General features: G+C 34.0%; 1 long non-coding RNA gene across 1 annotated transcript; it reads right to left on the minus strand.

Annotated features, from left to right (window-relative positions):
* Positions 1 to 49,044: 49,044 nt before the first annotated feature.
* Positions 49,045 to 54,891, minus strand: LOC146996882 (uncharacterized). The gene is made up of 3 exons (XR_015041751.1): positions 54,821 to 54,891; positions 52,179 to 52,268; positions 49,045 to 49,186 (listed from the first exon to the last, which is right to left on the minus strand). It is a non-coding gene; the product is annotated as an uncharacterized LOC146996882 (long non-coding RNA).
* Positions 54,892 to 72,089: the final 17,198 nt, after the last annotated feature.

The raw sequence follows: 72,089 nt of genomic DNA on the forward strand, positions 1-72,089 counted from the left end.
TCCAATAAGGAGAAGTGGTTAAAATTTGGGAAAGACGACTGGCAGACAAAAATACCGTCTTTCAGGCAGAGCTTCTTGCATTAAAAGCAGCCATCAATTTGGCAAAATATCAATTAGGATTAAAGGTCAGCATATATAGCGACTCTGCCTCAAGTTTGGAGTCCATCCGAGGGCACAAGACAAGGAGTCCTTTGGTGCAAGATATTCAGAAAATTCTTCTAAGTATCCCACCAGATGACAGACCTATCCTGATCTGGGTTCCAGCTCATGTGGGTATTACTGGCAATGAAGCGGCGGACCTGCTTGCGAAATCTGCTGCCAATGACTCCAGTAGATTGGAAAACGCAGTAAGTGTTCCGCAGTCCTATTTAAAAAAAACCACGCTCAATAGCCTTTTTCAAGAATGGCAGAAAAGATGGGAAAGAGAAAGCACAGGGAGGAGAACTTACAAGTTCTTTCCAAAAGTCACGTGCTCAGTTAATACATACAGCGGAGCACAAACTCAATTCTACACTGGCCATGGTCCCTTCCCACATTACCTTAAGAGATTCGGCATACGAGCATCAGATTTGTGTGAATGTGGTGCGGTAGGTGATGCAGATCACTTTCTCTTCAACTGCCCACAAACCGATAAACTGCATTTAAAAATGCCAAGCAGTGAATACTGGCCGCAATTGGCGGAGAATACCCGCGGCAACAAGCAGACGAAAACTAAAATAGAGGAGGTAATCAGGCTTTGCTCAGCAAGATACTAAGAAATTCTCCCCCTCTCTTGAGAATTGTATCTTCGCAGCATAATTTTAATAGCAATTCAAAATACTACAACTGAATATCAACACTAGGAAAATAGCTCACCCCGTAGAATAATAACAGGACTGTAAGAGCAAAACTATTGTAATGTAAGCATATTACTATCCAGTTTATATGTACTTGATAAAAATAATATTGTAAAGCAGTTTAAATGATATTGAAAATCCAGTCAATGTGTAAATGAATTACAAGTTTAATTTTGATTATCTCAGTAAAAGTATTGTAAATATGAATTCATATAATGTCTAAATGTACACATAGCTGTCATGATTTTATGTATCTATCAAATGTAACTTGTACAAGACAATGATTGTAATCAACATATCTATGCTTATACACAGGTCTTGTATGCCCATGTAATATTTATATGTATATTTTTACACGGAGGAAATTTTCCCTTCTGCCAGGATGACTACTAACACTGTAGGACTTTTACAATAAAGTCAGGTCAGTGGTTATCTCAGGCGGCGCTCAGTCTTTCTGTTAGTGAAACATTAGGATTATCTACTTCTAAAAAAGTTCTTAATTCTGAAAACTCTTTATCATCAAATATGTACTTCCTTATCGCGTTGCTTGATCAATAATTGCTCCTTTTCCTCCTCGCTTCCTAAGAATGGCATCAATTTTAGGAGTTCTTGCTGCTATTGCTGCTTACCTAAATTTACCAGTGAGATTTGTAACTAAATAAATCAGTTTAATTGCTAATGGCAAATATCACATCCATCCTCATATTTATTTATTAATATGTCAATAAAATAGAAAATAACTGTTTATTAATGTATACAGTCCGTAAATAAAAATAATAACTCAGCTTGTAATTATTTTTTTTCAATTAATTTTAATTTCATTTCAAATTCAAACTGTCCAACAAAAACTGGAGTCGGAGTCGACCTGTTTTTAGCGACTCCAGCTCCAACACCAAAATCTGCCCGACTCCGATTCCGACTCCACAGCCCTGTTAAAAATACCTAAAAAAGCCTTGTTTAAAAAGAAACATCTGTAGAAGCTATTTAAATATTTCTTGAGAAAAACTGACTATTTTTTAATTATTCTACTCACTTTACTTTTATAACACAACACAAGTATAAAAAAGACCCAGTAAATAGTAATTGCATTGTAACGCACTCTGCTTCATTAGCAACCAATCTGCAAGGCAATTATTAAATACATAAATCGATAGACTTAGACAGTTCTATATTACTGGGCTACTGCAGGCGCAACGTTGCCAGTTTCTTAAATTAAGCCCAAGGGCACATTACACTGAATTCTAGAAATGGAAAACACCTCGGATGAGAAAACGGAGAAAGGAAAAGTGAGAGGGGTACCAAAAGGAAAAAGGCCAAAGGTATCTAGCGGTGAACGGAACCTGACAAGATGAAGAAAATCCGAACAGATCCTTGGCAATTCAGAGAAACGACAAATGCAAAGCATGGTTCAAAATGCTATACAATAACAACAAAAGTTCACTACTACTATAAAACTGCACAAATGAAACCCATACAACAGAAAATCAACACACAACGATTATTACAACATCACACTAGCAATCCAAACAACATAGAGTACAGCACTGTCTTTATCAGATAAAATGAAAGAAATTACAATCTCCAATTGGGGAGCAAGAGAAGAAGCAGAAGCCTCATCCCATCAAGGTGTGAGCAGCGAGTGGTCTTATGTTGCGGTCTTCATTGAGTATTTCGTAGTTGAAGACTTGGGAATAGTTCACATAGTCGCATTGGACAGCTTTAGAGAAGAATTTCTCATTTGTTCTTTTAATAAATTCTGTAATGGTTTGAAGCTTAAGATCTCTATGAAAAAGTTCATTTCGGATGAGAAAGTCAGCATCAATGATAATACGAAGAAATTTATTCTGCACTATTTGAAGTTGATTGGTATGGTAATTGATTGGGAGAGGCAGTATTCCAAGCTGGAGATGCATAACAAAGAATAGGTCGGATACAAGTAGTATAAATATGTCTCTTGATTCTTAGGCTAAGGTTATAAAATTTTCCAATAACTTGAAGAAATCTGTACATAATTCCAATTGCTTTATTTTTAACATTCTTAATATGGTTGGTCCAAGTAAGATTATAGTTAAGAATCACTCCTAGGTATTTGGCTTTTGTAGCTAATGGAACAGACTCTTGAAAAAGGAAAAGTTTTTTAAACTTGGTGCGTTTTTTTTGTTTTTGCGAAGGATTAAAAGCTGAGACTTACTGGCGTTAATTTTAATTCTCCAATTGGTGCACCAGTCCTCTACAGTGTAAAGAAAATCTTGCATTTTATCAATTGCATGATTAGCGTTGATAGACTTGATGGCTGTCGCCGTATCTTCGGCGTAGCATGCAAGAAGAGTTGTCAAGTCCAGGATGAGGAATGTCCGAGATATAAAACAGGTAAAGAACCGGTCCGAGGACGCTTCTCTGTGGGACACTAGATCTTATAGGTCTCAGAGTAGAGGTTTCATTGCCTAGTGAGACGAAGAACTTGCGATGTTGCAAAAAGGAATAAATCAGGAGAATTAATTCTCTAGGCAATCCAAGGTTGATGAGCTTGAAAACAAGCCCCTGATGCCAGACGCGATCAAAGGCTTTTGCCACGTCCAGGATAAGGAGCGCTACACTTTGCTTGTTATGAAAAACAGAACCGATAAATTTCACAATCCTGACCAGTTGACGAGTGGTGCTGAGATTTTTACGAAAACCATATTGATCATTAAGCAGAAGATGCATATAAGGTTCTAATCTTTTGAGGATGAGACGTTCATAAATTTTTCCAAGGTTCGATAATAAGCTGATTGGTCTGTATCCACCTGGTTTAGAAACATCTTTGCCTGGTTTAGGCAGAAGAAAAATTTTGGCTTGCTTCCAAGTGTCAGGAAAATAATTAAAAGATTAAGGCAAGCATTAAATATGCAATTAAGTTTATTAATCACTTTTCTTGGGAGATTTCGAAGCATTTGATTGGTGATTTGATCTTTTCCAGGAGTCTTTTTAACATTTAGTTAACGAATGATGTTAGTAACTTTCAATGGAGTTGTAAATTTATCGAGATTGTGAGCAGTGGAAGAATAGAGCCTTGAATGTACATAACTTTCCAGAGTATCTTTAAAAGTAGGATTCATCGGGTCTATGTTCGGAGTGAATTGTTCTTCAAGATAATCAGCAAAAATGTTAACTTTATCCTGAATCGAATATGCAATAGTAGAACCAGAATGGAGAGATCTATTGTAAATGGTCTTCTTCTTGAGATTTTGAAGATATTTCCAAAGTGAACCATCATTGATGTTCAGTTTGGAGATGAATTCTTCCTTGGATTCTCTTTTGAAATCAAAAATAAGTTGTTAATTCTTCTGTTCAAAACGTTAATTTCTTGTTTTAAAGCCGGATCCCAATTACGATGCCAGAGTTTAAGTTTTCTACCAGAGTACGATGCCAGAGTTTAAGTTTTGTACCAGTTAACTGGTACATGATCGGAGGTAAGCTCAGATTTGACTTCAAGAACGATGGGAATAGAAGTATTAGAGACAGTAATTTCCAAGATATCTGAGTGGTATGGATTAGCTGGTCTATAAGTAGATTCAATCGGGACATCCAGCGCAATTGGGTGGTTATATACGAAGGTATGTAGAATACGTCCATTGGCATTTGTTCGGCGGCATCCCCAGTCAATATGTTTGGCGTTAATATCTCCAGCAATGATTAGTTGTTGATTTTCTGGGAGTAAGTTTTTAAGCATGTTATCAGAGAGTCTATGTTTAAGTGGATTGTAAATAGCAGTAAAATGCATGACTTCCTTATTTGGAAGCACAACAGCAGCTATCACAATTTCATATCCGTCAGTACAAACTGAGGAGACGAGGCAAGATTGAATAGAGTTTTTTTATAAGGATTGCAGCTCCACCATGACGTTGCGGGGTTCTATCACCTCTGTATATACGGTAATTTGGCACATAAAGTCTATCGGCAGGAAGAAGAAATGTTTCCGAAATCATGCCGATGTCGATGTTATATTTGGCTAAAAAGTTCGAGTATTCATCAATTTTTTTCAATTCCAACAGCACAATTTGAGAGAATGTTTGAAATTATTGAATATGCTCATTTGATTTGGAGATATCTGATTCTGTGAGAGTTTCTTGTTTTCTGATATTTTGTGCTAAAAGTTGCGTTCCTGAATTTTTCAGGAAATTAACTAGGGTATTAAGATCATAAAAGTAATCGGCTTCACTGATGAAATTAGGTGTGGATCCATTTGTGGTTTTGATGGCATCCGCAAAGGACTTGCTAATGATAAATCTGTCGGCATAAGTTTTAACAGGTTCTTTTTTGGTTTGTTTGGGAAAGATTTTGCAACCTTTAAAGAAAGCGGTATGATTCAGTCCGCAATTAGCACATTTAGCTGGAGCGTTCTTATCTTTTGACATGTTCTAGAATCGTGGTTGTCTCCACATTTGACACATTTAAAATCATTATGACAGGCAGCTTGAGAATGATGAAAGCCTTGGCATCTGAAACAGTTGACTGGTCCAGAGCGTCATTATATGGTTCAATTTTGATATGTAATCCACAAATTTTGGTTTCTTTAGAAATTTCTTTAGATTTTTCATTTTTCTGTAGAGTGATAAGAAAAAGTGGAAATTTTTTAACTTCTCCTTTAAATCTACGAGAGAGTTGATTGACACTTATAACTTGGTAATTTTTGCTTAAAAGTACTTCTTTGATTTCATTAGGATTTGTGTGCATTGTAAGATGACGGAAGACCACTTTATGATTCTTCTCATCAGGCAAGACAAAGGAGTGATACTTAATTTCCTTTTTGTTCAGAATACTTGTCATTTCTCTATGAATGATGAGATGAGAAACTTTAATTTTAAAGCCTTCTTTTTGAATGTAACCAGTGTAGTCAGATTTGTCTGATAATTTATGTTCTGCAAATGACGCTTTTAGTTGTTTCCAATTAAATTTTTTGTCATTTATATATATAGCAGGTGGCGCTTTGCCTTTTTTGGTTTGTATTTCTTCATTTATCTGAGATTCATTTGGAACAATAGAACTAGTGTCCATTGATTCTTGACTTTAATGGAAGGAGTAAGAACTGGTTTGTGCTGAGAAGGATTACTGGGACGGAAATTACCCTTTTTCCTTTTACCCACAGTACGATCTCCTTTGGGTTTTTGTTTAGATTCGTTACCTGAATTATCCGTTTCTTGTTCTAAAGCAAGGATGTCAAACTCGCGGCCCACAGCAAATATTTTTGCGGCCCGGCCAATATATCGGCAACTAATAATATATAATAATAAAATAACATATCGACGAAGAAAAAAATGAAATGTTTACTGCTAAGTAATTAACGATAATTTCAGTGTTGTTATATTACTTACAGCGAGCTGACACACACACTACTTAAATTACAAATGCGTGTGAGTAGCTTGCGTTCAGCTACCTTCGGCTTTTGGGCGACACGTGTACTCAGAACTTGTACGCATCCCCCGATAGCCGAATGTGGCCGAACTCATGGTCTCAGTTTTCCAATCATAGTTTTGTACGATATATTGGTGCATGCACTTTGCTTTATTATTAATTATTACTTAATTCATATTGTTACGGATTTCATAGTTATTTATTTATTTAGTTTTTTTATTTAGAATTGTAATTAGATTTGCTTCATGTTGCCTTAGCAACGCAGACGATTTTTGAAAAGACAGCTGCGTTGGAAGGTTAAAAATAGAACAGCGCGTGCATTTAATACCTAATAAATAAATATCTCGTAATTGCTGTTGCCATCCACAAAAATCCAGATATTTATAGATGTTTCCAGTATATTCGAGAAATTAATTATAAAGCTTATAAAAGCCGAGAACAAACAACTCATCTCAGTAGTAGCTGTAGTTCTAGCGAACTGTTTGTTTACTTAATGCTGTGATTGATTTGTAGCGATTTCGCTGTGAGATAGAATTAGTTTCTCTGTTCTGAATTAATTTTTGCTAAACGTTTGACATTTTGTGATATTGTTAGAATATTTTTAAAGAAATATTTCAGCATTTTGATTTATCTCTTGTGGAAAGAATAAATTTTTGTTAACTTTTTAACGTTTACCGTGTTTATTCCAGCCCTTTGTATTCAGTATGTCTATATCAAAACCAAGTGGTAGTAAAATTAAACGAAAAATCGCTGACGAACATAGAATATTCCAAGTAAAATGGGAATTAGAATATTTTTGCTATGAAATAAAAGATAAAATAATCTGCTTGATATGTAATAATACTATTAATGTACCAAAGTTATATAATATTAAACGTCATTACAAACAACACAAATCGAAATATAACAATTACGAAGGATTAATGAGAGAAGAAAAGTTGAAAGAGCTCAAGTTAGGAGTGAAAAAGCAACAGTCCATGTTTAGTAAAGTATTGCAAGAAAGTGAAGCGGCGGTACATGCAAGCTACGTCTTGTCCGAGTTGATAGCTAAACATTCGAAGCCTCTTACTGACGGTGATTTCATCAAGGAATGCCTAATGAAAGCTGGAGAAATTGTTTGTCCTGGAAATGTGAAGGCTTTTCAATTAATTTCTTGTCTCGAAATACAGTTGCGGAAAGAGTTACTGATTTAGCCGCGAATTTAAGTGATCAGATCAAAGCAAAATCATTTAGTTTCGAAAGTTTCTCCATTGCCTGTGACGAGCACGGACATTAGTGGCAAAGCTCAATTAGCAGTGTTTCTTCGTCCTAGTGACAAGAATTTTAACATTTTTGAGGAATTACTGGAACTAATACCGATGCCTGGTACTACCACAGGAGAAGATATATTTACTTGTGTTTTTGAACTTCTGCAGAAATAAAATCTACCTTTGGCAAAATTAAATTCTGTAGCTACAGATGGCGCTCTATCAATGACCGGGAAAAACAAGTGCTTCGTAGCATTACTAAGGAAAAAACTTAGTGAAATTCACGGTTCAAACATTCATCATATGCATTGTCTTATACATCAAGAAGTTCTATGCACGAAAGTAATAAATATGGAGAATGTTTTGTCATATATAAAAAAGTTATAAATTTTATAAGATCTCGAGTTTTAAATCAGCGTCAATTCACTGCTTTCTTAAGTGAGTTAGATAGGGAATATTCGGGTTTGTCCTACTATACCGAGGTACGTTGGTTATCTTGCTCCGAGATTCTCAAACAATTCTGGGGTTTGAAAGAAGAAATATGTCAGTTTTTAAAAACGAAGACGTAAGTTTGTTTTACTATCCAATATGGATACATGATTTATCTTTCTTGTGATATAACCAAACACTTAACCGATTTAAATTTATCGTTACAAGGAAAAGATCATATCATTACGAACATGTTTGACATAATTAAAGCATTCAAATGTCAACTAGTTCTTTGGGAAAAACAACTTAAAAATGAAGATTTGACGCACTTCCCGACGTTCAGCATGAACAAATGAAGTTTAGATGATACTTGTTCGTATCAAAAATACGCAGAAAAAATTGCAAATTTAATAACTGAATTTGAAACGAGGTTTAATGATTTTAGTTCCCTCGAAGACAATTTTTTTTTGTTTTCTTCGATTTTCTAAATAAGTATTGACTCAGTACCTAGCCATATGCAAATGGAGGTGATCGAGATTCAATGCAACTCAAATTTGAAAGCAAAATTCATTGAAGTGGGCGTGCCTGAATTTTACAAATATTTACCAGCCAGGTTTGAAAATACTCGAAAATTTGCATATGAAATTATTTCCATGTTTGGTGGCACTTATCGGTGCGAGCAGTTATTTTCAGTCATGAAAGGTAATAAGTCTCCTATTAGAAACCGTATTAATGATGCTCACCTTGGGTCAGCGTTGAAAGTTATCACTGCAAACAAAATTTCTCCCGAAATAGGAAAGATAATAGCAGAGAAGAGATGTCAAGTATCAGGACGTAAACATTAAATTTTTCTTGTTCTTTTCTATATAAATATATATATATGTTTATTATTGTATTATTCGAAATAAATCTACGTTTATGAATATTGTTTTTTTTTTTTTTTTTTTTTTGCCCGCCTAAAGTTAAACCTTGTTTGTTTGGCCCAAGTGTACCTATAAGTTTGACATCCCTGTTCTAAAGGAATTTCATTTGAATTGTCTTTATTTGGCTTCCTAGGTGAGCCTTTCATACGTTTTCTTTTGACAACTTTCTATTCACTTTCTGTAGCTGGAGTTTCTTCTTGATGTTCTAATGACTCTTCAATTTCTTTGTGAGCAGTAGTTAAGGCATCATACAGTTTTTGAAGTAGATCAAATTCTTTTTCTTCTTTGATAGAAAGATTTCCATTTTGTTTCTTGATTCTCAGCTCCTCAACGGCAGCCGCAAAAACTTTCAAAAATGGTTCCATCATCCGTAAGCAAAATCAACAATGGAGCCTGTGCAAATCCTTAATGGATGGAGTCCGGCGCCCCGGAACCAGACCCACACGAAGGTGTTCTGGCAGACGGATGAGACGGCGGAACCTCACAAGGCCCTTAACTTCGGCACTGAAGGCCAAAGCTAGAGGGTAACTATGTGAGGGAAACAATCCAGACTAGTAAAAATTCGAAGGATCGAAATCCAACAAATCAGTGATGAGCGATCAATGGCACAAGATAAGCAACCACTACTCACCGCTACGTCCGAAAAATAATTGAAGAAATTAAACTAAAAACTCACACTTTCCAACTACCAGATGAGAAAGTGTTCAAAGTCGTCATCCGAGGTTTACCAACCACAATGAACACTAACTATATCGTCCAAGAATTAAATAACCAAGGATTTAAAGTTAGCTATATAACCTTAATGCGTAATAGAAAAGAAAATAAACCAAGGCCGCTCTTTTTAATTCACATTCCAAAAACGGACTCTGCCACGAAAATCTTTGAGCTAAAACACATCGGACATATGAATATTTCTGCTGAGTACTTGAAACAGAAGCCCGGCCTACCCCAGTGCTACCGATGTTAGCAGTTTTTTCATAGTTCGCTTCTGTGTACTAGAGCCTGGGTTTGCGTACGTTGTGGGGATAACCATGAACCCAAAAACTGTCCTGTTGACAGGAAGAAACCTGCAACATGTAATCACTGCAAAGGGCCACATCCGGCAAATTTCTCTCAGTGCTCAGCAAGACCTCAAGAAAATAGATCAAAATTTACTCTCAGCCATCCTCCTATCAGAAATCCATGGAATCTACATAAAGAAGATTTTCTTCCTCTCAGCACAAATATAGAAAATAAATCAAAATGCCCAAATCGCTGAACCCCAAGAAGCAAATAATTCGCTCTCAGAAATTTTCAATCTTAGATCTTTAAAAACTATATGGACTACAATAACCGAAGGCCTAAAAGAAATGAAAAAACAATATTCTGCTATTGACAAAACCAGCATCATAGTTAACATTGATAAAGTCTGCAGTTACATTTAATATGCCTAAAAACGTCAATATGAGAAGCTTTAAAATTATTTCCTGCAATGCAAATGGCTTAAATAACAAAAAGGATGAATTGGGTGATCTTATTCTTGAATTAGAACCGGATGTTCTGTTAATACAAGAGTCTCACTTACAACCTGCAAACAAAGTACTTTATGCAAATTATGCTACTTTCAGATCTGACAGAACTACAGGGCGAAGAGGTGGAATTATTACTTTCGTTAAAACTGCATTAACTTAAACAAAACCAATCTACATCTTTTGAGAGTAATTCTATTGAAATTGAAATTGAATCTAACAAATTCATAATCTCCAATATTTATATTCCATCGAATCATAGACCAATTATGGCTGAAATTGAACATTTTTTGGACTCTAATTATCCCTCTCTTGTAGGTGGCGATTTCAATGCGAAACATCAATGTTGGAATCCTGGTGCAAGCAATAGAAAAAGTACGGAAATTTTTAATTTGATCCAGGATAAAAATTATGTTATACATGCTCCTGATGAACCAACACATTTTGGTTATCATAGCTCCTCCATCATTGACTTTTTTCTTTCAAATAACCTCAGTTACAATAGTCAGACTTCTGTTATTCCTGCTTTATCTTTTGATCATAATCCTATCTTGCTTGAAATTAATATCAACTGCTTCCTTCCTGCTTTAGGTCGTAGCATTGGAATTACCAACTGGAATAAATATTCTCAAATTCTGACAGAAACTATACCAGGAAATCCTTGCATTAGCAGTAAAGAAGCTTTAGACACGGAAATTCAAAATTTTACCAACAGTGTTGAACAAGCTTCAAGGTCTGCTACCAATAAATTCATCAGTAATTATCCTTTTTTCCTCTTCCCAATAACATCAGACAAAATATTAAATATAAAAATCGCATCCGGAAATTATGGCAATCTACTAGAGATCGAAGAATTAAAGCTCACTTAAACGCTCTTCAAAGGACCATTAAAAAAGATATCAGGGAATTTAAATCTCAACGACGGAGCAACTTCTTAAACACTCTTGCTACTGAAGAAAATTCCCTCTATGACATTGCTCGTAAATTCAAAAAGCCTTTCAAGCAGATTCCTCCACTTCATGGTTGCAGTGGACTTGTTTATTCTGATGAAGATAAAGCCAATACTTTCGCTGACATTCTTGAAAATACCTTTACTCCCAATGCTTCCCCTTATGATAATGATCATATCACCAAAGTCAATAGAACAGTATATTCTTTCCTTAATAGCCCAGGACCACCTAATTTCATCTTTCTTGCTTCTCCGAGAACTTTTGAGGATTTTATTAGCTCTTTATAAACTAAAAAAGCTGCTGGATGGGATGGCATTTCTTCCAAAGCACTCAAGCATCTTTCAATTAATGCAATTACGTGCTTAACTAAAATAATTAACTCAGTTATCAAGCTCTCTTACTTCCCAAAAGTATAGAAACATGCAGTTGTTGTTGTCTTTCCTAAGCCTCATCAAAGTTCTACTTTTCCTCAAAATTATCGGCCTATCAGTTTACTTAGTCAAATTTCTAAAATTGCTGAAAAGATTATTATGTTTTATATTAATCGAACCATGCCTCCTAGCTCTTATACTCCTGATGAACAATTTGGATTCAGACATCTGCACAGCACTAATCATCAGCTTCTCCGCGTTATCAATTACATTACTGATAGATTCAATTGCGAATTTCCTACTGGCGCAATTTTCTTAGACATTGCCAAAACCTTTGACAGAGTGTGGCACCAAGGACTTATATTCAAACTAATTCAGCTCAATTTTCCGAACCACTTTATTCGACTTATTCCCTCTTATCTCAGAAATCGCACTTTTGCTGTCAAAGTTGGAAACACCCTCTCAACTACTAGAAATATTACTGCAGGTGTCCCTCAAGGCTTCGTTCTCTCTCCTTTTCTTTACAATATTTATACTCAAGACATTCCAAAAGAATCTCATATTACTATCGCCTTATTTGCCGACGATACCGCTATCCTATCTCAAACTTCAACCATCAATACTATACAAATTTTTCTACGAAACTATTTGGAGTTTCTTGAAAACTGGATGACGCTGTGGAGAATTGTTGTTAACACTGACAAAACCGAAGCCATTATTTTCAGAAAAAGACAAACGAACTTCCTTCCGCCGAATCCCATCTTCTTTGACGACGAAATTCAGTGAACGGATCAAGTGAAGTATTTCGGAGTCACACTTGACAAAAAACTCAGTTTTCGGCAACATTTACACGAAACTGTCAGGAAATTCAATATCTCAATAGCTACTATGCGTCTTCTCCTCGGCAGACATAACAATCTGACTATCAACAATAAGCTTATTTTATACAAATCCGTTCTTAGACCTACTTTACTTTACGCCAGTCCGGTATGGGGATACGCCGCTAAAACCCACATAAAAAAGATCCAAGTTATTCAAAATAAAACCCTTCGTGAAATTATTAATGCACCCTGGTTCATCCCAAATTCATATATTCACAGAGATCTTCAAATTGATACTATACAAAATTATATCAAAAAACTTGCAATAAATTTTTTCCTTTCTGTACTATTACATCCAAACAGCTGTATCAGCTCTTTGCGATGCTCACCTTTCCCTAGAGCAAAACACAAATATCCTTCGGATATTCTAACCTAACATTTTGTTAATTATTTGAAGTACCTGCTACCTTACTGATCCAACTTTTTTTGACATTGCTGGTCTATTTTCATTTATTTCATCTTCCTTCGCCGACTGATGGCGGCTAAGTGAAATATCTCATTCTACCATCTTGATTCTTCATATTTTCCTTTTGTTGTTCAAGACATTCTTTTATCTGATACAGAGTAAACGCGCGCTGTTACTCTCTTTCCATTCGACACAAGTCAAGGGGGGAAACGCAGACGATCTCCAACACCGAGGCGGGAAAACACTTTATCCAAGTACGGGTAGCGTATTTACAAACCCTACCCCACTTTTCGAATTTTTGACTTCAAGGACAAATCGACTGGTTTCGCCTGGATGGTAATTCTTGCACATGCGCTGAAGGGCGAGAAGTAACATAAACAGAACTTTGGCTTGCACTTGTAAACAGTATTAAGTATATTGTCTGAAAGTACATTCGTTTATGTAATTGCATAATTTTACTTTTTCTATAATAAGGAAATTTCATTCAGATAGAATTTATTTTAATATTATTATTATCTGGTTACAGGATTATACGAAATGCTGAATACTCTAGGTACTATCGTAATCTACACATAACCGTTCACATTGGATTTTGCCTTATCATTGTAAAATATATTGTATTATAAAAACTAAATCAAAGCAATTTACTGTGTTAGAGATGTGAATGTTCTAACTGAATTTTCGTTTTATAACTTATTATTTATTTCCTCTTTGAAAACACATTCATATTTGACAAATAATTATCTCCGGCGAAAATTTTTTGATTGTTTGAAAACTATATTTGTCAATAATGTAATAAAAGCTCACTAATCTAGTGCTTCATAGATCAATATGACAACGAATTCAAAATGTTTTAAAAATAGTTCTTTAACCCTCTGAGCGTTGTGACCGGGTTTAGGCGGTCAACACGGCCTACCTCGAAAGCGTTACGGACGCTTCTAGGCGGTCACTGGAAAAGTGTTCGAAAGCGTTACTGACGGTTCTAGGCGGTCAGTGGTGAAGACCTCGAAAGCGTTATGACCGCCTTAAAGCGGCCGTGCAGATGTCTCCTGCCCCTGGAGATCTCTAAATGACAGTGCTCAGTAGGAGGCAAAGAGGGTTGCTCTTTTTCGTTTTAGACCGATATGTTTAATCGCCAAGAAAACGCTTGAGCATGTAGTGGTTTATAAAAACAAACAAACGTGGACATTCTTTGCGAAATAAAAAAGTAGCATGTAAGCATGTTTTTTCAATACTCTCTCTAAACAGATAACATTTTCATAAAATATCCTTTAGTTTTTAAATTGAATGTTCAGAAATATGCGAAATGCTCGTGAATTCAATTAAAAAATAGCATTAGGAAATATTTAAACAAATTTACTTATGGATATATAGATACATAATTAAAACCGATAAGTTATAAATTTTAATTATTCGAGCGAAACGAAGCGCATTTAATTACTGAATTTAATATGAATTATATATAATTACATGTAAAGAATAACATAATTAAGCAATAATTCAAATAAAAATTAGCCATCAACAGTAATTTATAATAAGCGTATTTTGAACGGGTTTATGAAGCATAATCTAATTTATTTAAAATAAAAATAATAATGGCGAATTATTTATTCATTTTGGAACAATATTCGTGGCTTATACTGGTTTGATGAAGTTCTGTTCAAATTCATTTCAAATATTCCAAATCTTTTTATGTACATTGATTTCAATGCGACTTTTATTAGAAAAAATTTCAATGAGTTTGATTTTCTTACATAATTGCAATTACATTGTTCAACGCAAAATAACTACAAGCAGAAAGGCAAAGGTGTGTTAAAATTTCTGTATTTTGCTATATAAATTATTAAAATAACCAACCTACAGCCTAACAACTGAATGTCCGAAATATAACCCGCAACTTTTCTAAAAGTAACAAATTTCAGTTAAAAAAAACCGCAGTAAATAAATAAAACGAAATAGTATTAAGAAAAGAAGCACGAAAATTTATTTTTTTATATTTACTTACTTTATTTTTAGTTCAAAGGGGCAATTTGCCTGAAGGACTTTTAATTTCGCTTTGGCATTTTTCATTGAAAACTATAAACGGCGAATCACTTTTCAAATTGTTGCCACTAAATATTATCGCTCTGTATTATACTTAAAGAAATTAAATATTGAAGAATCTGCATGAATGTACGCATTTTTCTCGCATTGTGATAAAACAATGGTACCTAGAGCTATCAAAATTTAAATAACGTAATCTTCCATACAATATGGGCATGTGGAAGCCCTAATTTGAATTTGAAATTTGTTTTATTATCGATTTCCTATTTTATAACATTTCAACGAATTTTTGATTAAAAAACTATACGATTTCAAAGCGACTAATGTCAACACCGTACGAAAAAAAATCCTATTTTTATCTCCAGCGCGAGAGACTCTAAGATACGGTCATTTTAAAATAATTTTGAGATATTGCTGTTGAACTGAACTTTATGGTTTGAGTACGTAGAACATGATATTTAATGAGTAACACACAAAACGTTAAAAACGCTCTTTGGACGTAGTTTAAAATCTGAAACCTTTCATATTTTTATTTATTAGTCCAAAGGGACGTATTAGTATTTAAAACAATAGTCCGTGAGAGACTATTGTTTTAAATACTAATACAGTTTTCGTTTTTGCGATTTTGCGTTGAATCACTAGAAACGGCGAATCACTTTTCAGACTGTTGCCACCAAATGTTATTAGTCCCGCATTACATTTGAAGTAATTAAATAATGAAAATCTGCGTAAATGTATGTATATTTTTCGCATTGTGATAAAAAAAAGGTTTGAAAAAAGGCCATCCAAGTTTGAATGGCGTAATCCTCCTACGAATATGGGCATGTGGAAGACCAAATTTGAAATTTGGAATTTGTTTTATTATCTATTTCATATTTCGTGAAACTTTAACGAATTTTTGAGTAACAATCTCAAAGATTTCAAACCAAGCAATAGCAACAGTCTACGGTGGTGGAAACCTTTTTATCTCTAGCGCGCGGAATTGTGTAACGGAAATTCTAAATATATGCTCATTTTAAAATTATCGACATTGCTATTGAACTGAATTTTATGGTGTAAGTGCAAAGAACATTGTATTTAATAAATAAAGGTAGCACACAAAACGTTAAAGAAATGTCCTTTTGGACGTATTTTTTTTTTTTAAATTTTTTTATTTTTATTGTTTTTTGAATATATGTTGTTGGCGAATGACGCAGTAGTCGTGTATAATCTGAATATATAATAATTATTTGTGCTATTTTTTATTTGAAATGCATAGAATTCTCTAAAATAGTAGCATTCTTAGATTGAATATTGTCTAAGCAGGTGCAATGATATTTTAACTTCATTACCATATCAAATACAGTTTCTTTTTAATTTAAAAACTTCGGTCGGAAGCACCTTTTTGAATCATAGTATGAGTTTTAATAAAATTTGTAGTAGTCCGAATTTTTAAAAGTATTTAGAATTACTGAAATAAAAAAAGCTAACCTTTTTAGAATTTCTTTATCAAAGTATTACATCTTAGGCCAGCAAGACTTGATTAGTAAAATCTGGGAAAGGATCTATGATTGTTTAGTAAGAAGTAAAAAAAAAGTACTCTAGGTCTAAGCAGTAAAAAAAAGCTTGTCCCTCTATAGAAAATTGTCAGGTATGTTAGAAAAGATTTTGCAAGACATTAATATTTTAGCTTAAACATGATTTTTTTTTAATTTAGTCTCTTGTTTTGGAGATGGTGTTCAAGCATTTTACCATAATTTTATTTTCACATGTGCAGAATTTTTATATTTTTTATTGATTGCTGTATTTTTAACTTCCATAGCATAAATTAAAGAAATACACATAGCAACTTCAGCCATAAACAGATGACTTAAGAGAAATTTGTTTTGACATATTATGTGAAAGACTAAATAAATATTAAATGCTTTTGCATTTATGTTACATGACAGTAATTAGAAAACAATAACTGTAGATGCGCAAAAAACCTGTACTTATAACCTTCTGCATTTTTAAAGAAAGTACAAAATAGTTCAGAATAGCAGATGGCTTTCAGATCATTCAGTAATGTCATCGTAAGTATATTCTCTTCACGTTTCGGAAGAACTGCAGTAGTTCAGATTTGTCGTAAAAGACTAATTACACCCCTGGGGATTGGCGTACTTAGGGAACCGAAAAACAAGCTTTGAAACATACTCATACAAAAGTCCTACCTTTTCTTCGACAGATAAATGACAGATGTGATATTTGAACACATGCTTTCAATCAGTTGTTTCCTTCTAACAAAGCGTCTTGCGCGGCTAGCAGGATCCTAGCAAAGTCTTGTAATAGTCTCTTGTTTTAAATATGATGTGTTCGAACTCAGACTCAAAGACAGGCATTTAAAGATTTTATTAATGCTTTCTTTTACATTCGGCGACTCAATATTTATTAAAATAAACACATAAATAAACTTGCATAGCAGATCAAAATTATGTTGCTGTGGAAATGTTTCATCAACAGTTATTAGTAGTTATAACAGCATAACTAAATAAGCCCATTTCGAAATATGGATGATATTGCATTCATTATTTTTAATCTGAAACAATATCATGTTGTTATTACTAGATAAAATGGCTTAAAATAAGCTGACACATTATAAGAAAATTTTTTAAATGAAAATTGGATTCACTTTCTTTCACATAATTTATGACCAGTTCTTCCACAATATTTTAAAGCTTACTTTACTACATAATAGAAATGTCTCCACGTTCGTTGTTTTCAGTTAGTTAGCAATTTTAATTGGGGCTGTTATATAAGAAGGCTATTTATCGTTGTTGTTGTGTTACAGTATTTATTTTATTGTATAATTCAAATTTTGATCAATTGGTTAATTTTATAATGTATAGAGGAACTTCAAAAAGAAAAAAAGTAATTTCCACCGTTATAATATGTCCTTAAATGGTTCCCCCAATAAAAACATAGTTAACTAAGTAGTATACTACATTATATTAATTAATTTACTAACCAAATAGCAAAAACATTTCAAATTCGAAATCCATCTTTTTACTAAGTACTTTTTGCAAAGTAACAAAAATTCTAATCCCTTTGCTGTTTAAATTAAAGATAAACAATTTTTTTTTTCCCATGAAATGCTAATTTTATGTTATTTGATAAAAACTGGGAAGTGCAAAATCAAAATCCTGACAAAATACACATATTTATGAATGAACACAGCACACAAACATTTCTTCACCCTAAGCACGAACACAAATAATATTTTAAACAGCTTAAAATGAATCCAAATTCAAGGTATTTAATTTGTGATAGATAATGACAGCTGAAAATATTTTCCAATATTACAAGATAAAATGAGGTTATTTCTCACATAGTTTCACAAAAAAAAAAAAAAACTCACAAAATAAAGAACGCTTTTTAAATTTTTAATTTGCAGTATGTTTGATGCTTTATTGAAGAATTTGCAATAATATCGTTCTGATTTTCATTTTATCCAAGATTGCCGTTATTTTTTCCTGATGAGCAACTTGCTAATTATTAGTCCAATGTAGAGTCCTCCTTCTGTTTTCTCATAAAATCGCCTTTGTAAATTTAGAGTTTAATTTAGCAAAACGTTTTCCACCTAAGTGGTAAAATGTCTTCGTAAAGGATTCCCTAAAGAAATCTGCCTTGTATTTATGTTGCATTTAGGGATATTTTCAAAAACACACGCTGCTGATTGTTATTTTTAATAGGTAAACAAACGAAATATATTTTTAAGAAAAAATATAACTTAACTGCAGCGCTATATCTTATTCCTAGATAGCGAAGCTTGATTACAAACTCAATTTTTAAAATACATTTAATTATCTTTATGCTTTAAAAAATGCCTTGTCTGGTAATTGTAAATGCATAAATCACTTGTTTTTTAAAACTAAGTGATCCACTCTAAGTTGAATAATTACAAATAGCATAATGTGAACGATCAATGAAGCTAGAACCGCCAGTTTATTCTTATGTAATTAATAAAAATTTCATTGTTTCAGCATCCTAATATCTTTCTTCTTCCATACTAAAGCTCACATAGAAAATCATCACATTTCTTTCAATTACCATCTCTCATTCGAAACTGATGAATAAGAGTTTTCACGCATAACAAAGGTGTTTACTGGGTATTCAGATAGAAAAAAAAGTTCTCGAAAAATCTGAGTTGTTAATATATTTTTGGATAACACCCTGAGTGGAATTCATTAATAATAGTAAAGCGATGAAACAGGTAAACTCAAAACGTCCTTGGAAGGATCAAAATCATGATCGATTCAGTTATTTAAATAACGCAAAGCTGCGAGGGCTACCTGCCTATGAGGAAGGATGCCTTCGTGGAGGACATTCTGAGAGAAACTAGCATATTATACAGGGGGAAAACCACAAGAACCAAACATGCAGCCGGTCAGTTCGCTTGTGATCGAACCCAAAACAGGTCGAACTGCCAGTATTCAGAGGTGTATCTTAACCACTGATGAGGCTTGGATCACAATCATGAATCTTCAAACTTATTCATTTAGACGTGCTGTCAATTTACCTTACAAGGGCACCCCCCCCAAAAAAAAAGATCATTCCTTATATTCTCCTCCCTTAAGGACCGGGATTCGAACCACAGATCTTCCAATTTTACTAGCTGGATCTGCTACTACTTGCACCACCACAGGACGCAAGGTAAACCAGTAAGTCTTTATAAATGTACTAGCACGACAGCATTAATTATATGAATTGTTGGGCATTTTAACTTCGAAAATTAGATAGAATAGTATTTAAAAATGAATATTATGTTTAATTATTTTTAAGTTTGTTTGTAAACTGATCGTTGCCTTTCCAATTCAAAAAAATTTCGAATCATATCTAGATGCTAGATATATCATAAAAACATTTACTTGATTTGGCCACCCACTTAACTTACACGTTGACCATTTAAATAGAGCACTACCAATTGGCACATTCGCATCTCTTTTCTGTTTCGCATCTCTTTCTCGGAAACAAATATACTTCTGTAGTAGATTAATGTATAGGTAGCAGACATTCTATCACTGTCAGCAGAGCGGTAAAGTCGCTGAATAGTCGCAGAATACCGAGTTCTGACTTAAGTTCGATTCTAGGAGAACGGGCTGGCTGCATGGGCGTTTTCATAGTTTTCCGCATATATAACATATATACGAGCAGTTTTTTTAAAAAGTCCTGGGGCCCACCAGCGGCCGAGCGGTAAAGTCTCTGAACAACACTGGTAGTTCGGTTCGAGGTTCGTTCGAATCCCGCGAACGGGCTGGCTGCATGGCTGTTTTCGTGGTTTTCACCATGTGTAACTTGTATACGAGCCAGTTTCCCTTAGAAAGTCCTCCACGAAGCCATCCTTCCCCTTAGGCAGATAGCCCTCGAGGCTTTACCGTAATTAAATAACCTAACCTTTAAAAAGTCCTCCACGAAGAGACCCTCCTCTTAGGCAGACAGCTCTAGCATGCTTTGATGTAGTCAAATAAGCCAAAACATTCTGTTGGCGAAAAAGCAAGATTGCATTTATCGTGAATAATTTCTAATGCAAAAGTTATACTTGTTACTAAGGAAAGAATTTATTTTTGTGTAAAATTCAGATTGCCTGAATTTTAACAATTCTCAGAAACGAAACACAAATAACAAGAAACTAAAAAAATATTTATAATTAATTAGGATATATAAACGATGTAATCATTAAGCATATTTTTAGTAAGAAAGAATATTTTGTAATAAATAAATGAAAAATATATTTAATATTAAAGAATCCTCTATATATCTCTACAAAGTATAAAAATTACAAATATTTTTCAAGGTGCATGTGTATATGTACCTGATAAAAAGATTTACATTGTTTATTATTCTAGCGATATTTTTAACCAGATGCATATTTTCCGTGAGGCATTTTCCGGAGATTTTTTTCACCGATATACATTTTCAGGATATTTTCTTGGCATTCGTTTTACTCAAGTGGTTAGATTAAAGTGTTATTTTGTATGCTGTGAAACCTAACTAGAATTTATTTTCATTCCATAGTTGCTTCACATAAATTTTCGATTTCATGTAATATTCAGTTTCATAATGGCATTTTGAGATTTACTATACTTTTCAGTTTTTTTTTTTTTTTTTTTTTTTTTTATTTATTTATTAAATGTCGTCTACAACTAACTTTCAATAAAATACTGATATATAATAGGGAAATATAACATACACGCGCACTCATGCTCACAAACATACATCACCATATGTATACACAGTGTTTTGTTCTGTGTTTTTACATATATATATATAGTTTACATACAAAACCGTTTTAATAATTCCTACGAAAAATGTGATAAATTTTCACGAAATAAACTGCTTGCGCTTTCTATAGTTTAACATAGATGAAGATTTTAAAGTCTGAATTAAAATAATGATATTGTGTTTATATGTACTATAATTACTGATGAAAGGATGTTTCTGAATTTAAAGCCAGGGTAGCTTAAATTACTAACAGACGGAAAATACACTACTTGAAATCAGAGTCTTTGGAAGAAGCAATAAATTTAGAATTTACGGCAGCTCCATTTCTCGTCATAGTTAACAAAAGGAACAAACTGAGAAAGATCAGAATTATAGATTATCCTTGCACAAAGGTAATGGTCTCCCATACAAAGTAGAAAATGTACAAAGGTGGTAAGCTTTTAGTTCAGTACCCCCTGGAGGTATATTTACGTTGAAGTCAACTTGAAGATTCCGCTATTAGGTGTTTTCTTTGAAAAGGGTAATATCTTTTTTCAGCACATAACCAGAAATAAGAGTTTATGTTTTCATTACTTAATCTTCAAAGACAGTTCAAGATGGCGGATAAAGAGAAGAATTTTACTAAGAGTTGTGCGTGGCTACAGAACAATTAGCTATGAAGCCTGTTTCGCAATTTCAGGATTTCCTCCGATTGACCTTCATGTTTTGAATGACAAAAAGTTTAAAGATACCATCAGCAAATTTATGTTCGATGCCAAGGTGTTGTTTGAAGATCTTCCTCATCCTGCCAATCGTTTGCCAATTCAAACTATCATTTATGACAATTCTGTTGATGATAATTTCCCTGTTGTGTGTTATACAGATGGCAGTAAAATTAATAATCGAGTTGGATTAGCTTATGTCGTTTTCCATAATGGTTCTGAACTGGAATACAAACTCTTTAGAATTCCCAATGAATGCAGTGTTTTCCAAGCCGAATTACTGTGCATTAGTGAGTCAATTAAGTGGATATCTAACAACTGTTCGCTAAGTGCTAAATTTCTTATTCGCACTGATTCTCTTTATTGAATCTTTATTTTCTCTTAGGAATATCTTCTCATATAATAAATTAATTGTGACTTCCCATGCTCTTCTTAAAGACCTTAATAATAAAGGTGTTGATGTTATCTTTTCTCATGTACGTGGCCACACTGGCAATCTAGGAAATGAACGGGCTGATTGGTTGGCAAAACAAGCTACACATCTTCAAGTAATTACTCCAATGATACTTCCTAAGTCATTTTACAAGAACAAAAGTAGGGATGATACAATACTCGAGTGGAATGAACTACACAGGAATTCTACTACTGCCTCTTTGACTAAACTATATTTTCCTTCCATTCCTCACAGACTGAATAATAAACACTTTTTCTGCAATTTTGAAGTTACTCAATTTCTAACTGGACATGGTAAATTCAATTCATATCTGAAGAGATTTAGATTATCTAGTACAGATTTGTGTTCATGCAGTTTCGGGGGAGTGCAAAATGTCGAACATTTGTTGTTCTATTGTTCAAAGCTCAAGGAAGGACGAAAGGAACTCATTTCTAAGTTAAACTCTGTGAATATTTCATTTCTTCCCCTCTTCATGTTTTTGTTCAAATAAAATGGCTTTCTCTTTTTTCTGTAAATTTATCTCTTACGTATCATCTGTGAATTTGTAAGTTTATTTTATTTTGTGTTGTGTTGTTGTATTTGTTTTTTTTTTTTTTTTTTACTTACCTCTGTAAGCCTTGTGTAATACTATGTGGTGCACAAGGATTTAAAATTTTCAAAAAAAAAAAAAAAAAAAAACTTCAAAGCTGTATAATTTGGAGCATCTGCTCGGAAAACTGTTAACTTATTTTTCATCATGTATGAAAAGAATACACACCTGCGTAAATGTCTTAGTTTTTTTTGGGGGGGTTTCTATTAACATCTCGATAATGCACGTAGTATATAAATACTTGCATTGTAACTCTTATATAGTTAATTACAAGGAAATTGCATTGTAACTCAAACTATAAAATTCAGTTCAACAGCAATATCTCAAATTACATATCTTTAGAATTTCCGATACAGAGCCTCACGCTGGAGATAATTTTTTTTCCCCGTACAGTGTTGCTATTGCTCGCTTTAAAATCGTTTCGTTTTTTTAATCAAAAATTCGTTGAAGGGTTACAAAATCTGAAATCTATAATAAAATAAATTTCAAATTCAAATTAGGGCTTCCACGTGGCCATATTCTATGGAAAATTATGTTATTCAAATTTGGGTGGCTCTAGGTACCGTTGTTTTATCACAATGCGAGAAACATACGTACATTTATTGAGATTCTTCATTATTTAATTTCTTTAAATATAAGACAGGGCGATAATACATGGTGGCAATGATTTCAAAAGTGATTCAGCCTCTTAGCAAAATGCCAAAACGAAATTAATAGTCCTTCAGAGCCAACCTGTACTTTTGGACTTAAAAAAAAAAAGACCGAATGGATGTAAAATGCACAATTTAAGGGAAATTTCCTTGCGTGACAAGGTATTCCAGATTACCTCAACTTAAAGGTAATAATTTTATCAGATTTTAAATAATGAGAAAAGGGAATTTAGACTCCCAGGTATATGATATACCGATGAGACAAATAATATGTACGTATGTCCGATCTGTAACAGAACTGGTATAGGCAAATATTAAGTTGCATTATACATAAAGTTTTGCTTAATTTAATAACATATATCGTGAGACATCAGATAAATAAACAGCTAATGAGCAATATATCGAACAACTAAGCAGTGAAGAAAATCACGTCATATCATATGCTCCTTTTTTAGACGGTGGCTGAAAAACCGGGAAAAATATTTTGTAATTATGTTATTACATTAAAATTGCATAATTGAAACGGCGATAACCGAAGAATCGAATTATCGCAGTTAATTTTATATACAGTTTTAATTTAGCTGTATTAAAATTTTTAATACTTATAAATTTCATTACATTATAAGGTATTTCTCCCGCCTTCGTGGTGTGGTGGTCTGCACGCTCAGCGCGTAATTGAGAGGTCCACGTAATTGAGGGGTTCGATTCAAGGCAAAGGCGTTGCATATTTTTCATCACTCCTGCTTTCCAAAAATTACCTAATTTCTCTACAGTGGCGCCCGAACTAAAAGGGTGTTGGATGATGATTCTCCTTCCCCTGGATTAGGCGACCTAAAAACCCAGTTGCCAAATCCCACCTTCTTGGTATGCCTTCGTGGTGTGGTAGTCTGCACGCTCAGCGCATAATTGAAAGGTCCATGGTTCGCTTCCCGGCATTGCTTATTTTTCATTTTTTCTGCTTCCAAAATACCTAATGTCTCTAGAACGTAAAAAATAACAAAAATTGTGTTTATGATTTCTCATTCATGAATAAGTTTTTTGATAAAATTATTCAAGCTAATTTGTTTTAAGTGCATTCTGCACTCTGATTTATCCCAGTTTGGAAAGTGTGTCTAGAAGCAAAATATTGTTTGCATTTTATTCTCCTTCGAAAAAAGTTTCAACACTTCAAATGTATTTACTGCCTTTTTTTATGTCATACTTTCTCTGTGTATGTATATCGTACTTCCTCAGAACGATATATGTATATAGAGGACTGTCGTAGTTCGTCGGTCCTACTTTTACATCGCACTTTATCGGAAGCTCATTTGATTTAACTGTAAGCGATGAAAAATACTAAGGTTATCTGCCTAAAGAGCGTAATGCTTTCGTGAAGGATTCTGTAAGGAAACCTACCTCACATTTGTACTCCCTATGGAGAAATCCACAAATGCAGCCAGGCATTTGCCATGATTCTGGCCAAGGTCGAAAACTCAAATTCTTTGGGCTTATCCAATCGGCCACCAGAAGGCCCAGTTTTATAGAAAATTACTTGAATCAAGTCATTGAGAATTTAGTAATTTGTTGTTACTTAGTATCTGCTAAATAACTTAAAGATGACATAGATTTAAAATTCTAACACAGTACAGCGGTAATATCTCTGAACACTAGTACTTCGAGCCAGTGTCTAGTTCTGGCGAACAGGCTGACTCCATGGAGGCTTTCATGGTTTTCCTTATGTGTTAACGTCAGTGCCAACCAGTTTTCCTTAAGCAGTTCTCCGCGAAAGCATGCCTTCATTAGGCAGATAATACTTACGAATACTTGTTTTGCCGCAATCAAATAAATAAAACTAAACTTAAAACACTTTTTGCCACCTTTTAAAGGACGTTTTACACACAACATCCTCCTGTAACAGCAATGATATAATTTTACTTGATCGCATATTTCATATTGATATATTTTACCCGTTTCAATATTCAAAAGGATAATTATAACACTATTTTGGCTGATTATAAAGTTAGAAATAGATTATAGAACAGATGGACATAGATGATATAAATCGATCTTTACATAGAGCTTGTATCATTGTTACATTGTAGTTGAACTGACTGCTTATATTATATATAGGTAGATAACACAAATTTAAGCATACCAAATTAATGAGTAAAAATATTACTTTATAATGAATATTACACAAATATTTTTCAGAAAAACAATTTAAGGTGGAAATATTGTGCGATATGTATTCTAAAACAATATTTTCCTCCTTAAATTGTCTTTCTGAAAACCGTAACTGTTTTTATATGTAATATTTTATAAAAGGATTTAAAGAAAATTTAATCAGTTATTCTTTCAAATTTCAACTTTCCTTGAAAAGAAAATGTATTTAATGTGTTTCTTCTCAAGGTATGCTATTTAGATTATTTCTTGACTTCCTTGTAGAATATTTACAAACAAATAAAGCTGATACATTTGAGATTATTTGATATTCAAACCATATATTTATTTATTTTGAAACATCTCAAAAAATCTGATGCGGACACCACATGACTTCCTTGTACGACAAATAAATGAAACGCAATTTTTGCTAAACTTCATATAAACCTATTTCGTTTGAAAATGAGATATGATCTTCCATTTCAAAATACTCCTTTGGCACTACCGAAAGCAATAAAAAAGGGAGGTGCACAATTAGATGTTATACAGATGCTCCATACAGAAACTTTCAACATTCTACGGTTAACCGTTTTTGAGTTATGCGATATACATGAATACATACGTACGGATATACGTCGCGCTAAAACTAGTCATAAGTCCTAAATATAAAATTTCAACATTTTATGTTTAAGTTATGCGACATACGTACGTGTAAACGTCATGATGGAACTAATCAAAATGGAAATATGCTTTGAAATATGAAAATCGAAATTTTTCGCGATTATAATACTTTATTTACTTCTCACAAGTCAAAACGGTGTCATAAATAACTACCTACTAATAAATTTATGATGCAATCTAAAGAATCATTTAAAGCTAACACTTTAAACTGGAATAAACTTATAATATTTGAAAATTAAATATAAACATAATACTAAAATAAGTTGCGAATAATTTGTATTCGAAAAATTGGAACACGAGAGAAAAAAATTCTCACAAATTCCCTTTGTATATTAAAAAGTATTTCCTCAGAAAATAAGGATAAAAAAAATGCAAGATTAATTTTTCACCATTATCGAAGCAATTCCTTAAAGAAACTGAAAATTTAAAGCATTTTACGTAGTTTCTCTTACTGATGTATATTGACTAACTTTCTGTATTCGGCACACATCTTGATGTGTGCCGAATACAGAAAGTTAGTCAATATAGGTACGAGTAATATATAGCATATGTGTTAGTGTGCAAATTATAAAGTAGCCAAATAGGAGATAAAATACTATTCTAGCAACCAGTCTCGTGACGAAGATACCATAGGGAGAAAAACTAATTTCACTCGCTAAATTCAACGGAGGGGAGAATTAGCTTAATTATATCCACATGGTTAGGGGGGCCCGCTTTTGAAGCAGTTTGAGTAAAAATGCTTGCCGCTTTTGCGACAGTCCTGGTAAGAAAACACGATTATTTTTACGTCGTTTTCTGAAAAAACCCGTAACGCTCGGGGGGTTAAACTTTATTTTGTAGTAGATGCAAATAATGTCACAGAGAAAAAATATTTCAATAAAAAAGTTCTCCATGTTAATTCGATAGAAAAATTATTTCTATTTCAGTGAGAAATCCACTTTTAATGCTTATATAACAGAAAAATGTAACATAAGCATTTTAGAAGTTTTAAATGTAAGCTAAAGGTTTACTGTACAATTTTATGTAAGAAACGTAATAATTTACTTTCATTCCTTTTAAATTGGCATATTAGTTTCCAATCAACTAAAATTTTTGGCAAGTTAAAGACTTAACACACAGTATTCCGTCACTTAAAATATCAACTAATTGTTTTTTTTTTCATTTAGAGATACATTGGAATTGAAAATACTAAAGGCGAAACGGGTCACAGATCCAAACGAATTCCTTATTTGGAAATTTTTCAAAAAATTTTCTGTCAATTTATTGTATGTTGTTTTAAACAAGAAAAGGCTGTGTGCTTAGTGTAACCCTGTTTGGTTTAAAAATAAACTCTGTATTAAAAGAACTTCCTCCCACCATCTTGGGATCTCTATATGTTGATGATCTGCAGATTAGCTGTCGAGGGGCAGACGTGAGATATGTAGAGAGGCAACTGCAGATGGCTCTGAATAAGATCCAAGAATGGTCAGACAAACAGGAATTTACATTTTCGAAACAGAAAACTGTGTGCGTGCACTTTTGTAGGAAGCGTGGTCTCCATCCTGAACCTGAGTTATATTTGAATGGTACAATTATTCCAGTCGCGCCTGAAGTAAAATTTTTAGGAATGACGTTCGAACGTAAATTGACTTTCCTTTCTCATGTTTTAAACCTGAGAAAGAAGTGTCTAAAAACACTAACTATTTTAAAAGTGTTGGCGAACACCTCCTGGGGTGCAGGGGTGCAGAGCGTTGCTCCATGCTTCGCATTTACAGAGCGCTTATCCGCTCTAGACTGGACTATGGCTCAGTTGTTTATGGATCCGCTCGGTCATCTGTTTTGTTAAAACTGTTAACCATCAACGTTTGAGGATTTGTTTAGGAGCTCTCAGGACTTCTCCTGTACAGAGCCTATATGTTGACTCCAACGAACCATCACTTTATCTGAGGCGTGAGCAATTGTCCCTTTTGCAATATTTTAATATTTTATCCCAACCTGAACATCCCAATAAGCTGTGCTTACTTGATAATGAGTGTAACACATTATTTGAAACACGTCCATCCTGTGTTCCTACTTTTCCTTTAAGAGTTCGCCCGATTATTGAGGAACTTTCCTTCTCTGATATGCACCCCAAAGCAGTACAGAATTTTGAAATTCCACCTTGGGAAAATTACCGGATTCAGCTTTTTGATGTTTTCAAACATCACGGGAAGGCAAGCACTAACGAGATTGTTTACAGACAACTCTTCGCTGAGCACAGGCACAAATATAGCAGTTATCATCCGATATACACAGATGGATCTAAGTCAAATGATCATGTTGGGATGGCATTTGTATTTGAAGATTACATAGAGGGCAGATGCCTGCACCATGCTTTCTCAGTTCTAACATCTGGACTAACTGCAATATATTATGGTCTTCTGTACATCTCAAAGCTCTGCCACAAAAAATTCATAGTTTATACAGACTCGTATAGTGCCCTTAAAACTTTGGAAGCTTTTCCCAACACTCAAAATCCTGTTGTGGTGGATGTTCTGAAAATTCATATAAACTTAAAGATACGAGGATATGAAATCCTGTACTGCTGGGTTCCCGGGCATACGGGAATAAAGGGAAACGAGCTTGCAGACATCGCGGCAAAATCTGCTGTTGAACCGTCCAGTCGCCTTATCCCTTTTAGAGACATCTGCTGTGTCATAAAGGGGAAGATCAAAAAAAAAAAAAAAAAAAAAAAAAAAAAAAAAAAAAAAAAAAAAAAAAAAGGCAGCAAATTTGGGACGTTCAGCTGAGCAACAAGTTGCGAAATGTAAAGCCCAGAATCGAGCACTGGGATTTTGCTGGAAATCGTAAGGAGGAAGTTCTTTTGACTCGCCTCAGAATTGGTCACACTAGAGTGACACATAACTACCTTTTAAAAGCTGAGAATGAGCCTGTTTGTTTAAATTGTAATGTTTGTTTATCTGTCCGTCATATTTTAATTGAGTCTCCCCGTTTTAACAATCTTCGTCAGAAATATTTTAATACCTGTGACTTACCTCTCGACCGTTTAATCGGAAGAGAGGCCAATTGTAATTTATTTTATTATTTAAAAGAGACTGGTTTTTATTACTTAATGTAATCTGTTTTGAGGATTGTGTCTTGGATTTTAATGTCTGCTTTTACCTTGTTTTTATATGACTGCATCCTCTGGATTTGTTACATTTGTGCACTTGTTTTTATTTATTGTATTTTAATTTCATAAATTTTAATCATCTCACCTTGTGTTTGGCGCGTCATAATCATCTTTGGTTTTGCGCCAAAAACCCCACTCACTCACTCACTCTTTAAACAAGAAATCTGTATTATTTTCTTTAGTAAATACTGAAAAGCATGTTTCTGTTTTTTTTTTTTTTTTTTTTTTGTTCAATTCCCCTTGCCAAAGTATTGGTTTAGTTTTAAAAGCTTACATTAATACAAACTGCGACACAGTGTGTCTAGGTAAGATTATTCGTTTCAGAATGTCTGTTAATAATTTCAAATATTTTCTCTCCAGTTGCGCCCTCAGGGGGGGTCACTTTTGTGAGTACGGGTGTGGCAATCCCGAGGTACCCTAGCCCTTCAGGGGATCATATTCTTGGTGAGACGGGTATCACGATCCTGGAGCCCCAGTGATCTTTCCTCTTTTCCGTCTCCTCTGTACTTGGCTGGAACTTTTTCCCTTCCCTTCTCCCTTGTGGTTTCTCTCTACGGAGTTTGGGGCTCGTCACGAGAGACTGGAACAGACCTTGTCTCTAGTTTTCGAGTGGCGAGAAAACTGCCCACGTGTTTGCCGTGCGTGGAGACCCGTGTCGCTGGAAAGGTGGGTCCTGGTAGTTGAGGGGCGAGGTACTGTCCCCAACACACTGCTTTGGCCTCTGCTTCAGCTAAACGGGAGGCACCTTAGTCATCCTCACGGGTGTCAATCGGCTGGTCACTAGTCCTTGTGTCAGTGGCTTGGGGTCAATCTCTCGGGAGTACCTGCTTTCGGGAAAGCCGACTGTGGGGCTTCATTTTTCGTATAGGTCCGGCTAACCCTAACACAGGAATCTGTGTTCCCTTGTTGGGCTCCGTTGTGGGCGGGGCCGTCGGACCCGAATCTTCTCTTACATCAATATGGCAAATCCACATATTTTTTTAATGAAAGATTTTGAAGTTACTCCAGTCACTCAATCTAGTTTTGAAACGCCTACTACTAAACCAGTCACTCAACCTAGTTCTGAAACGTCTACTACTAAAACAGTCACTCAACCTAGTTCCGAAAATCCTACTGCAAAAAAATTACGTACAGATGCAAATGAAAAAAATCATAACAATAGTCCCCGTTTCTTAGTCATCTCTAGACTTCTGGCGAAATGCATAAGAATTCTCCTTTCGTAATAAACAAATACATCCATTCTTGTATTGGTAATCTGAGAAATATAAAGCGTCTCCGCTCCGGAGACTTGATTATTGATACAACCTCAGCCACCCAGTCTGCTTCTTTACTCCAGACAACTAAACTTAGGCAAGCGAATGTCACTGTAACAGCACATAAGTCACTGAACTATTGTCGTGGTGTAATCTCAGAATTCGACCTTCTGTACGTTTCTGAAGAAGAGATCGCTTCTGAGCTATCCGACCAAAATGTCTGCGGTGTAAGGCGGATCATGATGCGTAAAGAAGGTAAGTTGATCGATACGAAACACGTGATCCTTACCTTCAACACGCCTGATCTGCCTAAGAATATTAAGGCTGGATATTTAAATTGTCCTGTAAGACCTTATATTCCAAACACTATGCGATGTTTCCAATGCCAGCGTTTCGGCCATTCTAAGACGTCTTGTCGTGGCAGCCTTACATGCGCCCTATGCTCACAGATTGGCCACGATTCTGATACCACTGCGCCTTTGTGTATAAACTGTAAGGGTGACCACCCAGCATTTTCTCGCTTGTGCCCAAAATGGAAATCGGAAAAAGAAAGCCAGACTACAAAAGTTACTAGGAACATCTCTTACGCCGAAGCCAGAAGATTAGTCCAGAGCACACAGCTTCGACCAAATAAATCATACGCCAGTGCTGTAAAATCATCTCGTACAGTTGCCACCCAAACATCAATAGGCACACAGACCCTACCAAATAAAACCCAACCGTCTACATCCAACAAGGAAAAAGAAAATGCAACCCATATAGTACAAAAAAAAAAAAAAGAAACAGTTATTCAAAGTAAACCCAAAACTACCACACAAAAAATATCAAACAAAAATAGAAGTCACAGCAATAGCTCTCTTGATGAGATGATTTCTGAATCTGCGGATTCAGACAGTATGGAAGTAGAAGAGGGTCTAGAAGTTCCCAGGCATCTACTTCCACGAAAAACAAAAGAACAGCACAGAAAGAACAAAAACCATTCATAATGGCCACCCTCGTGACAGAAACTGTCGTGGTTTCCTCCAAAACTTGCTTGACATCAAATCTATAATAAATGCGTATCATCCTGTGTGCTTAGCAATACAGGAAACAAATCTGAAACCAGAACAGCATGCAAAATTTCGGAGGTTTACTTTCGTCAGGAAGGATAACCTTGCGGGTGAGCGTGCAAGTGCAGGTGTAGGTCTCCTCACCTCACTGGATTATCCCTCAAATGTACTTTCTTTGACGACATCCCTCCAAGTTGTCGCTACTCAAATAAATTTTGATATTGTTGTTTCATTTGTTTCTTTGTATTTGCCTCCAAATGAGCACATTTATGAGCAAGATTTAAATAATCTCATAAAGCAGCTGCCTGAGCCTTTTATCATAATAAAAGATTTTAACGGACATAGTCCGATCTGGTGTAGTAAAGATACAAATTGCCGATGAAGACAAATTGAGCAGATGATCGAAGATCATAGCCTAATGGGCAGGATACTTACTTCCATGAGCCTTCAAGGACATTTCACGCTCTCGACCTTGCCATCTGTTCACCATCTCTGTTGCCATTTTGCACTTTTAGTGTCAGGAGTGATATTTACAACAGCGATCATTATCCCATTTTTGTGTCTCTTGCACGAAGAGGAGCAAACCCCATGTCGAGACTCCCTCGGTTTATACTGGATGCGTATTTCCAAACCCTACCCCACTTTTCGAATTTTTGACGTCACGGAAATATCGACTAGTTTCACCTGGCAAGACGGCGTACCCCACTTTTGACTACTACGGCGCGTTTTCGAAAGAATTGTGGTGTTGATTAGTGTGTTTGGGTGCTAAGTGTGAGATTTTCGCAATTTAAATTATTATGAGTGGAAATTTAAGCAAAATCTTTAGTGAATAGTTGTTTATCGCCGTAGTGTACTTGAGGAAAGAGGTGAATAATTCACTGCTGATGCATTAACAGTATGAAAAATTTGGAAGACTCCGCAATAAATGTGATGCATTCATCGCAAAATTCAGCGAAGCCAGTAAAACAAACGAGTGTTTGCAAAACTTATCCACATCTGAAGTCACTATACAAAAATTGTATGTGTGCCAACCCAGATATTTTAATAAATAAATAAATTAAAAAAAAAACTTGCAGAAAACTTTAGATCAAGGAATAAGAAAGAATTGCAGTGCCTCTGTGTGTTTAAAAACTACGAAGCATTCTGCAGACTATACCAAAATCAAGGTTGACAAATAGATTAATAAATTTTAATGTTTCTTTTAGTGTATATATTTCAAAAGTATTAAAATAACTTGGACAGTTGTTTAATTGATTAAAACAGGAATAAAGTTCATTTATAAAGATATACAAGGAACTTCATAATTATCAAAATATTTCATTGCTTTGGTGAAAAACTAAAATTACCTAACTTTTATAACATTAAGTATCTTCGTAACTGTAGTATCATGCTCTGTTTTATAACTTTATTCATTTGTTATACATTAAAATATTTTGTTTTATTTACTAAATGTGTAATCAATTATCAGGATTACTAAATGTGTTAAGAATTTCCATACATGCTTGTGCAGTGTGATTGTATGTTTGTGTAATGAACTTTGATTTTCATTAACGAAAAAGAAAGTTCAAGTGTGTGTCTGTGCAATTTTGACGATATAAATACTGAAATGTGTGTACAGTAAAAATTCAACTAAAAAATATTCGGAAAGCTCTTGAAATTTTGGATAGTCAAGCATATAAAAAATTAAATACTGTAATAAGTGAATGGAAGAATAAACTACTAGTCTAAAATCATAAAAACAGTTCATCTTATTTGTATCAACTTGACTATCAAAAGCCAAAATTTAATATTATGCACGATTTTGAAAAAAATGTATGCTGCTGATCTTTGGAATATGATAACGGGTTATTTTTATAATGGTTGTTAAGACTGCAAATTGAGACTTTAAATATGAACAATAGTAATCTGAAAATTTGAAGTTGTAATTTTATATCCAACAATCTCTGCCAAATAACTTCCATGTTTTAAGCAATTAAAATACATATTTTTAACCACTTGTTATTAATTTTATAAAGTAAATTCTATAGTTTAAATTTTATTTACTTTCATGTATTTTAATGTTTGCCATTATAAATTTCATACTACATTTTTAAGATTTCATTGTTGCTAATTAAACTTCCTTTACAATTTATTTAGTTATTTTATACGTACATTTATATTTTATGTAAGAAAGAGATTTATGTGCAATAGATATACAGTAAAAATCATTTAACACAAAACAGAGGGGACTGAAATATTTTTTCGTGTTAAAGAATATTGGGAAAAAAAAAAAAAAAACATATATTCAACAAAATTAAGCTTATTAGAGTACATATTATTTACATAGATATGTATATATGCATATTTTTAATAAAAATCAATGAAACAAAAACATCCACAAGAACTTAATGGAATTTAATACAAAATTTTCGAGTTTTTTGAAAAAAAAAAAAAAAAAACATTTATTGAGTTTTGGGAAAATAATCTGATATTTTTCTTTGCATTGTCTTTTTTAGCATCAAATTGTTCAATGTCGAACATTTTGCTATTCATTTCACCATTGGAATGTGCGTCTATATAATTGTCCATACTTTTTACGATGTTCCTCATTTAAGATGATGTGGGAACAGGAACTGCATTATTCATTTATTTTCGTCATCAGAATCTGCATCAATGATATTTTTTTACCTTTGAACAAACTCTAAAATAACTTTGTCTGCCATAATTGGGGCTGTACACACATTATCGTAAACTACTGCAACAAATTCTTCCGATAGACAGTAAGACAGTTCATTAATACAGAAACTTTCTCAAACATTTTATTAAATGTCAGCTCAGTTTCAGTATCCTACTTCTCCATTTCTTTTGGCGCCAAAGAACGATACTTTTGAGAATCGTGTGTAATGAAAAGAATTTTCATTCATGCTTAGAATCGCTGAATTCCATGCAATGCATCATATGCACAAAACTCACTAGTTTTTACTCACACTACCATGTACTCGTCACCAAATTCCAAAGCTAACTGATGAGAGATGAGATGTTTGTAGAGGTGGAAGGCAAAAGTAGCATAGATAAACAAAACTGGCTTGTATCACAGGCTATTTCGAGGGTATTTCAAAGCCAAATTAGCCTCTTTTCTAAGGAAACCACCTCTCTTTCATTTCACACTCCGCTTAAATCTCCCCTGCGATGCCAGTGTTTTCTGTATTTTGTTCATTTCCAGAAAGGATACCTTTTCATGTTAAACAATTTTTGTTGTAAGAGAAACAAAATGCATGAAAATACATAGTAGTTTGTCGGGACCGTTGCATTATTTCGTGTTAACCAATATTTCGCCTTAAGCGTTTTCACGTTAAACGTATTCCACTGTATACAGATGTGTTTGGACTATGTATATACAAATATTTTTTTTAAAGGAAAATTTATAATCCTTCCAAAAATTTACTTGCATTATGCTGCTAAAAATTGATCAGTAAATATACAAATAAAGAAATTTAGAACCAATTTTTCAGAAAGAATAAAAATTGAAATTCAAATTAACTTGATAAAATCCTGTAAACGTAGAATATCAAATATTCTTTTTAGACTAGTAAAATCTTTTTAAAAGATATTTTAATGATTTTACTTTTTCCCACCCCCTTATTTTCCTTTGCTACTGCTGTTTGATAAGAGGTTCTAGTAAAGTTTTGTGTTAAGATTATTTTGAACTTTAAAAGATTTTCCACTGCAGGATTTTCATTTTTTCTACATTTTTAAGGGCATGTTTTCTTTCTTTCTTTCTTTTTTTCATTTTTTTATTTATTTATTTATTTTTTTTTTATTTTTTTTTATTTTCAATGATTTTCCTTTGCTTTGAGGAGGACTAGAATTTTTTGGTGAACTATTAAGATAAAAAATATATTGAAATGGTTCATCAGCTGATTCTGGATACATAGAAGCAAGGATTTTGTTTTAAATGGGGAAATGTAATTAAATTCGACATACCTCCTCTTGACGATATTATGTTAAAGTTGGTTGGATTCCTCACCTTCCTTGTTCTTTTATACTTCTTTTTTGTTTTTCTTGTGATGGTTTATTTTAATATGTTGACTGCTGTGGGGATCACCGGTGACCAGCACTCGATTTGGCTACAGCGCCCCAGGTGCCACCGGCAATGCGACCAATAGTAAAATACAAACTTAGAATAAATATTGATACTGATAAATTTTTAAATAGTACCATTGTTACTATAATGGTTTGAAGAATAATAAATCGTAAAAATTTAAATTATAAATCACAAAAATGGTCTACATATGTTTGGGGGTCGCCGGTGACCCCCAGCATGAAAAATGCATTAAGCACGATTATATATAACATTATGTTCTGTATCTAATATTTCAACATAATATATATCGCATAATAAAAATTTCAAGTTGGCATCATGGGCAAATCACGTAAAATGCGCGCGGCAGTCAACGTATTAATTTTTACATTTTAAAGTATTCTTATTCTACATTTAGATAGGATTTTATGAAGATCATTTGAACTTCAGTTTTTTAGTCTTTGTGAAAAGTTGGTTCTAAATTTCTTTATACATATATATATATCTAAGAACTCCTAGAAAAAACTAATTCATATATTTATTTATCCCACATTTTCATTTTGAAACATTTTAGTACATGCTTTTCCTCAATATTTTAAAAGTTGATTTTTTGTTAACTGAAATATGTAATATGGAAAAATTCTATCAAAAAACATAATTCAACTCAACCGAAACAGGAAATAAATAGAGATGATAACAATGTGAGGTATTTGATCCTCTTCCCCTTATAGTCATTTCAAACATTTCAGCGTGTTTTTCCATTCAGCTGAAACAGTAAAAATATAGAAAAATTCCCACAGAAACATAATTCGGCTGAGAAACAAAATAGGCCAAAAATGGGGTGCCGCCAGGAAACTGGTCTAAAACAGGGCTTCTTAAAACTTTTTTTTAGTCGTGACCCTTTTTTATCACAGATTTTTTTCATGACCCCAAAATATTCACGAAAATTTTGTGGGACCCCATAAGCATTGCAAAAATCCGAAACGCGCGAGTGAAACTGTCAATTTTTTCATTTGTACTGTAAGATAGTATTGCAGTTTTAGGTTATTATCTTTAATTTCTCATTTTAAGACAATGTTAAAATTTTAATTAAGTAACAGATGAAATGACAGCGTCATGTGCAAAGCAAGTAAAATGAACATTTATATTATAAAAAGAATGCATTAAAACATTTTTGTCTTCCTAAAATAACGTTACAATATTTGATCTTGCTAGAACATTGGATAACTGAGGCCACAGCCAGTGTGGTTATGGCAGGTGTGCAAAATTTTGGAATTCACAGAAATATCAAGTAGCAAAATTTTTGAAATTAAAAAAAAAAGTGAAAAAGTTTTTAGAATTTAAGACCCACAGAGATTGCATAGCACAACAAAATGTACCTGCTGAAGCTAGGACTCCAGTGCATGGTAATATTCTTGTAAGGAGTGTATGCCTGAATGCAGAAATGCTTTTTGAGTCATCATCGCTAGGTCACCAGCCTACACAGCATTGTGTGATATGTCATTCATGCAAATAAGAAATAAAATTGATTGCACTTTAGTTAAATAACCTAACTTGTTCCTTGTAAGTATTATGCGAGAGTACTTTAATTGTTGAATAAGAATACAACACTTGCTTTCTGTTCATCTGAAATCGGATAGATTTTCTAGCAGTTATTCCAGCAGAAGTTTGAAGGAACTGATCATTCTGTATTTAATTAGATAATCAAAATACACAAGCTATGGACATAACATATTAAATCATAATTCACTTTTCACATTGGACAGCCAATGTTTTTTTTTTTTTTTTTTTTTTTTCTTTTCAAAATGCAATTGATAACTTGTATTGTTTTTTTTTTTTTTTTTTTTTTTTTTTTTTTTTACAAAATTTAAGCCTGGGAGTCATGAAGAAATTTGTGGGGGTCACCAAATTCAAAGAAATTTATTTGACAATAAAAGATATACAGAATTTGAAGAGAATTTTTGATCTTTTTTAACATTTCCATATTTTAATTTTGATTTTATTGCTTTCCACTTGATTTGTGTGTTATGCTTGATGATTTCCCAACAGCTCGAATCAAATTTCAAAGCAATTGCATATGCGCAGCTAAGATGTAGTTTTTTTCGACTATCTTAGTAGTGTCTTGCATGCAATTTGTAATTGTAATACGCATCATTTATAAACTATGTTTCTTATTTCTAATCAAATTTGTTGTCAAGTAAGCACTTAACATTTCCTAAGTATTGGAAAATTCAGTAGTGTCTAAGGATAATAAAAACAATTTTGTTTTCGTTGCAATTTTGTTCATGATGGTTAAATGGCCCAAACTTTTGATTGTTTCTTTCAATACTGGCATTACAATTACATAGAATTTTTACAAGATAGTTAAATTTTATGCCCTAAGACCATTCATGGTAATTAAGTCAATTAGAATGCAATCACACCACTCAAATGCGAAAATATAGAAAAGGCAAAATCAAGGGTTAAGCTAATACTTTGGCAAGGAGAATTGAACAAAAACGACAGAAACATGTTGTTCAGAATTTACTAAAGAAAATAATACAGATTTCTTGTTTAAAACAACATATGATAAAACTGACAGAAAATTTTTTGAAAAATTTCCAAATTAGGAATTAGGTTGGATCTGTGACCCATTTTGCCTTTGGTATTTTCAATTCCAATGTATCTCTAAATGAAAAAGAACAATTAGTTGATATTTTAAGTGACAGAATACTGTGTGTTCAAGTTAAGTCTCTAACTTGCCAAAAATTTTTGCTATCTACTGGAAACGAAAATGCCGATTTAAAAGGAATGAAAGTAAATTATTACGTTTTTTACATAAAACTTCTAAAATGCTTATGTTACATCTTTCTGTTATATAAGCATTGAAAGTGGTTTTCTCACTGAAATAAAAATAATTTTTCTACTGAATCAACATGGAGAACATTTTTATTGAAATATATTTTTGTCTGTGACATTAGTTGCATCTACTACAAACTAAAGATTAAAGAACTGTTTTTAAAACATTTTGAATTCGTTGTCATATTGATCTATGAAGCGCTAGATTAGTGAGTTTTTATTGCATTATTGACAAATATAGTTTTTAAACAATCAAAAAATTTTCTGCGGAGATTATTACTTGTAAAATATGAATGTGTTTTCAAGCGGAAATAAATAATGAGTAGTAAAAAGAAAATTCAGTTAGAACATTCACATCTCTAACAGTAATTTGGATTGATTTAATCTTTATAATACAATATATTTTACAATGTTAAGGCAAACTCCAATGTGAAAGATTATGCGAAGATTACGATAGTACCTAGAGTATTCAGCATATCGTATAATCCTATAACCAGATAATAATAATATTAAAATAAATTTTATCTGAATGAAGTTTTCTTATTAGAGAAACAGTAAAATTATGCCATTACATAAACGAATGCACTTTCAGACAATATACTTCATACAGTTCACAAGTGCAAGCCACAAGTTCTGTTTATGTTACTTCTAGCTCTTCAGCGCATGCTCAAGAATTACCATCCAGGCGAAACTAGTCGATTTGTTCATGACGTCAAAAATTCGAAAAATGGGGTAGGGTTTGGAAATACGCATACTGGATAGCGCAGACTGGGAACTGTTCTCTTCCTCCGTAAAGCTCACAGAGAAAATGGTAGAGGATGTGTATATCGATGACGCTGTTAAAGCTGTCACGAATACTATTATTAATATAGCTATAAGCATAGCTGCCTGAATAATATATTATTCAGGCAGCTATGCTTTCGATTCCTAGAACATCAGGAAAAATACTAAAATATTCGAAACCGTGGTGGAACCGTGACTGTCATGAAGCACTGAGAAAACAGAAAAAAGCATGAGGTATTTTTCGTAGATATCCTACTCTGCGAAACCTCATAGCATTTAAAAGAGCCAGAGCAAATGCACGAAAAGTAAGAAGGCAGAGCAAAAGTAATTCTTGGATTTCATATGTGTCGTCAATAACATCCTCTACGCCTAGTAAGCGGGTTTGGGAAAGAGTTCGAAAAGCATGCGGAATATATAAAGACCACTCACTTTTCTTTTTGGAAAAAGATGGCTGAGTGATTAGCTCCATAGAAGAAACTGCAAATACTATTGGTGAGACATTTGCTGCCGTTTCTTCCAGCAGAAACTATTCACCTGCATTTTTCTCTATCAAGCAGCACTCTGAAATAAATCCCATCGCATTCAACTCTTCCAAATCTGAGCCTTACAATAGAGCATTTACTATGCTAGAATTAAAGAGAGCTTTGTTGCAAACACATAGGTCTTCTCCGGGTTTTGATGGCATAAATTATGAAATGCTAAAGCATCTGTCCTAAAAGTCACTGAATGCCCTTCTCACTCTTTACAATAGACTGTGGAAGGAGCATACGTTTCCCAGTGCGCCCTCAGGTGCTCACTTTTGTGAGTCCCGATGTGGCAATCCCGAGGTACTCTAGCCCTTCAGGGGATCATCTTCTTGGTGAGACGGGTGTCACGATCCTGGAAGGGCCCCAGTGATCTATTCTCTTTTCCGTCTCCTCTCCTTTTGGCTGGAACCTTTTTCCCTTCCCTTCCCCCTTGGTGTTTCTCTCTACGGAGTTTGGGGCTCGTCACGAGAGACTGGAACAGACCTTGGCTCTAGTTTTCGAGTGGCGAGAAAACTGCCCACGTGTTTGCCGTACGTGGAGACCCATGTCGCTGGAAAGGAGGGTCCTAGTAGTTGAGGGACGAGGTACTGTCCCCAACACAGTGCTTTGGCCTATGCTTCAGCTAAACGGGAGGCACCTTAGTCGTTCTCACGGGTGTAAATCGGCTGGTCACTAGTCCTTGTGTCAGTGGCTTGGGGTCAAGCTCTCGGTAGTACCTGCTTTCGGGAAAGCCGACTGTGGGGCTTCAGTTTGCGTATAGGTCCGGCTAGCCCTAACATAGGAATCTGTGTTCCCTTGTTGGGCTCCGTGGTGGGCGGGGCCGTCGAACCCGAATCTTATCTCTTTTAAATATGGCTTCACTTTTTATATTAAGAAAAATTGATACAAACGAAACTAAACAAGAAATAGAAATTACTGACAAATCCATTAACAAGAAGATCCGTACCGATGCAAATGCAAAGGAAACTACTGAAAATCCACGCTTTCTAGTTGTCTCTAGTCCTTCTGGTGAACTGCAAAAGATGTCTCCTTTTCTAGTAAGCAAATACTTTAACTCATGCATAGGTGAGCCAAAGAACATTAAGCGTCCCCGTTCTGGTGACCTGCTTATAGATACCGTTTCGGCCACCCAGTCTGCTTCACTTTTGCGTCAATCCAATTTTGGAGAAGTACCTATAACTGTGTCAACGCAAAAAACACTTAACTTCTGTAAAGGCGTGATCTCGGAAATCGACCTTAAGCTTGTTTCAGAAGAAGAGTTGGTTTCTGAGTTAGCTGACCAAAAGGTTTGTGCTGCTAAGCGGATCAAGATGCGTAAGGAAGGTCAGTTGATCGACACAAAACACGTGATCCTGACCTTCAAATCGCCTGATCTGCCAAAGAATGTAAAGGCTGGGTATCTTAACTGTCCCGTAAGACCATATATTCCCAACCCAATGCGATGCTTCAAATGCCAGCGGTTTGGTCACTCTAAAATATCCTGTCGTGGCAGCCTGACGTGTGCTCAATGCTCGTCGGTTGGTCATGATAGTGAAAATTGCACTGCTGCAAAATTGTGTGTAAATTGCAAAGGCGATCATCCGGCATTTTCCCGTTCTTGTCCAAAATGGAAAACAGAAAAGGAAGTACAGACGACAAAAGTCACTAGAAACATCTCCTACGCAGAAGCCAGAAGGCTGGTTCAAAGCACACAGCTTCAACCAAATAGATCATATGCTAGTGCCGTTAAAGCAACACGGACCGTTGAAACTTAAACATTGGTAAATGCACAGAATCCTCCAAATAAAACCCAGCAGCCTGCAAACCAGAAAAATTAAACTCCAACTCATGTAGTACAAAAACAAGAAATAGCAATCCAGAGCAAATCCAAAAATGAGCCTTTAAAAATAATAACAAAAACAGAAACAATAGTAATAGTTCATTTGAGGATATGGTATCTGAATCTTTAGATTCAGATAGTATGGAAGTAGAAGAGGGGCTAGATCTTCCCGAGCATCTACTTCCACGAAAAACAAAAAAGCCGCACAGAAAAAACAAACATAAATTATAATGGCTACCCTGATCTCATGGAACTGTCGCGGATTCCACCAAAATTTTCTTGACATCAAAAGTATAGTCAATGTTCATCACCCTGTGTGCTTGGCAGAACAGGAAACAAATCTGAAACCTGATCAACCAGCAAAACTTCGGAGGTTTTCTTTCGTCAGGAAAGATAACCTTGCAGGTGAACGTGCCTGTGGAGGTGTAGGTCTTCTCACCTCACTCGACTATCCCTCAAGTTCCCTTCCTTTGACGACATCCCTCCAAGTTGTCGCTATACAAGTAAATTTTCATATTGTAGTTTCAGTCGTTTCTCTTTATTTACCTCCTAATGAGCACATTGATCAAGAAGATTAAAATTGTCTTATAGAGCAGCTGCCTGAGCCTTTCCTCATTATAGGATATTTTAACGGCCATAATCCGCTCTGGGGTAGTACAAATTGAGCGAATGATTGAAGATCATAGGCTTTGTCTCCTGAATAATGGGCAGGATACTTACTTCCATGAGCCTTCAAGGACATTCCACGCTCTCGACCTTGCCATCTGTTCACCATCTCTGTTGCCATTTTGCACCTTTAGTATCGGAAATGATCTTTACAACAGCGATCATTATCCCATTTTTTTTGTCTCTTGCACGAAGAGGAGCAAACCCCGTGTCGAGACTCCCTCGGTTTATACTCGACAGGGCAGACTGGGAACTCTTCTCTTCCTCTGCTGAGCTCACAGAGAAAATGGTAGAAGATGTGCATATCGATGATGCTGTTGAAGCTGTGACTAATACTATTATTCAAGCAGCTATCCTCTCCATTCCTAGAACATCAGGAAAAATACTAAAGTATACGAAACCATGGTGGAATCGCGACTGTGATGAAGCACTGAAGAAACAAAAAAGCATGGGGAATTTTTCGTAGATATCCGGCTCTGCGAAACTTCATAGCATTTAAAAGAGCCAAAGCAAATGCAGGAAAAGTAAGAAGGCAGAGCAGAGGGATTCCTGGATTTCATATGTGTCCTCAATAACATCCTCTATGCCTAATAAGCGGGTTTGGGAAAGAGTTCGAAAAGCATGCGGAATATATAAAGACCACTCACTTTCCTTTCTGGAAAAAGATGGCCGAGTGATTAGCTCCATTGAAGAAATTGCGAATACTATTGTTGAGACATTTGCTGCCGTTTCTTCCAGCAGAAACTATTCACCTGCATTTCTGTCTATCAAGCAGCATTCTGAAATAAATCCCATCGCATTCAACTCTTCCAAATCTGAGCCTTATAATACAGACTTTACTATGCTTGAATTAAGGAAAGCTTTGTTGCAGACACATAGGTCTTCTCCGGGTCTGGATGGCGTGTATTATGAAATGCTAAAGCATCTGTCCTGTAAGTCACTGACTGCCCTTCTCACTCTTTACAATAGAGTGTGGAAGGAGCGCACTTTTCCCAGTGCATGGAGGAGAGCTGTTGTAATTCCCATTGCTAAGCCAGGAAGAGGTCCAAGGAATCCCTCCAACTATCGGCCAATTGTGCTTACAAGATGCGTATGCAAGCTGTTTGAAAAAATGGTAAACAGCCGCCTAGTCTACTTCTTGGAAAAGAATAATATTTTGTCACCTTATCAAAGCGGTTTTCCAAAGGGGAGAACTTCCGTAGATAATATGCTCCTCTTGGAGACATCCATTCGTAAAGCTTTTGTAAGAAGGAGTCATCTTATCTCGGTATTTTTTGACATTGAGAAAGCTTATGATAAGGCATGGAGATACGGTATACTTCGGGATCTTAACGAGAGTGGCTTGCGCGTCAACCTACCAATTTTCCTTCAGAATTTCTTGAAGACTAGAACTTTTCAAGTAAGGATTGGCTCTGTTTTGTCGGATGTTTTTCAACAGGAAGAGGGTGTGCCTCAAGGCTGTGTGTTTAGTGTAACTCTGTTCAGCCTAAAAATAAATTCTGTATTAAAACAACTTCCTCCCACCATTATAAGATCTTTATATGTTGATGACCTACGAATTAGTTGTCGAAGTGCGGATATGAGACATCTAGAGAGACAGCTCCAGATCGCTTTGAACAGGATCCAGGAATGGGCAAAAGGACAAGGATTTACGTTTTCGAAAAAGAAGACTGTGTGCGTACATTTCTGTAGAAAGCGAGGTCTCCATCCTGAGCCTGAATTATACCTCAATGGGTCTGTGATTCCAGTTGCACCTGAAGAAATATTTTTAGGGGTGATGTTCGACCGAAAATTGACCTTCCTTCCTCATGTCCTAAACTTGAGAAAAAGTGTATAAAAGTTTTAAATATTTTAAAAGTTCTGGCGAACACCTCCTGGGGTGCAGAGCGTTGCTCCATGCTTTGCATTTACAGAGCTCTAATTCGCTCTAGACTGGACTACGGCTCAGCTGTGTACGGGTCCGCTCGGTCTTCAGTTTTGTTAAAACTAGATCCTGTTCATCATCAGGCTCTGTCTCTTTTACAGTATTTTAATATATCGTCTCAACCTGACCATCCTTACAAACTGTGTTTATTTGATGATAGCTGTGACCTTTTATTTGAGGCGCGTCCATCCTGTGAACCTTCTTTTTCTGTCAGAGTTCGTCCCCTCATTGAAGAATTCTCCCTGTCTGATATGTCCCCACAAGCAGTACAGCATTTTGAAATCGCACCTTAGGAAAATGCACAAATCCACCTTCTTGACATTTTCCACAGTTACGGAAAAACAACCACTAATGACATCATGTATAGACAAATTTTTGCTGAGCACAGGCATAGTTACAGGAGTTATGTTTCCATATATACGGATGGATCAAAGTCAGCGTGCCATGTAGGCATGTCATTTATAATTGGTGACCACATGGAAGGCAGACGTTTACACGACGCTTCCTCTGTCTTAACCTCCGAACTGACTGCCATATATTATGCGCTTTTGTACATCTCAAAGCTGCATCATGGAAAATTCATTATATATAAAGACTCCTACAGTGCATTAAAAGCTTTAAAATCTTTTTGTAGCACCGAGAATCCTGTGATAGTGTATGTCCTCAAATTGAATATTAAATTGACAAGGTGTGGATATGAAATTCTGTACTGCTGGGTCCCCGGACATACAGGAATAAAGGGCAATGAGCTGGCGGACATCACAGCGAAATCTGCTGTTGAAATGACCGACCGCCTCATCCCATTTAGAAATATACGTTGTGTCATCAAAGAGAAGATCAGAAATAAATGGCAACAATTTCGGACATTGAACTTCATAAGAAGTTGAGAAGGGTGAAGGCTAAAATAGAGCATTGGTATACTACTTGCAATCGTAAGGAGGAAGTTCTTTTGACGTTTTTTTTTTTTTTTTTTTTTTTGAATTGGGCACACTAGAGTGACGCATAGCTACCTTCTGAGAGCGGAGAATGAGCCTGTTTGTACAAATTGTAATGTATGTCTCTCAGTGTATCACATTTTAATTGAATGTCCATATTTTAACAGTCTTCGTGAGAAGTATTTTAACCTTCCAGCGGGCGCGCCTTCTGCACCAACAAGAAAGGTCGCGCGTATTTCTTAGATACGCTATTATAAAAAATAAATTTTCCAGAGCAAAAATATTAAAATTAACTTGTAAATAGTTAAATGTTAATAAGTACAATTGAGTTAAATAATATTAACTTTAAATTAAGGAAAATAAAATAAGTATAAAGGAAAAAAACAATATAAAATGGAGTAAAGACTTATCAAACTAACTTGAAAGTAAAACAAAATTAAACTGCCAATATTTCAATTGAACTTTTATATTTTTAATCAGTAAGTGAAAAACACATTAAATATTACATAACAAATCAATTTCATAGTCACTTCATTGCATCGGTGCAGTCTGAACAAATATGTTTACAGTGCTCTAGACTAATGAATTTTAAACAAATCTCACAGCTGAACCTCGTAATTCCAGTATACTTGTCATTTTGGCAGGGTTTGCATCTTTTTTTTCCCTGAAGTCATTTCTTACACAACAGCTAATTCTACTTTTCGTTTCAACAATTTAAATTTCAACTCACTCTGCAGAGAGTTAGGGATTCTTCTTTCAACGTTTTCCTTCACAAGAGCATTTGCTAGCTTTCGCAGATATTATCTTCTAAGTAATTTTTCACTATTATTTGTTGAATGAATTATGTAGCTGTTGATTGCTGCTATATTCAGCATAGAGAAGAAAACTACAAGAGTCCATACCTCCTTTGGTACGATTGTAAAATGTGATAATCACAGGCTTTTTTTGGTCTTGGGTATTATCATCTACCCACATAGCACAAAAACATCCTTGGGATATCCCAAGGATCTTACTCGCGGAATATGCGCACATCCTCAGGACATCCCGCGAACCTCCTAAACACCTCCTCCCGAGTGCTTAATGTCACATCCCGGGATATCCTCAGGTCATCCTAACCAAGTCCCATCGACAGCGTGCGGGATGTTGTTAGGATATGAACTCCTACTTGCTACATCCTCAGGACATCCCACAAACCTCCTAAGCACATCACATTATATCCTAAAAACATCCTATCTATGTCCCATCGACAGCATTATGGGATGTTATTAGGATTTAAAGTCCTACTTACTACATCCTCAGGACATCCCGTAATATCCCAATTTCCTCCTAAACTCATCCTCCTGAGCGCTTAATGTCACATCCCAGTATATCCTTAGGACATCCTATCTACGTCCCACCGACAGCGTATGGGATGTTATCAGGATTTGAAACACTAGTTACAATATCCCTTTAACCTCTTAAATACATACTCTCAACTGCTTAGTGTCACATCCCAGTATATATACAGAGGAAAATTCCAGTGAAAGTATGTGAAGGTGTGATGATCTAAAACCTACTTTTTTTTACACAGATAGTCTCAAATCGTTCTCTTATGGTTACTATGGAAAAATCAGAAATGTTAAAAATATTTATACAACTTATTTTGTTTTTAAATCTGAATTTGTGAATATATTAAAACTGAGCAAGGAAATTAAAATGAATTATTAATACAAAATATTAAAACTGAAAATTTTGCTTTTATTTTTAAGATATTAAAAATCTTTTTTGATCATTTTTAAACATTCAATAGCCCCCAAATTGAATTATTCATAATTAAATTATTTTACAAAATCAGTTTCTAATTTCAGTTAATTTGTATTAAAAATCGAATAATAAAATTACCCATTTAATAATCTTTACATAAATGAATCATCTTTCTTTAAAACATGTAAGGAATTTATAGTGTTTTTGATGACACTGTTGGGAAATTGTTAAAAGGAATAAATTGTATTTTTAAAACTAAATCAATTCCTAGCCTCAGAATAAATAAATACGTTTTCGTAAAATGAGAATGCTGCAGGCTTTTTTATATATTTAATATTTAGTTGTAAAAATTTGACATTATGTTAACAATTCTTTATATCATTCAAAAGGTAACTCAAGAAGCTCTTCTAAAATTCTTTCTGCTCACACAATTAAAAAAAAAAAAAATCTGAAAGGCCTCAGATTTTAACAGTCACTCAAAGAGGCTAAAAGTTTATGAATGCATAGATTATCAATACAGATGGGGCAGTGGAAATAGCAAAACATTTTATAAGATACTGACACCAGAAAGTTATATATCTTCTATATATTTGAAAAATGAAGAAATATATCATGTAATTATGTAGAAATATTAAAATGTTTTCAATTAGATATATCATGAATTAAATGCATTTTAAATCAATCAGATTAAAAATTAAAAAAATCATTGTTAAGAACTGTGTGTAATGCTTTTAAATAGCTTGGCTTGTTAGTCAATAATATATTAGATTTTAAAGGTAAATATGTTAAATTTTGCCAAATGGCAAGACTTGAATGAAAAGCGAAACAAGTTTACGACTGACGATATGAAGTCACATTTCAAAACTAATAGCCCTTTTAGATTAAAAAAAAAATAGTTGTGAAAATAATTTGCAATGGTTCATTGGTATTATTTTACGCAAAAGTCAGTAAAATGAAATTTACCCGTTGAAATCAGCACCAAATTAAACTTTGTAAATTCTAGCGCATGTTAAAGGTTGTCTCATCCAGAATTTTATTGCTAACCATTCATTTCAGAGCAAAATAAAACAGTAATTGCCATTTATATGACAATCAATATCAAAAATTTAAATCTGCATTTTATGCAACATAGAAAAACTTCAAAAGATCTACTGTTTACCATGCAATTAAGGCATTTTATTCTGCTATCAACTCTATCAATTATTAATTCCATTAAGTATATTCAGTTTACTCTTTCTGCTCAATATATGCAATGTAAAATTTTCCGTAAATTTATTAATTCATTTTGTTTTGAGGTGAGGTTTTTATTCAACTCTCAATGTCAACGAGAATATTTAGTTCATTTTTTATTCGGTCTCAAAAGAGAAATCAAAATACGTGGATTTATGAATCAAAATACATGAGAAAAGCACTGCTACCTTAAACTGTGATTATATACAACAAATGCAGTGAATTATAGTTAAAATATTTATATTTCTGAACTATTTCATATATAACATTTTCAGTTTCGCATATGTGGCAATTTAAGAACTTTTTTATGTATACCAATTTTTTGAAATATCTGCAAAATTTTGTATCTTCAAGGAAAGCTTATTCTTTCACCTTTAGTATATAAGTAATGGTAATTTACCAGATAAAATTACTTAATGAGGAATACAGAAAAATATCTAACCACTTACCTTTGTGACTTCATCTGCAAAGAGACTAAAAAAGTAGTTCAGCTAAATCTGCTATAATAAATATTTATAATAATGCTAAATTATGCAATATCTATTAATATGACAAATTTATTTGGATGAAAAATAAACACATTCAGAAATTTATGGCACTATATTATGATTAACAGAGGAAAAACACTTTTCAAAATTCAAAATAATTTTTATTAATCCAATTTATCACATTTTATTTGAATTCATGAAAAACAATCTTATATCCATGTATTCTTATGTATATAAGAACTCTTGATAAATTGGATCTCTGTCATTGCCTTTCACAGCACCTAAAATAAAAAAACACTCACAATTACTATATGTGAATATAATTCATAATTAAATTTAAACAAATGACTATTAGAATGCAAATTAAAGGAAGCATTTAAAATATTTTAACATTTAGTACCTATAAACAGAGTAGCAATTATTTGATTTTTCGATTATAGTAAAATAAACATGGGGGATGCCTTTTAAAATTTTTTATGTCAGAAAATAAACTCAAACCACCAGCTGAACATATGAGCAGTTTTATCAATCAGCCACTGGTAGGTAACCTGGATACTGAATCAACATATAAAGTTGCCAAGATAAAGAGAGAAACAAAATTATGATAATCACATCTTACCTATTCATAAAACTATTTTAAATTTAATGTGTAGGCAAATCCAAAATGAGTGAGAATGAATTTATTTTGCAACACAAAGTCTTGTCTTGCAGGAGCAAAGAAAACTTGTCTCATGAGATTGGCAAGTAAAAAATAACTGCATCTGGTAACATTTATCTGACAACACATAAGTAATTGTTAGCTACGTGCAGAAAATAAAATCTGATCAGGGGCGTAGCTAGAGGGGGACAAGAGGGGCATCTGTCCCGGGGTGCAGAATCCAAGGGGCAGCAAACTGATATTAGAACATTTTAGAATTAAATGTTTTCCATCCTTGGCAAGCAGTAGGGGGCGTGAAATCTTCAGTTGTCCCTGAGCGCTGAAAACCCTAGCTATGACTCTGAATCTGATCATGTTAATGCAATTTTAAACTTTTGAATTTAACCGCAGAAATTTACCAAAGAAGTACTTGTAACAGTAGTAAATGAAGATGTGGCTAATCTTTACTGTATGGTACACCTAGGTTTCTGTCTGAAAAAAAATTGCAAAGTGGTACTGGTTGTTTGTGAAATGTGGAAGCCCATTGCATCAAATAAGTTTTTCGGTAACCCTAATGTTGATAATGTTGGCGAAAGTAGCCTTTGAGAAAAAAAAAAAAAAAAAAAAAAAAAAAAAAAAAAAAAAAACTTTTTTTTGTCAATAAAAAGGAGTTATTTCTGCAAATATTGCCAACGTGCTGTGATAAATTTAGTTTTGGGCTACTTTTTTTAATAGTAAACCTTTTGTACGGTCCCAGGTTTTTGGTTCTTACCATTCTTTTCAATTGCTGTGTTTGGTTGCACGGAAGTGGTATGGTCTTGTATTTTGAACATGCTATTTATTATTTTGGTGTGAATACCATCGTTTGAGTATGTCTGAGGTGACTAAGAGACGAAAAATTTAATTGAATTGCTTACCTGGAGGATGGTGGTGGGAAGCCTAAACATATGCATGTGAAAAAAAAAAGGTATGTTAAAAAAATGACCTTTCATTTATTTTTTGTCTCTGTGTGTTAATTTTTGTTAGAAGATTTGTTGTTTAATGTTTTTATGTTAGGAAATATGTATTTTTTGTAACTTATTCCTCTCTATTTGTGTATTTTTGGTTGTCTGTGTGTTAAGAGAGTGGCGAATTTTTTCTGGTAACTATGATATTTTTAACTTTCTGATTTTCTTAAAGTGAAAATAGATCAATGTGTACATGGACAAAGTTAAGGCAGTGCACAATGCCCCGTTTGTGCAGTCCTCTGTTTTAATAGGTCGATGTGTACATGGACACAGAGTTTGTGTATGTCTTTGACTTCTTATTTTGGTTTTGTGTAGCGGCCACCTTGAAATTGGTGCCGATCTTGATATAAAAAAAAAAGAAACGATTCGCCAATGGTTACAGTAGAGTAAATTTTTACCAAAGATGTTCTACCATAATCACCATTTCAGTGGTTTAAACACTAGTGGAGCAGTATGCAGAGATGAAGATTTGAGTTTTGTTTACACAGCATGATGGTTTAGGCACTCCAGCCATTACAGTGAACAAAATTATAATAAACATAGCCACAATAATTGTCTATAAATATTGATGTATAACATTGCATTAACTAATATATTTCTTATGCTAGTATATACAGAATCCTTAATCGAAGGGAAAATCAGAAGACTGTGCATGCATTTTCCTTTAACTGAAACATGGATTTGACCAAACAAATCTCAGTCTTACGGGACATGCCACACTATGCAGATAGACAGTAAAAAGTGCTTGTGTTGTTTTTATTTGTTAGAGGTATGAAATAAATATACTTCTAGATTTTAATTTTTTCTTTTCTTGTTTTACATTTGGATTACCTATCAAAAAGTAAGAAATTTTGATATTATTACAATATCGGAGTTAAAATAACAATTATTGGACATGTTAAAGTAATGAAAATTTTAAATTAGGTTAAAAAGTAACCCTTAATGTGGCATATTTTTGAATTAAACTCTGTCCCTCTTTATTACGCACTTTAATTAACTAATTTTAAATACAGAGCTATGAATTAATTTTTTCCCTTGCATGTTATAATAACTGAATTAAAATTACTCTGATACAGTCAAAATTCCTAAATGCAAGTACATAAAATTTACTTTAGCAATTTAAAAAGATGAGACACACTGAACACGTGAATAAATTTCTATCAAAGAATAATTTATTAAATTTGGCCCGTTCCATAGTAAACTTTAACCATTAGATTACATTATTACACCATGTTATCAGTTTGAAAAGCAAGTCATATGCCAGATCTTGGATGTAAAAGAAATGCACAAAATAATATACAGATTATTGAAAAATAATGTATACCAATGTTTATAGATATGATTAAATGTAACAGAAATTTACTGTCACAACCACATTTTTAAGTGAAATGTATTATTTTAACATTTTACAATATTCAAGGCATGGCACTAAATGCAACATTATGTGCCTGGATATAAGTTAGTAAATTAAAAAAAAAATAATAATAATAATCAAAGAATCAATGTCATGAAAAATTTCAAAAACAAGCAGAATTTAATTTAGAAGACCTTTAGACACTTATGATAAATAAATCTGAGAATTCTTCACCCAAAATTAAATTATAATTAACTAAAACCAGTTTGACTGACCTCCTACAAAATCCTTCAGCTGCAATTTTTTCTAGCTTGAAAACCAAATTCTTCTCCACATGGCAATAACATCTTAACCAGTTGAAATTCCTGCAGAAAGTTTGATAACACAGTAATAGAATTAACAGAATAGAAAAATTAACACAAAAGTATAGAACATCATTTAAACTTAACATTATTACAAATTTTGGTGCTTTCTGACTATCTGCAAAGCTGTGAAAATTGGCAAAATGGTTAGTTTATGGTTCATATCTACTGCTCTGTTCACAAGTAGTAATTCAAATAAGCACTTTATAAGAAACAAGAAATTTTAGGATGCACACACACAAAAATATATACATTGGGTCAATATTCACATATTTTTCATCCAATGGAATACTATTCAGAAATAAATATTAAATATAAAGCATGTAAATACATGTGTGTGGTATGCATATTCATAGTTTGCTATTATCGTGTGCATACTCTTGCTGTTTTAGCATAAGTTGAAGCTGTGAGGGCAGATGATAAGAAAGTATCAGAATTTTTCATGTATAAGAAAAGATTGCCCTGACAATAGTATCTCAATTGTTTAGCACTGACATTTACATAGCGCATTAGAAATATATAGTAATATATGTATAATAAAAAGATAATTGCATATTATTAATTCATTTTTTTAAATGCCAAACTTTAACAATTCTTTCACATATAATTAAACAGAATTCTTTCACATGAACATCTAAAATCCATTCTTAACTAAAGAATAAATAATAAAACCATGTAAATTTCTTATCAAGCCCATCATTTCCGAAATGTCTACTTCTGAAAGTTCCCAGCATTTCTCAATATATTATTAAATTACTAAACTAAGCATCAATGATCGTCATGTTCGCTAATGTGGCAATATCTTTCACACTTCTTTGTTACCACAACTAACAAGTAGGCTTCAATAAATCTTTAACTGTTACATGCTACTTTTGTCTAAAATTTGTACAAATAATAAAATTAAATCAGCTCTTTATAATATGCTCAAAGAAATAATTTTGTTTGAAAATTTGTATGTTATATATTGGCCTGATTAATGATTCAGGAAATAATTCGGGTTTTCAAAGTGCTTCCAATTATTCAAATTTCAGCTTGTGTCAAAATAAAATCTATAACACAAAGATAAGCAAATTTCCTTATGAACAATGCATTTTAACATTATTCAATCACTGGCAATCACACAGTACTGATTGCTTCAATAAGCATTACTGTAACTGTGTTATTTAAAAGACTGTAATGTTTTAATTATTTCCTTAATTAAAACATTACAGTCTTTTCCTCCTTCTAACACCAAAAGAAAACCCAGATAAGAAATATAAAAATATCAGTAAAAATAAATTATATTGTTGAATGACACTTTACATTAATTACATTTATGCATATATTATTTTATTATAAATTATTTCAAAATCAAAGGAGAGAAGGGGGAGAAACTTTAATATTGACATTTCTAAAATGATATAAACATTAATCATTTAGTACAGTTTGTTATTTCAGGCAAAAAGAATTCACTTTTCTGGATAGCATTTATATTTCCATCTCACTTTCAATGAAACATCAAGAGAAATGCATATAATTTAAACACCTGTTTATTTTATTTATCAGACAGATTATGTCAACTCGAAAAAACCTATCAGTAAAATTCGGTAGTAATAATTCTGAATGTTAGGCAACTTGCAAGATTCAACAAAAATTATCAATACTTTTATTATAATGACAATACTACAGTAACATGAACATAAAATTAAACTGCATATAACTATAAAATAAGCCAGCATATAATAATGGTGCATTGGTTTCTAAAACAATGGGCTCGATGAAAAACTACATGTATTATGGTAGCTATTCATATTCTTCAGCTCTCCTAATATTCTCATGTTTACTTTACATAACTAAAGTATCTAAAATACAATAAAAATGCAAACAATATTTATGAGAAAATGTTAAAAGCAATCATAAGCATTTGATTGAATGACCATATTTTGTCTTCCTGCAAGTCGAATCTTAAAATGATATGCAGTTTGAAAAATGCTTAATCCTTTTATAAAATATTCAAAATAGATTAAAAAAAGGTACTGTTCTGTTATCAGGACCGGGTTCAGAATTGTATTTATGTATGCTTGTATATTTGTATGTTTGTGTGTCTACATATACACATCTATGCATATACTTACGAACACAGGTTCATACATTTCCGATTCTGGTCCCAATAACAGAACAGTACCCCCAAAAAAACTTGAATTACAAACTAGATTAAGATAATGTTTCAACCATACATATTTTGGACAAAACAATGCAAACTCTTATTTTTATACAATTGTTCAAACTATTTAACATAAATTTATTGCTGTAATAAAATAATAAGCAATCTGATCACACATATTATTTTGAAACTGAATGCATAAACTAGACTAAAAAAAATTCAGTCATAAACATTTGGATAGCAGGGCAAATTAGATATTTGAAAAGACAGCCAGCCATTGAAATACACGTAATTCAAGACAGAATGGTAACAATTCATAAAGCTGTGAAACATTTAACTGTCAAAATGACATAAATAACATAAATTCGAAAAGCAAAAAAAGTAAACATACAAGTATTGCAATTGAACTTACCTTTCATGCAACAAAAAATATCCATACAAGTTAACCTCATGGCGAGACAGATGTTTACGGATTTGCGGAAGAATACGAGGAACTAGTAGTTCGCCGGATACAATGTGCAATGACGCGAAAGAATATAGTTCTGTAGAACTTTTTACATTATTCCGTAATAAACAGTACTATTTCCTAATTTTTTCTTTATCTAATTAATTAATTAATAGGGAAATAGTTAAATAATGCCGAATTCATTTTTAATGAAATGTAAAATTTTGCATGTATGGGACGACCACCTTCCATCCAATATTTCTGAGAATATAAACAAATTTTGGAATCTGAGAATATCAGTAAATAAATATATAGAATATCGCCTCTCAAACGACCACTTCTGAAAGTGATCAATAGATCTGAGATTATAAATAAATATATATTAAGCATTATTTCTATAAGACGACCATCTCTATATAAGACCAAAGTTTCTAGAATCTTGGATAGTCATCAGAGATGTATCTTTACTGCGAAATTATCGCACGACTGTAATTCAATATCAATAACAGATCGCGGGATTGAAAAACATTTTCTGTCCTGTAATTAGAGGAAAAACTCCCGCTTTCCTTGCGTGCCATCGTGGTGTAATAGTTCTGCACGCTGGGCCGGTATTTCAGAGGTCCGTGGTTCGATTCACGGCGAAGTGGGTTGCTAATTTTTCATCTCTACGGCTTCCCAAAAAAATCCTAATGTCTCTACAGTGGCGCCCGAATTAAAAAGGTGTTGGATGAGGTATATCCACACCCAGGATTTAGTGATTGGATCCCCTTAAAAAAAAAGTCGGCCTTTAAAAAGAGAAGTAATATAAGGTATTTCTCCCGCTTTCCTAGCGTGTCTTCGGCCCACCAGCGGCCGAGCGGTAAAGTCGCTGAACCCTGGTAGTGCGATCCGAGGTTCGAATCCCGCGAACGGGCTGGCTGCATGGGTGTTTTCGTGTTTTCCCCACGTGTAACGTGTATACGAGCCAGTTTCCCTTAGAAAGTCCTCCACGAAGACATCCCTCCCCTTAGGCAGATAGCCCTAGTGTGCTTTGCCATAATTAAATACACCACCACCACACCTAGCGTGTCTTCGTGGTGTAGTGGTTCTGCACACTGGGCCGGTATTCCAGAGGTCCGTCCTTCGATTCCCGGCGAAGGCAGTTGCTAATTTTTCATGTTTCCTGCTTCCAAAAAAATACCTAATGTCTCTATACACAAATTTTTAAAAAAATTCGTTTCCGTAATTAAATATATATATATATATATCTAATTTTACCTATATTTGTAGTAGGGTTTGTAATCTGTAAGTAATTATACATGTAATTTATACATTTTTTATAAAAAAAAATATATGTTATTTAGAATTTTGCAAATATTCTAGAAAATGCTAATCCATTGAAAAAAATCTTTTCCATGACTAAATAAATTTTTAAAAACGTCAGAAAAAATAGCAGTTAAAACTAATAACAAAATAACAAGAATAAATCATCAATCATATCAATATTTTTAATGTACAGCATTTAGAAACAACTTAGTAAAATACATATGAAAAATAAAATAATGTGCAAGTTTCAGATGTGCAATGTCAAAAAATTAAAACTGGTAAATTTGAGAACAAATATCCTCAAAATGTTTGACAACGAAAGTCCTCCGGACAATGCTGAATGAATGTCCTCAGGATGTGAAATTGGTGAACTCCTCAGGACATCTGAGAATCAACATCTTCAGGACATCCTGTCATATTCCGGGACATAGCGACTTAAATAAGACATCCTCAGGATGTTAAATTACGATCTCCTCAGGACATCTGAGAATCAACATCCTTAGGACATCCTAAGTATGTCCCGGGATATTGCGACTTAAATAGGATATCCTGAGGATGTTTTGTGCTATCGGGGTATTGCTACGTCATCATGAAGATTTGAAATCAAGATGACGTTTGTATAACGTTTGGGTACATCGGAGAGAAGTGTCATATTTTTTCTAAATCCAAAAAGACTCGTATTGGGTTTCCGAGTTTTCGCCAGCTTGAACTGATCCGGAATTTGAGGTTTATTGTTTTTCAAAGTACCTACAAATGACAATTTTTTTCATCTATTTCTCGTACTAACTCAAAACTTGAAAACCAGTTGTCTGTGGTTACATTTCTTCCAGTGTTATCAATAGGTTCTGTCAACCTTTTTACAACATCTTGTGGTTTGTTGCTTACGTAAAAAGACAATCTGTAACATTCTCTCCAAGTGAATAGCACTTCTGGCAATTAGAGACAAATTTTCAAAAATGTTTCTTATTGGAGCCAAGCGGTCGACTTCTCTTCGTTCTGCTCTTGTGTTTATGTCATCAAACCGTAAAGCTCTTAGTAAAAACAAAAATTTCTTCAAGTTCATTACTACTTTAAATTCCTCCATTCTCCACAGTTCCTCATGATTCCAGAAATCTGTTACCATGATAAATACCAGCTAAGTAAAGTAAGCCCAAAAAAGCTTATTTCTGCTGTCCCTTATACGAGAATAATTAGACTTCACAGAAGAAATAAACTTATTCGTATCTTCAGCGATGATTTCTATCAAACTATCAGTAAAGAGGCATTTCCATATATCCAAAATATCTGTTAGATATTTAGCGTTACCGATGACTCCAGAAACATGAACACATATGTTACGAGGCGCTCGTTTAGTTTTCTTTTTATGCCATGTCCAAGAATCGATGACTTTTCTGTTTTATGAACTATATACATTTCGGAAGAATTATCATCATTATTTCCCTCTTCAGAATTGCCATCTGCACTTATCTCCGATTCTGAATCACCTTTTTCTGAAATTCGCTCTTCTTCATCTGTAATGCTTTCATCTAAAATAATGTCCTCATCACTGTCACATAAAAGCATATTTCTTATAATCTCAAGATCCTTCGGATCATTCATGTCGAGCATTTTACTTTTATTCGCCATAACTGAAAAAAAAAAGAACAAAAATATCATACATGGTCGCGCATATGTGACGCATACAGTGCTTCTATTTTATCATTAAAAGTAATTATGCACACAAATTATACAAAATTATAAGATTTAGATGCAAAAGAATAAAGATTTTCTATAATAAAAAAGGAAATTAGATATAGCAAAAACTTACTTCAACGGTCGCGCGTATTTCTGGAATACAAATAGTAAATCTGCAGACTCGCATTAACCCTTCGAAATCCAGCAGACGACTGAAAGAAGGGCGAACGAAGAGGAGAGAATATCCAAGAACACGCGGTCATAGCGCCTTCTGGTATACGAAAAAAATGCGAAATTAAAATCTAGTGTATGTCACACATACGCGCGCCCGCTGGAAGGTTAATAGCTGCGATCTGCCTCTCGACCGTTTAATCGGAAGAGAGGTCAATACCAATTTGTTTCACTACCTGAAAGAAACAGGTTTCTATTATTTAATTTGATTTTTGTCCTGAGATTTTATGTTCTAATTTTAATTAATCAGATGTTTTAGGATTTTATATCTATACTGCATATCTCATTATCAGAGTCGTAATCAGCATTTTCATCCCATCATTTCAATATATTTTTACTTGCCTCGATTTTAAAAGTGTACTGTTTTCTTTATATTTTTTTCCTTTAATTTATATGTTAAAAAGGAATCCTGTGTTTGGCGCATATGGCCTATTGAGCTTTGCGCCATAAATATACTGCTACTACTACTACTTTTCCCAATGGGCATGGAGGAGAGCTGTTGTAATTCCTATTGCTAAGCCAGGGAAAGATCCAAGGAATCCATCCAACTATCGGCCAATTGGCCTTACGAGTTGCGTATGCAAGCTGTTTGAAAAAATGGTAAACAGCCGCCTAGTCTACTTCTTGGAAAAGAATAATATTATATCGCCTTATCAAAGGGCTTTTCGAAAGGGGAGAACAAGCGTAGATAAAATGCACCTCTTAGAGACTTCCATTCGAAAAGCATTAAGAAGAAGCCACCTTCTCTCGGTATTCTTCGACATTGAGAAAGCTTATGATAAGGCATGGAGATACGGTATACTTCGCGATCTTCATGAGAGTGGCTTGCGCGGCAACCTACCAATTTTCATTCAGAATTTCTTGAACACTAGAACTTTTCAAGTAAGAATTGGCTCTGTTTTGTCAGATGTTTTTGAACAGAAAGAGGATGTGCCTCAAGGCTGTGTGCTTAGTGTAACCCTGTTTAGTTTAAAAATAAACTCTGTACTAAAAGAACTTCCTCCCACCATCTTGGGATATCTATATGTTGATGATCTGCAGATTAGCTGTCGCGAGGCAGACATGAGATACGTAGAGAGGCAATTGCAGATAGCTCTGAATAAGATCCAAGAATGGTCAAACAAACAGGGATTTACTTTTTCCAAACAGAAAACCGTGTGTGTTCACTTTTGTAGGAAGCGAGGTCTCCATCCTGAGCCTGAGTTATATCTGAATGGTACAATTATTCCAGTTACGCCCGAAGTAAAATTTTTAGGAGTGACGTTCGACCTAAAATTGACCTTCCTTTCTCATGTTTTAAACCTGAGAAGGAAGTGTCTAAAAACACTAACTATTTTAAAAGTGTTGGCGAACACCTCCTGGGGTGCAGAGCGTTGCTCCATGCTTCGTATTTACAGAGCGCTTGTCCGCTCTAAACTGGACTATGGCTCAGTTGTTTATGGATCCGCTCGGCCATCAGTATTATTGAAACTGGATCCTGTTCACCATCAAGCTCTGCGGATTTGTTCAGGAGCTTTCAGGACCTCTCCTGTCCAGAGCCTGTATGTTGCCTGTAACGAACCATCACTTTATCTGAGGCTTGAGCATATGTCCCTCTTGCAATATTTTAATATTCTATCCCAACCTGAACATTCCAATAAGCTGTACTTACTCGATAATGTGTGTAACACTTTATTTAAAACTCGTCCATTCTGCGTTCCTACCTTTCCTTTAAGAGTTCGCACTGTCATTGAGGAAAATTCCCTCTCTAATATGCGCCCCGAAGTAGTACAGAATTTTGCAATTCCACGTTGGGAAAATTCACGGATTCAGTTTCTTTATGTTTTCAAACATCACGTGAAGGCAAGCAATAATGAGATCGTTTACAGACAACTCTTCGCTGAACACAGGCACAAATATAGCAGTTATTATCCGATATATACAGATGGATCAAAGTCAAAAGATAATGTCGGGATGGCATTTGTATTTGAAGATCACATTGAGGGCAGATGTCTGCACCATGCTTTCTCAGTACTAACATCGGAACTTATCAGGACTTGTGTTCCTCTTTACTTGCTTTGGAAACATGAACTGTCTTGACTCGGAACAGGGAGCTTACTCAAGCTATGTTCAATAAATTGTGAAGTAGACAATACACACAGGAAGGATATACAAAACACTTTATTTTTCTATCTTTACAGCGATTTCCAGAACTTCGGAATACAGAGAAAAACCACTTGTGGTCTGAACGTAAGAATATAAAAATACTAACTAAAACCCTAACTAAAACTAACTTTGGATTAATATACAAGTGCCTAACTTCAAGATTGGCCGTTATTTAACAAAATACGTATGTAGTAAAGAGAGCTGCTAAAACTTTGATACGTTTAAAATTATCAAGAGGATTAAACCTCTGGCCTTGAAGGCAACCAGGAACCGAGTAAAACTACTATGGCAGGCGGCCTGCTTTTAATAACTCCTTCCTCTCTCTTGCTTGGCAAAAAGCCACAACTTAAGTACTTGGCGTTAGCAAGACAAATTTGCATAAATAAGTTAAAGCTTTTAATTCTGGCCGGAAGTAGAAAATAAGAAGTGATAGAAAAGATTTAAAATAAAATAAACGTTAGTAAAACTTAGGATTCTTACATACTTCGCGCCAGAGTTAATTAGTTTGAAACTGAGGTCTAAAACGACCTTGTTGAAAACTTTTAGCTCTAGAATCTAACGCGAGGCCAATCTTTTACAAACACTTCTCACTAGAAACTAGAAATTAAAAAGTCGTTTTTACATTATCAACTCCATGGACAAGTAATTTTCAACTGTATTGCATCTATAAACAGGAGGTTCTTAGTTGAAATCTGGTTTCTTCCAGAGATCTGGAAGGAAAACTAGTTTAATGAAATGTTACACAATGAAATGGCAAGTAACATGAATATTTATATTTCTCTTTAAAAATTATTATTTCATTCATGACGTTATTTAATTATCTCCCCGTGCTATCTGACATGTGTTGTAAAGAAAAACACCAACCACGAGCGTGTCTATGTACAAGTGTTCAACACTACCGCCTGCAATCAAAACACTAACGTGTTAAAATTCAACATAACAAGACCTCAGAACACACCTTATATTCATCTCTAAACCCTGAGGTACTATTCTGAAAAGTGGCTAACTCTGAAGTGTAGCGTCAGAGAGCCTAACTACATTCATTCAACCTTTAACACATATTCACAATAATTTGCTCTTTTTACAGTCACACCAATAAGTTAAAATTTTTGGCATTACTCTAATATTTTCACTTTTAACATATCACAGTATTTCTTAACTTTTAAGATAACAGTTCACATTGTATATAAGGACATATTAACATGCCGTTCATTTTACGCATTTTAAAACATACATTAGTAGTACATTGTTAACTTCTATTCTTTTCCAAGCAAGTGCCAATTCTTCTACATTGAAATACTACATTTCAAAAGTCTTTCAGATTAAAACTTCTTTCTTGCCAGAATCTTTTAAATAAAATTTTATACAATAATTTTTACAATTTTCTTAAGGTACCTTTCTCAAAGATTATCAATGCATTTACAATATTCAAGTATTTACACATTCCTATTATAGATTAATTTTAGTTTTACTCGCGAGTAATTGAAAAACATAATACCAAAATAGGTAACGACTCATTTTTCGCCTTTTTGGCGATAAAGGTAGACGTCACATGAGGTAAAACGTGTTGAATTCTGCCACTTGCAGTAAGAATGAAAGATTAACTTAAGGTTTCAAAGTAACATAAAGTTTTACTTATCTTTGTGATATTCGGACATCCTTTTTTCTGCCCAGTCTTGGAAAGTAGCGAAGACTACCGTCTGGTTTATCTTCCTTCTTGTGCGGGTTCGCCCTTCAGTTCGTTCCTCCATGAGCTTTCTTTTCCTTCCAGTTTGGTCACCCTTTGAAGACCTTCTTTTTAGCCTCTGCCTGTGGTCTCGGCCGTTTGATGGCAGCTGGTCTTGGCGGAACCGGGACAACTCTCTCTCGTTCCTGCTTGGATCTCGTTGCTGGCTGTTCAAATTTTCCTTTTTTCTTTGCCTCCGCAGCTGGTATTCCTTCATCAATTCGTCGACATTTGCTTCGTAGACTCCTGTCCGATGGGTAGATCTTCCGTTTTAGAGCCTGGTTATAGTTGCCGTCATTTCTCCTGGCTCTCTTTGCATTCGTCGTATTTCTCCCTTCTTCATTCTGGGGGTGGTCGTGCTTTCTCTTTTCTGGTCGATGGAACGGCTTCTTTTTCTTGTTACCTTCAACTTTCCAACGGGGAAACTTTCTTTTCAATTGCTCCTGCCTCCTAATGGCTTGCCCTTGTGATTGTCGTTGTTCCACCTCTGGAGCTTGTGCCTACAGTGCCTGCCGTGCCGGATCCTGCAAAAGATCTTTAAATATTGGCATTTTATTACGATTATAAAATGGTGTTATCTGCTCCACGTTTGCGGTGCAGGTTTCACCATTCCTGACTTTTAACACCACTACAGCCTGAGTTACTTTTTCTATGACATATGGTCCTTCAAATCGTGGATAAAATTTGGCAGTTTTATCTTCTGGTGCTGAAGAAAGTGAATGCTTAATTTTTAACACTTCATCTCCTACTTTATAAGTTACTCCCCGTCGTTTCATATCATAATAAAGCTTCTGCTTTCTCTGTGCTACTTCAGTGTTCTTTTTTGCTTATTTAACCCTTTAACTGCTTAAGACGTGTTTAAACGTTTTTGGAATTTCTTTAAAAATGCTTAAGACGTCTTAGACGAATTTCAAATCGCACGAAAAATGCTTAAGACGTGTATACACGAAGCCCGAATTTCGCGAAGATTGCTTAAGACGTGTTTAGACGACGCGATCTGGTCTTCCTTCCCCTACCTTTCTGCAGGCGTCTGTCAGTTGACACAAAGCTCTTAATAGGGTATGAAGTCTCTTTCAAAAAGCACTTTAGGAAAAAGGTCCTTAGAGTGAAGTATCTTTGTCAGACAGCAGGTATGTATTATCTGTGTGCCGACTAAAAGTTTGCGAAAGAAGATAAATCGTTTTACAACTGTTTGCCCTGTGGTACTTTATACAAATGAAAGTCAAACAGGATCCGACGTTGTTATAGTACATTGCCGAATTTTAGTAGAAACAAGAAAAAATAAGAATTGTAACGGAGGACGCCTTTATGCCTATATGTTATAGAATCAAATATTTTATTTTTGTATTGAAAAATGATTACAATTTCTGATTCGTCAGGAAACAATATAAAATGTTGCAACCAGCTTTCTTGTTTGCCTTCGTATTTCAAATGCGCGTTATTATAATGTTATATTCTTCTTTTTACATTCTTAAATGTTAAAACTGTGCTTTCAGCATGCCTGAGTTTTGTACTCGTATGTGTGGCTCTATGCTCCGTAGAAATGGCGAACTGACATATAAAAATTATATGAATGTTGAAAGGAAGATATTCTACTCGAAACTTCAACTAAATGGAATAAATGAATACGCCGAAGGAATTTCTAGAAATATTTGTTTTAAAAATTTTATTATTAAGATTTTAAATACAAAATGTTTTGAAATCTAAAGAAAAAAATATGTAATCCTTGAAACATTTTTGGAAAGAAATCTATCGATATAAAATCTCTTAAAATTAATGGAGTGTAAATTAATTAAAACAGTTAGTGTATGGAAGGGTTAGATATGCTGCGCACAAAAAATTACAGTCAGAAGATCAATTATTTAAAGATATAAATTAATTACATTAAAAGAATTTAAAATAAATTAACATCTGTCCAAATGTCAATGCTAACAGCAATAGCACGAATGAAAGTTATTCTTTAAATTCCAAACTTAGTTCATCCGTCGGTACGCAATGATTGTGTCTTTGCGATTACTTTTCTTATAGATACTACAAAAGGCCGCGAACGAAGTAGCGGTAAAATCGTTGAATACTAATAGTTTGAAGCGGGTTCAAATCCTGATGAATGGATTGCCTGCATACCAGTTTTAGCGAATGTTTGTTGCGCATGTTTAATGTGAATATGAGACAATTTATTTAGCTTTTCATGATCACGTGCCTTGACTACGAGTCCTCGCTCGGGTTGTGTTTGGTTTGGCTTGTTAGATTATTAAGCACGTGAAGGCGATCTGTCTAAGGGGAGGTATGCTTTCGTGACAGATTTTCTAAGGGAAACAATCTGCAAAAAGTTAAAACCATAAAAACGCCCATGCAATCAGCTTGTTCACGGGGATTTGAATGCAGGTCAGACTACCAGTATGTTAAGAGAAGCGATTCCAAGAATGTTTAATTATTTTATTTAGTTTGTCATAAGCTAAATAAAATAATTAAACATTCTTGAAATCTCTTCACGTTACTGAAATGGGAATAACTTCGAATTATACTATGCTACTACTTTTCCTCTAATATGAAATTTTGAACTTTTCCGTTATCGGACAGCCCACCAGGGACTGAACGGAGTCTAACGGAACAACTGGTGGTTCTGTCCGGGGTTCGAATCCCGGGAAACGAGCTGGTTGCCAGGATGATATTCTTAGTGTTGGATGCATATTTAATATTTGCATTTCTTTTTTTCTTTGTATATTTTATTTCCTCACTGCTTAATTTTATGTTATGATTTTTGCAATAATCTTGTTACTGGCAACGTGCTTTATTTACTATTAAGTTTGTGTGAGTGGCAACAGTTGTTCATGTTTATGTTTCAGTAGAATAGCGTTCTTAGCCGCACTGCGCTGCAGGCAATATTTCTCTTAAAGAATTTTATGTTTTAGAATAACAATAAAGTTTATTATACAAAGCTGATGCTTTTTAGTTCAAGGCAACTACTTGGTTCCCCAGGTGAGGCATTTAATGCTATTTAATGTGTTATTATTATATGCTTTAGAACTGTGTTTAACGAACTTGTAAGTACTGGTACTGCGAATCGTCTGCGTGACGTCAGAAAGATAAGCGGAAATATTTGTTGCTGCTTAAGTATCTTGTTGAAGTTATTTGTGATTATTAATCATTATTCATGGTAATAATGACAGAATTAAGTGAATCTGATCTTAAAAGATTAAGAGGACGAACGAAATCTACCCTAACGCGGCTTCACAATAGTTTCAGTAATCAGTTAAGTTTAACGGAATTAAAAGCACGATTAGAAAGAATTGAACAAATATTTAAAGAATTTGATCAATATGATGCTGCTTTACCCGAAGAAGCTTCTGAAATTGCTGAATTCGAAGGTAAATATTTTGAAACGAAAGTAATGTATCAATCCGCCATTGAATCCGTAACGGCCAGAAATGTTTTGATTTCAAATCCCACTGCAGTTGAGGCTAGCTTTAAACTTCCGCGTTTAAACATTCCGAGTTTCAATGGTAAATATACTGATTGGCTTAATTTTAAAGATCTGTACATGGCGACAGTTCATACCAATCAGTCATTAGCGAAAATTCAGAAATTCCAATATTTGATAGGGCTTTTAAAAGACGAACCAGCTGCTATTATTAAGCACATTCCGATTTCCGAAGCTACATATGATGAGGCTTGGGACAAACTGATGAATCGTTATGATAGAAAAAATCAAATTGTAATGTCGCTTGTCAGAACATTTCTTGAGCAACCCAAAATTACTAGCGCTGATTCTGTTAATCTAAGAAAACTATCTGATACATCTGATGAAGTTATCCGTGGATTCAAATCTCCAAGCGAAAAGGCTTCGTCTAGAGATGTTTGGCTAATTTATTTTTTGTTAGAAAAAGTGGATCCGGAAACGCGCCATTTATGGTCACAAAAAAATGGTGAAGAAGAATTTCCTGCCTTAGAATGTTTTTTGGAATTCTTAAACTCAAGATGTGTTTCACTTGAAATGTTAAACACTCATAATAATGAAAAGCGAGTATCGCATAAAAATCAGTGCTCTGTTTCGAAGAATGTTTCACATATAATAAAAATTCTGTTCTAAAATGTCAGCATTGCAATGGTTCTCATTTTTATCAAAGTGTTATAAATTTAAAGGTGCAGATATTACGACTAGGAAAAATATCATTCGCAAGAATTTATTATGCTTCAATTGTTTCGGAAATCATCAATTAAAATTTTGTTCATCGCAGAATGTGTGTTTTATTTGCAAAGCAAAACACCATACTTTACTGCATGAAGATATTAAAAGTAATAACGTAGTTGTGTCAAATTCATCTCTATCTGATGAACAAATTTCTAATTCAGACGAACAAAATAATATTTCGAGTTTTTCTATTCAGGGTCAGAGTACTTCATTTTTACCAACGGCGGCAGTAATAATTTACGACTCTGCTGGTCAAGGTCATGAATGTATCATTATTTTTGACAGTGGAAGTGAAGCTTCTTTCATCAGTGAATCATTTATTCGACAATTAAATATACGCAGACAAAATGCCCGTATTTGCGTAAAGGGACTTGGTGATTCTGAAGCAGCTTTGACTCGTGGTTATGTAAATGTAAAATTGTTTCCGAAATCTGAGTTGAAAAAAAATGGTGTTTTAATACAAGCATATATTCTTAAAAAATTAACTTCGCATTTGCCTTCAGTAAAGATTGATAGCAAGGACCTTGATTATTTGAATTCAATTAATCTTGCAGATCCGAATTTCAGTACGCCCAAACAAATAGACATGATAATTGGAGCTGACTATTTCTTTTCTCTGCTTCAGCCAGGGCAGATTGTTGGCTATAAAAATGTAATTGCGCAAAATACTATTTTTGGTTGGGTTGTATCAGGCAGAATTAAAACAGAAGGCAATACTCCGCATCCCATTAGTGTTAATCGCATTAGTTTATATATTGAGGATAACGTCGATGCAACACTTAAGCGTTTTGGGGAGTTGGAAGAATTAACGTTCCAAAATCAGAAGTCAACGATTGAAGAAGAGTTTTGTGAGAATCATTTTAAAGAAAATTATCGAGTAGACGGAAATGGCAGATTTGTTGTCCGACTGCCCATTTTCAGTAATGCTGAAGAGTTAGGCGACTCCAAACCTTTGGCTATTTCTCGTCTTCTATCCATGGAAAGAAAATTTGATTTAGATAAAGAACTTTGTAGGCAATACAAGGAGTTCATGCAAGAATACGAAACTTTAAATCATATGGTTCCAGTTGTTGAGAATGAAGAAAATAAGCAAGTATATTATATACCGCATCATGCTGTTGTTAAACCGACTAGCTCTACCACTAAACTTCGTGTAGTATTTGACGGTTCATGTAAACCTAAAAATTCAGTTTCTTTGAACTCTGTTTTAGGGGTAGGTGCAACACTACAACGAGATATATTTTCAATATTGCTCAACTTTCGTATACATAAAATAGCTTTTTCTGCTGACATAGAAAAAATGTACCGCCAGATTTTAGTAGATACTGAGGATCAACATTTACAAAGAATTGTTTGGAGAGAATCTGTTAATTCAAAAATGCAGACATATAAATTATGTACAGTTACATATGGCACTGCATCTGCACCATTTTTAGCAACACGCTGTTTGTGGCAAATTGCTTTGGATGCAGAACAGGATCATCCTCATGTATCCTCCGTTCTTAAAAATGATTTCTATGTAGATGATTGTTTATCTGGAGCAAACAGTTTAGAGGAAGCAGTTGACCTATGTTCTAAGCTTTCACAGCTATTACAGAAACGTGGATTTAATTTAAGGAAATGGAGATCAAACTGCTCAAAGCTTCTCGAAAATTTATCCATTGATAATCATGAAGAAGGTCACCTGGAAGTTCACTCAGATGAATGTGCCAAGACTTTAGGGCTGTTTTGGAACTCTACAGAAGACGTATTTTTATTTAACATTTCTATGGATTTGGGGACTGAAATTACTAAAAGAAGGTTCATTTCTCAATCTTCTAAAATCTTTGATCCTCTTGGCTTGCTATCACCATGTACAGTCAAGTTGAAAATGTTTTATCAGCAATTGTGGTTTTTAAAACTTGACTGGGATGCCCCACTGCCTAAAGAATGGGAAGAGAAGTTGCAGCGACTTCAAGAAGATCTTAAGGCTCTCAAAAATGTTAAAATTTCGAGGTGGCTTCAAACTACGTCTAACCACATCTATCTGCATGGTTTTTGTGACGCGTCAGAATCTGCTTACGTTGCTGTTATCTACTGTGTTCAACCAACATCTCACGACAGAAATGAAGTCAATTTGGTGGTTGCTAAAACCAAAGTTGCTCCCATTAAACAAGTGTCCATACCTAGACTGGAACTCCTAGGTGCATTGCTCCTTGCCAGATTAATCAAAGCTGTCCGTAAAGCCTTCTCCAGTACTGAAATTTCCTTTCACGCTTGGACTGACTCTAAGGTTGTTCTCTGTTGGTTAGCAGCTCATCCTCGAAAATGGAAGCCTTTTGTGGCAAACAGGACTTCAGAAATATTAGATGCTATTCCCTATCAACAGTGGAGCTATATTTCGTCGAAACAGAATCCTGCCGATCTTCCTTCTAGAGGAATCGATCCTAAAGTTCTACCAAACATATCCCTATGGTGGCATGGGCCATCATTCTTAGCGTTCGACAGTTCAAAGTGGCCTCTAGAATGTTCTGTCAGTAATGAGACTAACAGTGATGCAACTGTCTTAACTGAACAAAGGACAAAATCAATTTTTTGTACAACAGCTTATTTGACTAATGATACTCTGGACAATTTATTTCAGAACTGTTCTTCTTTATCTAAAATAGCTAATGTAATTTCTTTTTGTTTAAGATTTATTTCTAGGTGCAAAGAACGGGTCTTTGGTTCTGAAGATAATAGGTTAAAAAGTCCTGCAGTAGTACCTTCATCTAATGAAAGGCAAGCAGCTATGAAGTTGATCATTAAATGGATCCAGTTTGTGCACTTCCATAAAGATATAAAGGATCTCAAAAATAATTCATCTTTAAGTCCTAAAAGTGTTTTAAGCTCACTTTTTCCTTTTCTAGATGATGATGGTGTTTTACGGGTGGGAGGTAGGCTGCAAAATTCTGACTTGTCATTCAATGCTAAGCATCCCATAATTATACCAGGTCAACACAGGATTGCTTTGTTGCTTGTTAAACAATATCATGTAACTTATATGCATGCAGGGCCCAGTTTACTAGCTAACATTTTAAAGCAAAGCTATTGGATTGTAAATGGTAAGAAACTTATTCAGTCTTTTATCCATAAATGTATTGTTTGTCACAGATATAAATTGTCATCTAATAATCAGTTAATGGGAAACTTGCCAAAACAAAGAGTAACACTTGAGAGACCATTTTTTAGCACAGGTATTGATTATGCCGGTCCTGTAATTTTGAAATGTTACAAAGGTCGTTGCTTTAAGACCACTAAAGGTTATATAGTTTTGTTTGTATGTCTAGCTACCAAAGCTTACCATATTGAAGTAGTTAGCGACTTAACTGCAAATTCTTTCATTGCTGCTCTTAGGCGATTTGTATCGAGGCGTGGTACACCTCGATACTTATTTTCGGATAATGGTACGAATTTTGTTGGCGCAAAAAGAAAATTGTCCGAATTGCAAACTCTGCTACGTTCACTTAACAGCAATGAATTTATTTTAAATTATTTGGCTGAAAATACTATGGAATGGAAAATGATTCCACCTGCTTCTCCCCACTTTGGTGGTTTGTGGGAATCAGGGATCAAGTTCATAAAATTTCATTTCAAAAGAATGATAGGAGAGACAAAGTTAACATTTGAAGAATTAACTACTTTACTAACTCAAATTGAAGCTGTGTTAAATTCACGCCCCTTATCTAAAACTAATCACAATGATGTAGGTAATTTAGATGCTTTAACTCCATCACATTTTTTAACTGGGGATGTTATTACTAGCATCCCAGAACAGGATTTTTCTAATATTCCCAAACCCACTTTATTAAAACGATGGGAATTATTACAGCAAATGAAACAAGGCTTTTGGAAGAGATATTATAAGGAGTATTTAAATTCCTTACAACAAAGATACAAATGGAAGCAACAACTTCCAAATTTGTCTGTAGGTGATATTGTATTAATTAAGGAGGACAACATGCCTCCTGGTGTTTGGCTTTTAGGTCGCATTGTTGAAATCCATCCAGGAAAGGATGGCAATGTTAGAGTTGTTACAGTAAAAACTGTTCATGGTTATTTTAAAAGACCTATAGTAAAACTTTTACCATTGCCATTGCATCGTGAATGATCTGTTGTTAGTGCAATGGCAAGGGTGGGAGTTAATGTTGGATGCATATTTAATATTTGCATTTCTTTTTTTCTTTGTATATTTTATTTCCTCACTGCTTAATTTTATGTTATGATTTTTGCAATAATCTTGTTACTGGCAACGTGCTTTATTTACTATTAAGTTTGTGTGAGTGGCAACAGTTGTTCATGTTTATGTTTCAGTAGAATAGCGTTCTTAGCCGCACTGCGCTGCAGGCAATATTTCTCTTAAAGAATTTTATGTTTTAGAATAACAATAAAGTTTATTATACAAAGCTGATGCTTTTTAGTTCAAGGCAACTACTTAGTTTTCCATATGTGTAACATGTATGCAAGTTAATTTCCGTTAGGCAGTCCTCGAACGAAGGCATCCTTCACCTTAAGCAAATAACCATCGAGTACTTTGCCATAATCAAATAAACCTTTATCCATAACACGCTTCAAATATTTTTATGTTGAAAAGTTCATGCGCCAAAGTTGGCCCCTGTTGAATGAAATATGTTGTTTATTTTTTATTTGTTTTTTATAACAACAATGTTCTTGTTTTCAGAATCTGAATTATCAATAAAATTCTTTTAATAATATGCGATTCTATTTTGTTTTTTTTGTTTAATGAAAAATTAATTTAAGCGACAGATCTCTTACATTTAGAAAAATTTTCGATTTTCGAAACGAATTGCTGTCAAAAGCGCATCATCTCGTTGCTGCATATATTTATTTAAAGCAAACTGCTTAGCGCGTGTGCTTTTATATTTGAAAAGATTCAGAGAATTTTCAACAGGGAAATAAAGTTATTAATTTTACTGAATTTTGTGGATTCTTTGTGTTTTGAGGTAAAAGTCAAACCATCAAATATGTGATAACCTTAAAATAAGGGTATATATAATCAGGATTTTGCGGCCAGACATTCCCAGCGAAATAAATTACAAAAAATTATCTATGTAGAATTAATGTATATTCCGTTTAGTATTTTAATTTATCAGTGTTATTACACATCAGTTTATCAGTGTAAGTTATATCGAGTTTTAGTTGTGTTCGATATAAGAATTTTATTTGGTTTATATAAATCTGATTCGTTTAATAATATTATATTTATTAAATACTATTTATTAGGTTTTCAAATCTGTCAAACCCAATCAGTGGCCTCCTGGCTAAGATATCTGATTATTGCTATTTCGACTCGTATTCGAACCCAAACAAACGAACTGGTTGAATTTTGTGATTTCCCCTATGTGTAACATGAAAATGAGTACGTTTTGCTTATAAAGTCGTCCATGTAGACATTCATTGCCTTCGGCTGATAGATCTCGTTTCCTTTGCAATACTCAAAAAATCTAAAAATTTTTCAAAAACACTAACAGATGCATATAACAAAATAAAATTAAGTAAATGCATATAAGAAAATAAATTAAGTAAATGCATATAAAAAAACTGAAGTAAATGTATATAACGAAAAAAAAAATGAGGTAAAAACAAATTTTCAATAATTTTTCAATACAGTAGTTTTAAAATTGCTTGTTTTTAAATTTTATTTCATTTTTATGTATGTACTAATATACAGTGTATGTGTGCGAAAGTGTGCTTGTTCGGCATATCTATATATATTAATTAAATAAATCTGATTTGAAAATGCATGCACTAACGCGCTATTCTCGTAATTTGAAAAACACTAAAGTATTGTCTGAGAAAAATATTTATAAAGAAAATTTCGTCTCCTTACTCGGTGCTGTGTAAAAAATTTAAATAAGCTTATTAATTTGTTCTTCTTTATTAAAAACAAATTAGTTTCTTTTCATCTATATATGAAAAATAAC

This window comes from Stegodyphus dumicola, chromosome 6 (assembly GCF_044657685.1).
Source record: "Stegodyphus dumicola isolate Sdum_Otavi_A_Nest chromosome 6, ASM4465768v1".
Lineage (NCBI taxonomy): Eukaryota > Metazoa > Arthropoda > Arachnida > Araneae > Eresidae > Stegodyphus > Stegodyphus dumicola.